General features: G+C 36.5%; 3 protein-coding genes and 2 pseudogenes across 8 annotated transcripts; 3 read left to right on the top strand and 2 right to left on the bottom strand.

Annotated features, from left to right (window-relative positions):
• The first annotated feature begins 7,443 nt into the window (after positions 1 to 7,443).
• On the top strand, positions 7,444 to 17,207 carry LOC111409917. Of its 3 annotated transcripts, XM_023040214.1 has the most exons (6): positions 7,444 to 7,652; positions 8,147 to 8,228; positions 9,791 to 9,921; positions 12,829 to 13,238; positions 15,889 to 15,925; positions 16,547 to 17,207. In XM_023040214.1, the coding sequence occupies exons 2-6, from the start codon at positions 8,202 to 8,204 to the stop codon at positions 16,950 to 16,952; spliced, it is 1,011 nt and encodes a 336-aa protein (XP_022895982.1). In that variant the 5' UTR covers positions 7,444 to 7,652; positions 8,147 to 8,201; the 3' UTR covers positions 16,953 to 17,207. The 3 variants fall into 3 exon arrangements, with proteins under 3 accessions (XP_022895982.1, XP_022895837.1, XP_022895909.1); XM_023040069.1 differs by lacking the exons at positions 15,889 to 15,925; positions 16,547 to 17,207 and adding an exon at positions 13,895 to 14,538 and having other exon boundaries at positions 7,452 to 7,652; positions 12,829 to 13,275; XM_023040141.1 differs by lacking the exons at positions 7,444 to 7,652; positions 15,889 to 15,925; positions 16,547 to 17,207 and adding exons at positions 7,704 to 7,949; positions 13,895 to 14,538 and having other exon boundaries at positions 12,829 to 13,275.
• LOC111409796 lies at positions 15,598 to 22,812 on the top strand. 2 transcript variants are annotated; one of them, XM_023039874.1, is made up of 6 exons: positions 15,598 to 15,880; positions 18,534 to 18,621; positions 19,745 to 19,811; positions 20,134 to 20,529; positions 21,823 to 22,163; positions 22,441 to 22,812. In XM_023039874.1, the coding sequence occupies exons 2-6, from the start codon at positions 18,535 to 18,537 to the stop codon at positions 22,654 to 22,656; spliced, it is 1,107 nt and encodes a 368-aa protein (XP_022895642.1). In that variant the 5' UTR covers positions 15,598 to 15,880; position 18,534; the 3' UTR covers positions 22,657 to 22,812. The 2 variants fall into 2 exon arrangements, with proteins under 2 accessions (XP_022895642.1, XP_022895718.1); XM_023039950.1 differs by lacking the exon at positions 15,598 to 15,880 and adding an exon at positions 18,837 to 19,109.
• Positions 22,813 to 30,477: 7,665 nt separating this feature from the next.
• LOC111409600 (diphthine methyltransferase homolog) lies at positions 30,478 to 33,101 on the top strand. 3 transcript variants are annotated; one of them, XM_023039715.1, is made up of 3 exons: positions 30,478 to 30,803; positions 30,887 to 31,239; positions 32,044 to 33,101. In XM_023039715.1, exons 1-3 carry the CDS (start codon positions 30,799 to 30,801, stop codon positions 32,760 to 32,762), a joined length of 1,077 nt encoding a protein of 358 aa, XP_022895483.1. In that variant the 5' UTR covers positions 30,478 to 30,798; the 3' UTR covers positions 32,763 to 33,101. The 3 variants fall into 3 exon arrangements, with proteins under 3 accessions (XP_022895483.1, XP_022895428.1, XP_022895534.1); XM_023039766.1 differs by having other exon boundaries at positions 30,483 to 30,665; XM_023039660.1 differs by having other exon boundaries at positions 30,480 to 31,239.
• Positions 33,102 to 52,186: 19,085 nt separating this feature from the next.
• On the bottom strand, positions 52,187 to 55,370 carry LOC111409517 (annotated as a pseudogene).
• An 8,342-nt stretch (positions 55,371 to 63,712) lies between these two features.
• The window catches only part of LOC111409442, a 4,288-nt pseudogene continuing 3,787 nt past the window's right edge, over positions 63,713 to 64,213 (bottom strand).

The following is a 64,213-nucleotide window of genomic DNA, read 5'->3' as shown; positions in this document are numbered from 1 at the left end:
AAATTTTTTTAAAAAAAAAAAAAAAAAAAAAAAAAAAAAAAATTAAAAAAACAAAAGGGGTGAAAAACCATTTCTCATTTCACCAACACCAATTCATGGAAAACCAATCTGGAAAATGGAAAAGTAATTGCCTAGAATATTTTACAATATCAAACACTACTAAAAGGTGGAAAATTCCATTTTCCATGGAAAATGTACAATATCAAACACTACCTTACCGATTTCTTATATATATTACTGAAATGTGATTTTAATAATTTAGCTTATGTTTGAATCTCATTAAATTAAATTTCATTACCTTCCATTTTCTTCTTTCTTATTTTTAACCATACAATTTTCTATAAAATAAAATTACACGTAAATCAAAATTTTTTTATTATTTTTCAATCACTCATTTTTCGAAAAAATACTATTCCACTCATTTTTATTTTCAAAAATTGGGGCCAAACATGGGCTCAAATCGTAGAGTATTGATAAGTTAATATTTCAACATATTACAAGATATGCACAAATCACATAAATCGAGCTACTCCAATCTTGCACAAATCACAGAAATCAAGCAATTGTTCTTCATACATAGATCATTTCCATTACATTCTTCATTTACCATGTATAATTTGCAATTTCACATATAAACGTATACACTCATTGTAAGAAATATGAAAAGGAATATATGAAAATTAACCGTATTCCTTCATCATCAATATTTCTCTATATCATTTTAATATGGTATCAAAGCAGTCCCCTTCCTGCGGCCTCTTCTATCTTCTCTAAATTCTCTTCTTTCTTCTCTGAATTCTGGAAACGTTGAAAGTAACAATCACCATGTCTAATCCCACACCTTTACAATTGATCAATGACCTCACGTCCCCGTATTTCTTAACTCCTGCTGATAATCCTAGTGCTATACTGGTCCCCGACCTCCTCACTGGAGAAAATTACCCTACCTGGAAACGTTCTATGAGAATGGCCCTTAATGCTAAAAATAAACTTGTCTTTGTCGATGATACTCTAAAGAAACCATCCGACACTCAAATTGCCAACCTTTGGGATCGTTGCGGTGATATGGTTCTCTCTTGACTCTTAAACTCCATTGACAAGCATCTTCGATAGAGCTTGATATATTGTACCAAACCTTATGAGGTTTGGGCTAATTTAGAAAATCATTTTTCCGAAAGCAATCACCCTCGTCTCTATTGCCTCCAATGTGATTTGGCTAACCTCAAGTAAAACACCATGCCTGTTACAACATACTACAACACAATTAAAGAAATATGGGATGAAATCATAGCCCTAACCAATCCCAACCCCTGCACTTTTGATGCTTTCAAAAAGGCCAAGAAAACAACCAATACCGAACAGCTTTTTCAATTCCTCATGGCCCTCAATGATTCTTTCTCATATGTCCGGAGTCAGATTCTTGCAATGGATCCCCTTTCCTACAATTTCCGAAGCATATGCTACTATAAATCAAGAAGAAACTCAACGTCACTTGCAAATTCCCTTATTGCCCAATCCCGACAACTCTGCCATGGTCGTGACGAGCACATGGTCACCCGTCGGCAACGGGCCTCAACCTCGCAGTGGTAAGAAATGTACCAAATGTGAAGGGGATGACCATTTATAGTCTTCTTGCTTCGAAATTATTGGCTATCCAGCTCACTGGAACACCAACAAGCCAAAGCAACCTTCACGATCAGCCCCTGTCAGAAAATCGACCAAATGATTCAGGCAATAACCGACCACCCACAGCGAACATGGTATCTAATACCTCAATTCCTTCCACATCAAGTGCAATCCATGGTCTAACTGATGAGCAATACTAATGATTGATGGAACTCCTACACCCAAGCGCTAATGTCGTCTCTGCTTTCGCTGGTATCACATTTTCAATTGTTGAGATTCCTTAGATAATTGATACTGGGGCTTCGGCCCATATATCTTGCATCTCCAACTTGTCTAAAGCCACAAATGTTTCGGCCCACTCACAATCTCTCACACTACCCACGTGTTCCACGGCCCAAGTTGCACATATTGGCCATATTCCAATTTTCTCACATTTATGCCTTTATAATGTTCTTTTTGTCCCGAATTTCAATTATAATTTAATTTTAGTCAGTCAACTTACTAAATCATCTAATTTTATGGTCATTTTTTCTTTCTCTGTTTGTTTAATTAAGGACCAACACACGAGGAAGCTGATTGGGATGGGTGAAGAACGTGGAAGCCTCTTTCATCTTAAGCATTTTACTCCATCTGCACTCCAAATCACGACCAATCCTACTACTGCTCCCGACCTATGGCATCTTCGTTTAGGTCATCCTTTACATTCTTGCATTCCAAAATTTTTATGTAGTTCAAATAACATTAAACATTGTAATATTTGTATCCGAGGCAAACACACACGCCTTTCTTTTAAATTGGTTGAGAATAAAATTACATTTATATTTAACCGCATTTATTGCGACATTTGGGATGGATATTCCACGCCATCCATAATTGGTGCACACCACTTTCTTACAATTGTTGATGATTTCTCACGTGTTACTTGGGTATATCTCATGCGTTTTAAATCTGATGCATTCACTTGTCTCACTAACTTTATTAAAATGGTCTACACACAATTTAACTGCCTTATCAAACATATTTGAACAGATAATGATCAAGAATTTCTTTCTCATCGCATGCAATAGTTCTTCCTTGATCATGACATTATTCATGAACATACTTGTGTTGACACACCCCAACAAAATGGTGTAGCTGAATGAAAACATCCTCACTGATAATTGTGTTTTTGCACACTTATTTAGGTCACAAACATGACTTAATTACGAATAAAATGATTGAATTGTGACTTAATTTCGTTACATTTGTGAATTGTAGGTAACACTAATGAACATGGTGAAATACATGAGAAAAGACACGAAAAGGACTAAAATGACACAAAGTGAAAGTTCAAGGACCAAGCTGCAATTACCCAAAAGTTGACCTGATGAACAAATCAAGGAATTGGCTGAACCAAATGCCAATTGATGATGCCTTGGGATGACAGAATGGAAAGAGTGAAGAAAAGAGGCCTAGAAGTGAAAAATTCAAGTAAAGGGATTAAATTGAAGTTTTTGGAAGTTGAAATCTACCAAGCGGTCGCATGGTAGAACTCTCGTGCGGCCGCACGAAAAGATGCAGGGAATTCAATTGGAAATATGGAATAATCATGCAGCCGCACGGATTAAAACCATGCGGTCACATGGCTATTTGTCCGATACGAAATTTTCTTTACTTATACGATTAAAACTCCTTTGGTAACCTAATATTGACGGGATATAAATATCAAAAACATTCCAGAGACGACCAGAATGAAATTGGAGGCCGAAAAACACTTCTTGGAGAGGATTTGAGCGCAAGAACAAAGATTGGCACGAAGAACTTCAAGATTTATTCAAGATTTTATAACCCGGTGATATTTTTTATTCAAAACATGATGTATTTTGTTATTTTAATCATGCTAGGCTATATTCTTATTATGCCAGGAGATCAATGAACCATGTGATTTGAATTTTAATATCCTCGTTTTGCAATTTGATGTTGAGACACAATTTTTATTGTTTTGAATGATTTATATGCAATTAATGTTTCCGCAATTAAGGGCTCGTAATTGTGTGAATTTAAGTGATTTATTCTTACATTCGAGAGAATTGGAATAGATTTGACATAATATAAATCATCGTAGGGTCCGATAATGGATAGAAATATACCGCTATGCCTTATGTGAATCTTTAAGTGTTCTTAAAACCACATGCATTTTTACATATGCTCTTGTCATAGAAATATAGGCCAGTGGTATGTAGAAATAGGTTTGACATATCTTGAGAGAGAGTATTGGATAGACTTAGACCCTCACTCAACAACAAAACTTTATATGACTTACTTTTTAACAAACCACCTACCTACGATCACTTTCGTGTCTTTGGATGTCTTTGTTATGCACACACTTTGAACGTTCGTCGGGATAAGTTTTTCCCTCGTGGCACATTATGCATATTCTTAGGCTATTCTCAAACCACCTATCGTGTCTATGACTTAGAAACTAAAAGGATATTTCTATCTTGTGATGTACGCTTTGTGGAATCTGTTTTCCCCTTTGCTAATATCATGCAGCACTATGAGCTCACATCACCGCCCACCACGACAAATAATTCACAATTGTTAGATATGCCACGCACCACCTCATCCCCACCCCATGATTCATGTGATGCCTTTGCCTCATATCACCACCAGCTATTGAACCACACAATCCTTCACAACCAAATGAAGATAATTCCAACACCACCCTAGACACCGTCACATCCCCATCCCCACCCCAGCCCCAACAATCTAGACGTCGACGCACTATCACTCGTCCTACGTATTTTCAGGATTATATTTGCTTAGACCTGCCTTCGGAGGGCTCACGTTCGTCATCCCATTCCCAACCTTTCTTATGTACGGTTCACTCTCTACCTAATTTCCTCTCTTATCATCTATTTAGGCCAAAACACTTTGCTTTTCTTTCTTCTGTCTCCAAAAATGTTCAGGATCCTACTCTTTACTCTCAAGCTGTCCTTAAGCCTCATTGGCGAGCGGCCATGGCTTTTGAGATTCAAGCCTTGGAGGCTAATCACACATGTACTCTTGAAAATCTCCCTCCTGACAAGAAGGCCATTGGTTGCAAATGGGTATATAAAACACAATTATGTGCAGATGGTTCCGTTAAATGTTATAAAGCTCGTTTAGTTGCCAAGTGTTTCACTCAGGTAGAAGGTCTTAATTATAATGATACTTTTGCTCCTGTGGCTAAACTTGTTACTGTCCGTTGCCTTATTGCAATAGCTGCAGCCAAACATTGGATTATTCAACAGTTAGATGTTCACAATAACTTTCTCCATGGTGATCTTGATGGAGAAGTGTACATGAAACCCCCACCAGGATATTGTCATCAGGGGGGATGCATGTCTGCCATCTCCACAAATCTCTATATGGCCTCAAACAAGCATCTCACCAATGGTACTCAAAGTTATCTCATACCCTCATCCTTGCAGGTTATTGTCTTATCATCTATTTAGGCCAAAACACTTTGCTTTTCTTTCTTCTGTCTCCAAAAATGTTCAGGATCCTACTCTTTACTCTCAAGGTGTCCTTAAGCCTCATTGGCGAGCGGCCATGGCTTTTGAGATTCAAGCCTTGGAGGCTAATCACACATGTACTCTTGAAAATCTCCCTCCTGACAAGAAGGCCATTGGTTGCAAATGGGTATATAAAACACAATTACGTGCAGATGGTTCCGTTAAATGTTATAAAGCTCGTTTAGTTGCCAAGGGTTTCACTCAGGTAGAAGGTCTTAATTATAATGATACTTTTGCTCCTGTGGCTAAACTTGTTACTGTCCGTTGCCTTATTGCAATAGCTGCAGCCAAACATTGGATTATTCAACAGTTAGTTGTTCACAATAACTTTCTCCATGGTGATCTTGATGGAGAAGTGCACATGAAACCCCCACCAGGATATTGTCATCAGGGGGGATGCATGTCTGCCATCTCCACAAATCTCTATATGGCCTCAAACAAGCATCTCACCAATGGTACTCAAAGTTATCTCATACCCTCATCCTTGCAGGTTATTGCCAATCCGCGGCAGACCATAGCTTCTTCACCAAGACCCAGGGCACAACATTTACTACCATCCTTATCTATGTTGATGATATTCTAGTTGCTTGAAATGACCTGTCTGCCATCACAAAAATCAAGCGGTACCTTGCACAAACCTTCAAAATCAAGGACCTTGGTGATCTCAAGTATTTCCTAGGGATTGAAGTTGCTCGATCCCCTGTTAGCATCTTTATTAATAAGAGGAAGTATACATTGGACATTCTTTCTGATTCTGGTTAACTCGGATCTTGTCTTGCTTATTTTCCCATGGAACAACATTGCAAACTTAATGACTTGGATGGTGACCTTCTGGATGACCCCAACCTATATAGACGGCTAATTGGTCGTTTGATCTTCTTGACTATTTCTTGACCAGATATTACCTTTACTGTCAACATTCTAAGCCAATTCATGCATGCTTCTTGCAAGCCTCACTTCCATGTTGCTCACCGCTTGCTTCGTTATTTGAAGAATACTCCTGGTTATGGACTCTTCTTCTCGTCCAAATACAATTTTACAGGTTTCTGCGTTTTGTGATTCTGATTGGGCTAGTTGTCCACTTACACGTTGCTCTACCACTGGTTTCATCATAAAATTGGGTGACAGTCCTATCTCTTAGCGCACAAAGAAACAAACTACTATCTCCCGCTCCTCCGCCGAAGCTGAATATCGTGCGATGGCCACTACTACTTGTGAACTTGTTTGGATTCACCTCCTTAGGCAAGAACTCATTGTGCCACATCCACAACCTATTCCACTTCACTATGACAATCAAGCTACCTTTCACATAGCTCGCAATCCGATTTTCCACGAACGAACCAAACACATTGAACTGGATTGTCACTTGGTTCGTGAGAAAATTAAATCTGGTCTTCTTCTTCCGTCCTATGTCTCAACCTCTCAACAGCAAGCTGATATTCTTACTAAACCTTTGGAACATGAATTGTTTGTTTTTTTCGATCCAAGTTGGGTATTACGGATCTTCATGCTCCAACTTGAGGGGGAGTATTACATTATATGCACAAGTCACATAAATCAAGCTACTCCAATCTTGCACAAATCACAAAAATCAAGCAATTGTTCTCCATACATAGATCATTTCCATTACATTCTTCATTTACTATGTATAGTTTGCAATTTCACATATAAATATATACACACACTGTAAGAAATATGAAAAAGAATATATGAAAATTTATTGTGTTCCTTCATCATCAATATTTCTTTATATCATTTTAATACAACATGTGGAATAAAAATGCGAAGGTCAAAATTGTAGGGAATTTATAATTATTTTAACATTGTAGAAAAACTAAAAACTCATTAATTAGGGGCTAATTATGATCATTATTAACTAAGATAATAATGAAAGGTTAGTACTTTTTGGTAGAAATTAAAATTCTAATTTAAATCAAAATTAATAATTAATTTTAATTATATTTCAAGAAATTCAAATAAAAATTTAACTACCCATTTCTTTTTATCAAAGTCCGCTAAAATTTTAATTATAATCCTCACAAAATAAGGGTTTAAAGTAGAGAGATTTTGTGTTCAGGATGTCTGTTGAATACTCTAAATTTTAGTTTAACGTGGCCTAGGAGAACAATAACCTTTATCTTTATTTTATTTATTGGATACATTTATTTTCTCTTATTTACTTAAGAATTTCAATAAATTAAATTTAATAAATAATTTTCCAATTTTTATTTTTCTTAACAGTCCAATTTTTATTTTTCTTGTTAATAAAATTGTGAACAAGAAAATTTCCCAGGTACGAGTATCAGGATAAAAATGGAAAAAGGTCCAGCAAAATCCCTAATTTCACCGTATTTACCAATCCAAATCTTCATTCCATTCTCTCTGCCAAAATTCTTTGTCTTAAAGAAATCAATCAAACCGTAAAGAGATCAGAAGAATTTCATCCATATGCGCTTCCTTATATAATTTTCCCATAATTTGTCGTATGCGGTATGCCCCCCTCTTAATTTATCTTAAATGTGTGTGTATACGTTTGTATTTATGCGCGTTTATGGATTTTCTGAAACTTCTTTGAATTGACTCACGTTTTTTTTCCTGAATACATGATATTACGTGTGATAGTTTGGCGGGGAAATATTTGCGTGCGTGCGTGGATTTTCTGAAACTTTTACGAATTGGATAGTTGGATTTTACCCAGTTTTTTTCGCTTTCTTTTTCTGAATTGATGATGTTACGTGGGTTAATCCGCTAGGGGAAGTGATTCCTTACAAGTTAGCGTATTTCAAGGTGGGTACTTAGTTAAATATCGTTTCCTCTTGACATTTTGGTTTTTTTTATGCATTTATAACACTTTGGCATTATGTATACACTGGTACTTAAGTTGTGCGTCGTGTCAGCTGTGATTTTTATTAGGAACATCTGTTATTTGATTTAATTCTTGTTTACTTGAATGGATTTTTAAAATTTTCCTTTTGGGATTACAGGTCGTGGGGAATATGCGAATTTACTGTAAATGAGTGAGCACAGCAGGTTTAGACAATGGCATTAACGGCCCATCAGTTGCAGGTAATGAGAACATTGGCAATTACCTTTTGATGGAAGCTGATAATATTTGCCTTTTCTAAAGTTGCAAGTGTAAAGTTGACTTACTGCTATTGTATTTTAATGGTTGTACGATGCTTTAGTTTGGTTAGGCTGAGACAGTTGTTTTATTGGTTTATGAGGCATCATATAGGTTTAAGTTTCGTGTGATTTTAATCTCATCCGACATTGTTCATGACGCCTATGCATATTTTATATGCCTGTGGGTTTTATTTTTTATATTTCTTCTCAGTTCTATTATGCTATCAAGGTCGAAACTTGAAATGTAATGCAATTCTCACCACAAGATTTAGTATGTTGATCATTGTTTATAATGTAATAGAGTGAGGGAATGAGATTTTGATGCTGATTTTCATTGAAATTCAAAGCTAAAGGTCAAGCCCATCAAATATTGGTGGGAAGTGTGATTACAAGCTAGCAAAATGTCGTTTTTTGCTTATTATTAATCTTCTGTTGAGAATTAGACGTGTGAGGATTGCATTTACTCTATGGAACTGGAGATTGAGTTTGATGTTTGAAGGTTGACAAGATTATTGTAGAGGCACCATAGGTTAGGTCTTCTGAAATCAGAAGCACCTTTCGAAATTAGGATCAGGGCGTATTCTGTGCGTGTAAAAAATAGCACCCCTTGGGATGAGCCATGAAGTGTATGCTCCACCTCCAAGCTTAAAAGCCGTGTGACACCGTCATTGCTTCCTGGAGATTTTGGATCGGCCTGCCTTGTGATGCACCTGAGAACTCTTATTAAAACACTGGTGGTGATACAGGAATGATCATTTGATATTTTCTAAATGGCATATAGTCATGAACCAAGAAGTGTACGCTCCACCTCCAAGCTTAAAAGCTGTGTGACACCGTCATTGCTTCCTGGAGATTTTGGATCGGCCCGCCTTGTGATGCACCTGAGAACTCTTATTAAAACACTGGTGGTGATACAGGAATGATCATTTGATATTTTCTAAATGGCATATAGTCATGAACCAAGACTGATGGACCATTCTCTAAAATCGCAGAATCAGATGTGCATGATCGAGTGTGCATAAGGTCATTTTCTGAAAATTGACAATGTAGTATAGTAGTCATTTTCTGAAAATTGACAATTTACCTTGCCAAAGTCAAAATGCTTTTCTGATAAATGGCACTTTATAGTGACTAGCTGCTGTTGTATCTGTTTCAACAGTATTCTGATCCTCATTCCCAGTTGTTTTACTCTGATTTAGCACTAAAAATCCTTGACATCCATGTGTTTCTAGTCATGCCATCTGCAGGAACTGCATGCAGATTTTTTAATAGTTTTAGATTGTGAAATTGAGTTTAAGCGCGTTATCTGACCTCTGAATGTTTTGATGGTACAGTGCTTGTAAAATTTGAGTCATGCTAAAATGACATTTCTTGACTTTTGTTGTCACGTTTGTAAATTGTCATCCATTCCCAGTCTCATTAGCATCTTGTATTTTCATTCTGTAGTTCCCATGTATTCGTTTGCATAACATTATATAACAAATGTCCCTTTGCACTGTATTCAGGGTTCTTACTACGTTTTTCCAAAAAGTCCTTCACTGTGGAGCAGAGGGAACAAGTTGAAACATTTTCAAACCCTCCATGCAGCTGGGCGAAACAACAGATTCACCTCCTTGAAATGCAAATCTTGTTTAAGGTGGAAACACGTGAGAAACATGGACTACAAAGAGGTAATGAAGCGTAAGGCAAAAGATTTGGAAATTGGGTTGGTGGAGAAATATCAGGACTATGTGGAATCCATATGGCCATTTTACTGCAGAATGATCAAGTTCTTGAAGAGAGCAAATCTAGTGTAGATTTGGGGATAGAAATGGTTGCAGGGCATGAAAATTGAGATTCTTTTTTTCCTTTATTTCCTTGTTTTGGGGTGAAAAATATTCCCACGGGCAACAATTCCTGAACCCCGTTTTGGAATCTGGGGTTTTTAATCCCTTTGCTCTGCTTTGCCAAATTTGAATTTAGCCTTAATGATTTTTCTGTGGGTTCATAGTGAAGCCTAAATTTCTGATTTTATTATTGTGAAATTATCGACGATCACAAGCGTGCTCGCAACGTAACTTTTTTTTGGTTGTTTTTGCTTCCGTTTTTCATAGAAGAGCTCTCAAAAGCAATTACATTTGATCAGCTTCTTTCAAAAATTGTTCTAACTTGATGAAAGTACTTTCGCAAGTTCAAACATGGCTTGACTTTTTAAAAATCTTGTCAAATGAGCTTTTTTTTTAATTAGGATCAAATTGGAGAGGGAAATCGAAAGATGATTATTATTATTTATTTATTTATTTTTTCCCATCTCACACCTTATTGAAGTTTCTGTGGGTCCAAGCTTAAAAGCTGTGTGACACCGTCATTGCTTCCTGGAGATTTTGGATCGGCCCGCCTTGTGATGCACCTGAGAACTCTTATTAAAACACTGGTGGTGATACAGGAATGATCATTTGATATTTTCTAAATGGCATATAGTCATGAACCAAGACTGATGGACCATTCTCTAAAATCGCAGAATCAGATGTGCATGATCGAGTGTGCATAAGGTCATTTTCTGAAAATTGACAATGTAGTATAGTAGTCATTTTCTGAAAATTGACAATTTACCTTGCCAAAGTCAAAATGCTTTTCTGATAAATGGCACTTTATAGTGACTAGCTGCTGTTGTATCTGTTTCAACAGTATTCTGATCCTCATTCCCAGTTGTTTTACTCTGATTTAGCACTAAAAATCCTTGACATCCATGTGTTTCTAGTCATGCCATCTGCAGGAACTGCATGCAGATTTTTTAATAGTTTTAGATTGTGAAATTGAGTTTAAGCGCGTTATCTGACCTCTGAATGTTTTGATGGTACAGTGCTTGTAAAATTTGAGTCATGCTAAAATGACATTTCTTGACTTTTGTTGTCACGTTTGTAAATTGTCATCCATTCCCAGTCTCATTAGCATCTTGTATTTTCATTCTGTAGTTCCCATGTATTCGTTTGCATAACATTATATAACAAATGTCCCTTTGCACTGTATTCAGGGTTCTTACTACGTTTTTCCAAAAAGTCCTTCACTGTGGAGCAGAGGGAACAAGTTGAAACATTTTCAAACCCTCCATGCAGCTGGGCGAAACAACAGATTCACCTCCTTGAAATGCAAATCTTGTTTAAGGTGGAACTTACATGTAATTATATATGTTCATATGTTTATCTCTCTCTCTCTCTCTCTCTCTCTCTCTCTCTCTCTCTCTCTCTCTCTCTCTATATATATATATATATATATATATATATATATATATATTGTGTGTGTCTATACACATATAGTTCTTAATTCGATCTCTGAAAGATTATAGCTTACAGATATCCTTTTCCAGAACACAAGTAACTTTCAGGGTTTAGAACTGGGCTCTTGCATTTCCCTTTTCCTTTTTCTCATTTGACAGAATTAAAAATGGTAAAACAGCAAGCAAGAAAAACTAAAAAGCCATACATTGAAACCCATTGTACTTATTATGTGTTGTTTGCTGCTGCTAACTCCATTGTCTTTATTTTTCTCCTTTTACAGTTATTTTTTTTCCGTTTCCCGGCATCTGGCCTTTGTCAACTTGTTTTCTTCCTCCACAACATATGGAAAAGCCACGTCCTCCCCCTCTTCTTCCCCTTCTCTGTTTCAGTGACCAAATTGTATGGAGGGGCTATGAGATCAGTGTCAAACCGTAACCTTCAACCATCTTTTCTACCTATCAGTCTATCACTGTGGTACCACTATTTTTTGCTGGACAGTTTTTGATATCTTGGGGTGCAAACTACTGTTTATTACAATGATAAATATCTTTGGAGCATTGCTCCCTCTCTTAGATTATTGTTTCATGGTTAGAAAGATGAAAAGGCCACATCTGATGGATTTTGTGACTTGCGGCTTGCTCTTTTGAAGATTTTTGACTAAAAAAAGTCATCGAACTGTTATTAGGAGACAAGTTTTGAGATGTCAGAAGTATGGAGTCTCTAGGGGTGTGATCAGCTGAGTCCTACCAAGCAATATGTTGCTCTATGCTCAACTTGGTATCGTAAATAGGCCTAAAAAATGCTCAGGCTTGGCTCACTGTTGTTCGAGTCAAGGTTGAATATATTTTCGTATGCCAAAACACATGCAGATCTCGCATGCTATGTTAAATTTACAGTGTATTTAGTAAAAGGAGTATCATATCAATTCGTGGACATTAACTGAAATTGTGTGCAAAGGAGAGACTTGATTCTCTGGTGCATGGTTAATTGGCTAATACCCCTTGTTAAGTCTTTGTCTTCTTTTTTGTGTTAGCCTAGCTTTCCTCACTTATGAGCATACTACTATGATTGAATTGACATGTATTTCTATGTGGAGTTTGAAAGGGAAAGCCTAATATGTCTATGCATCACTGGGATATCAAAACCATTTTTTTTTTTAAATTTATTTTTTCCGTTTCTGATGGTTATTGCATTATTAAATTGTATATTTATTGTGTTGTTATTCTATATCAGGTCATTTTACTTCCTATTCCTAACTATAGTTTGATCAAATGGCCCATTTGCAGTGTAGGAGCTCCTTCTGTCCTTGGAACAAAAACACAGTTATTTAAAATATCTGCTTTTAAAGGTAGCAGTTCTGATGATGCTGGAAGCAGAAGTAGTGGGTCAAAGACCCTGCAGAATCCTGTTAATGTTTCCTATATACGACATGAAAGTGAAGAATCCTCGGTGAAATCTCCGGTTCAGAATATTCCTCTTTCTTGTACATCAACTGCAGATGAGACAGCAATCCAGTCACTGTCTATACAAAATCTATTTAAGAACTGGTTGATGTTATTGCGTGTTACATCACAAAACCAACAAGTGAATGAAGTTCTTGATGAACCTTCATTGGTAGAAACTTTGGAAACACAAAACAGTTTGCGAAAGCTAGAAAGAGTTGTATTACTAAAGGCTGTTTGGTGCTCCTTTTTAGGTCTGGACGCAACAATAAAGATACCTTTATTGATATTGTAAGTCTGATGGTACATCCTTTCTCCGTCTCCAATCTCTTTCTGTGTGTGTAAGCCTGTATATTTTACATGCCTGCTTGCTTGTGATCAATTTCTCTGTTTCCAAAACTAAGGAGATACAGAATTTTGTATGAGAAAAGGTAAAAATATCAGTTTCGATTGAGCACTGATTTGTACTGTATGCCAATGTGTAGAAATTATGTATTTATTTTTTTTGTGTGTGTGTGTGTGTGTGTGTGTGTGTGTTTCAATGGATATTTGGAGCTATTTTACTCTAGACTGAGTTGATTAAATTTCTGTGTTCTAACATGTATTGCTGGTAATTTAACAAGGGAAATAGTTTAATGAATCCAAAGAATGTAGCTTTAAAACTCTAGCTGATATAAGATGTTGCGTAATTTAAATTGTTATATGCATGAGTACAGTTATAATGCAATCTTTGGTAGTTTCTTCCAAATTTTCTCATTATTGCTTCTGAACTGTCAAAGCACGAGTACAACATATATTCTTCATCATTTAGTATTTGTTTAGCTTAAATAAGATATTCAGACAGGTGCAGATCCATAACAGAATGAATATTGCTGTTGACTAATTGTCTCGCTTTTTGTTGTATTTGCAGCTTCCCTTTATACCTGGCAGTTAATTTAGTATATGGATCTGTAGTTTCCAGAGAATTAACCCCTTTATGGGTTCTTGGACCATTAATTGTTGCTCTCTACATTAAGATGGTACAGCTCATTTGTGGGCTCTATTCATTCAGCTTCAAGCAGGCAGTTAAAGTAGTTAAGAACCTGCCCTTCTACTACCTTTTGCTGCATAATTATATTGTGCGTGGGAAGTTTAAAGAAGGCATACGTTCACTTATATGGCAACACGTGAGAAACATGGACTACAAAGAGGTAATGAAGCGTAAGGCAAAAGATTTGGAAATTGGGTTGGTGGAGAAATATCAGGACTATGTGGAATCCATATGGCCATTTTACTGCAGAATGATCAAGTTCTTGAAGAGAGCAAATCTAGTGTAGATTTGGGGATAGAAATGGTTGCAGGGCATGAAAATTGGGATTCTTTTTTTCCTTTATTTCCTTGTTTTGGGGTGAAAAATATTCTCACGGGCAACAATTCCTGAACCCCGTTTTGGAATCTGGGGTTCTTAATCCCTTTGCTCTGCTTTGCCAAATTTGAATTTAGCCTTAATGATTTTTCTGTGGGTTCATAGTGAAGCCTAAATTTCTGATTTTATTATTGTGAAATTATCGATGATCACAAGCGTGCTCGCAACATAACTTTTTTTTGGTTGGTTTTGCTTCCCTTTTTCTTAGAAGAGCTCTCAAAAGCAATTACATTTGATCAGCTTCTTTCAAAAATTGTTCTAACTTGATGAAAGTACTTTCGCAAGTTCAAACATGGCTTGACTTTTTAAAAATCTTGTCAAATGAGCTTTTTTTTTAATTAGGATCAAATTGGAGAGGGAAATCGAAAGATGATTATTATTATTTATTTATTTATTTTTTCCCATCTCACACCTTATTGAAGTTTCTGTGGGTTCATAGTGATGCCTAAATTTCTGATTATCTTAATATGAAATTATCACTGATGATACACACACGGAACTTTTCTTGGTTGATTCTACTTGTATTTTTTGTAAAAGAGCTTTTAGCTTAACAAAGTACTTTTAGAACAAAGAAATAAAAGCAGGTTGACTTTTTAAAAGTCTTGTCCAACAAGCTTTTGTTTAAGAAGGATAAAGCTAGAGATTGAAATTGAAATCGAAAGGTTAATTTTATTTGAGCTTCTCTTACCTGATATCCTTTAAATATTCTTCTCCTCCTACTACTGCCATTATTCCCTCGACGGTCTGCAAAGCTCCTCTTGAGCCTTGCTCGGGAGATTGGGAGTTTCCAACTCTCAACTATGAGCAACATAATTTAAATAAAAGAGAATTTAAGAAGTTAAGGTCTATTTGATTGTAAAGGTGTAAAAAGAAATTCAATCTCATGCAAGTTTAAAAAAAAAAATTTATCAAAATCATAAGAATTCGATTTCCATGAAATTGGTCAAAAACATTCTTTAAGTATTTGTACCTTGGAATTCGAATTCCAACTTCACTTTCGTATCAAACAGTCAAAAGTAGAAAACGAATTTATCGGATGTGATATTTTTCATGGAATTATGTTCTATCAAACGCACCTTTAATGTTTTTCATCTTATTTATTACAATATTACTATTTTTGAAAAAAATTCTTGACGAGAATAAGATCCAATTCTATCAACTTCGTCGACTTCTACCGTAACAAAAAATAATGAAAAGACAAGAAAAAAACTAAAAAGATCCTAGTTTCTTCTACCATGTGAAAAAAATGGACAAAGAACATCTGTAAAGTCGGGCTGGAAAGTCTAAAAAATAGCTGCTTCAAAACTAGAACAACCAAAGAAGCCGCTTTCCATACCTCAGAATCTCCGAATTTCTCCACCACGCACCCCATTTGCTGTCAATTCCTCAAATGGGTTCAGAATTTTCCCAAAATCATATGGGTTCTTCTTAATAGCGTCAAGCATGGATATAGCTTAAGTTTATTGCTGTTTCTTTTCTCGTGGAAAGAAGATTTTTAGGTCTGGACGCAACAATAAAGATACCTTTATTGATATTGTAAGTCTGATGGTACATCCTTTCTCCGTCTCCAATCTCTTTCTGTGTGTGTAAGCCTGTATATTTTACATGCCTGCTTGCTTGTGATCAATTTCTCTGTTTCCAAAACTAAGGAGATACAGAATTTTGTATGAGAAAAGGTAAAAATATCAGTTTCGATTGAGCACTGATTTGTACTGTATGCCAATGTGTAGAAATTATGTATTTATTTTGTGTGTGTGTGTGTGTGTGTGTGTGTGTGTGTGTGTTTCAATGGATATTTGGAGCTATTTTACTCTAGACTGAGTTGATTAAATTTCTGTGTTCTAACATGTATTGCTGGTAATTTAACAAGGGAAATAGTTTAATGAATCCAAAGAATGTAGCTTTAAAACTCTAGCTGATATAAGATGTTGCGTAATTTAAATTGTTATATGCATGAGTACAGTTATAATGCAATCTTTGGTAGTTTCTTCCAAATTTTCTCATTATTGCTTCTGAACTGTCAAAGCACGAGTACAACATATATTCTTCATCATTTAGTATTTGTTTAGCTTAAATAAGATATTCAGACAGGTGCAGATCCATAACAGAATGAATATTGCTGTTGACTAATTGTCTCGCTTTTTGTTGTATTTGCAGCTTCCCTTTATACCTGGCAGTTAATTTAGTATATGGATCTGTAGTTTCCAGAGAATTAACCCCTTTATGGGTTCTTGGACCATTAATTGTTGCTCTCTACATTAAGATGGTACAGCTCATTTGTGGGCTCTATTCATTCAGCTTCAAGCAGGCAGTTAAAGTAGTTAAGAACCTGCCCTTCTACTACCTTTTGCTGCATAATTATATTGTGCGTGGGAAGTTTAAAGAAGGCATACGTTCACTTATATGGCAACACGTGAGAAACATGGACTACAAAGAGGTAATGAAGCGTAAGGCAAAAGATTTGGAAATTGGGTTGGTGGAGAAATATCAGGACTATGTGGAATCCATATGGCCATTTTACTGCAGAATGATCAAGTTCTTGAAGAGAGCAAATCTAGTGTAGATTTGGGGATAGAAATGGTTGCAGGGCATGAAAATTGAGATTCTTTTTTTCCTTTATTTCCTTGTTTTGGGGTGAAAAATATTCCCACGGGCAACAATTCCTGAACCCCGTTTTGGAATCTGGGGTTTTTAATCCCTTTGCTCTGCTTTGCCAAATTTGAATTTAGCCTTAATGATTTTTCTGTGGGTTCATAGTGAAGCCTAAATTTCTGATTTTATTATTGTGAAATTATCGATGATCACAAGCGTGCTCGCAACATAACTTTTTTTTGGTTGGTTTTGCTTCCCTTTTTCTTAGAAGAGCTCTCAAAAGCAATTACATTTGATCAGCTTCTTTCAAAAATTGTTCTAACTTGATGAAAGTACCTTCGCAAGTTCAAACATAGCTTGACTTTTCAAAAATCTTGTCAAACGAGCTTTTTTTTTAATTAGGATCAAATTGGAGAGGGAAATCGAAAGATGATTATTATTATTTATTTATTTATTTTTTCCCATCTCACACCTTATTGAAGTTTCTGTGGGTTCATAGTGATGCCTAAATTTCTGATTATCTTAATATGAAATTATCACTGATGATGCACACACGGAACTTTTCTTGGTTGATTCTACTTGTATTTTTTGTAAAAGAGCTTTTAGCTTAACAAAGTACTTTTAGAACAAAGAAATAAAAGCGGGTTGACTTTTTAAAAGTCTTGTCCAACAAGCGTTTTTTTAAGAAGGATAAAGCTAGAGATGGAAATTGAAATCGAAAGGTTAATTTTATTTTGAGCTTCTCTTACATGATATCCTTTAAATATTCTTCTTCTCCTACTACTGCCATTATTCCCTCGACGGTCTGCAAAGCTCCTCTTGAGCCTTGCTCGGGAGATTGGGAGTTTCCAACTCTCAACTATGAGCAACATAATTTAAATAAAAGAGAATTTAAGAAGTTAAGGTCTATTTGATTGTAAAGGTGTAAAAAGAAATTCAATCTCATGCAAGTTTAAAAAAAAAAATTTATCAAAATCATAAGAATTCGATTTCCATGAAATTGGTCAAAAACATTCTTTAAGTATTTGTACCTTGGAATTCGAATTCCAACTTCACTTTCGTATCAAACAGTCAAAAGTAGAAAACGAATTTATCGGATGTGATATTTTTCATGGAATTATGTTCTATCAAACGCACCTTTAATGTTTTTCATCTTATTTATTACAATATTACTATTTTTGAAAAAATTTCTTGACGAGAATAAGATCCAATTCTATCAACTTCGTCGACTTCTACCGTAACAAAGAATAATGAAAAGACAAGAAAAAAACTAAAAAGATCCTAGTTTCTTCTACCATGTGAAAAAAATGGACAAAGAACATCTGTAAAGTCGGGCTGGAAAGTCTAAAAAATAGCTGCTTCAAAACTAGAACAACCAAAGAAGCCGCTTTCCATACCTCAGAATCTCCGAATTTCTCCACCACGCACCCCATTTGCTGTCAATTCCTCAAATGGGTTCAGAATTTTCCCAAAATCATATGGGTTCTTCTTAATAGCGTCAAGCATGGATATAGCTTAAGTTTATTGCTGTTTCTTTTCTCGTGGAAAGAAGTATGGAATTTAAGATGAAAATTGGTTCTTCATTTTCCTGTATATCCACCTCGCTTTGTTCACCTTTTCGAATTAAAGCGGCTACAAAGGTATCTGTATCAGTATATGTTTTTCATCGCTCGTATTTAACTACACATTTCTGCTTTTTCTGTTTGGTGATTCTGAGAGGCTTATTGGAAAAAAAAATCGTGATTATTTGTTTTCTAAATGATTGAGATTTTAGCAGTGTTTTGTGGTTAAGCAATGCACAAATGTGCATTTGAATTTTTTTAGTTGTGATGCCGAAAGCTGTTATTTTATTCAGGAAAAAAAACGTGAGTCAATTCAAAGATCCAACCGTTTACAGGAAAGCCGAAAGCTGTTATTGTCGGGTTTAAGTCCCTTAAATTTTTCTTTGGAGCAATCAAGGATCCAACTGTTTTTGGGTCAATTAGGAGTCCGATCTTATGCTTTCATTCCCTGCTAATCTCTGAATATTGTTATAGCCTTGGGCATGCAGAATACGAGCCTTTTTGGACTCTGGTATCAATAGGTCAAGGGTCAACTGTGAATAAGCTTATAAATCAGTGATATAATGGTATGCTTATCATTATTACTACAAAAAAGTTAGATTTCCATGTTAACTCTAGCATCAAGAGCGAACTATGGATTGCGGATTATCTATCATTCAGTGATGTGATGATATGCTTATTTATACAACTGTGTTAGTTTGGATAAGTAAGGTTTGAATATTAATATCACTAAGAACCTAATTTGGAATTTTTGGAGTCAAAATTGAGATGAACGTATTGGAGTTGCTTGATATGCAAGAGCTTGTAATATTTATGGGAAAAACAGTTTTCGTGAATTCGTGCCTTTTGTATTATTGTAGAAGCTTTGAACTTGAACAACTTATCTCTTTTACTTTTTACCTCCTGCTTAGTTAAGCTATTTTAATGGAGAACAAGTAATGTCAATCCATTGTTTTATCACTTCAGTCAGTTTATTTCATTGATGGAGTATATAATTCCATTTAACCCAAATTGATATCAGTGTCAATATATTCCTCCTTTTCTTCGCTTTAATAGTTTTAAGTGTGTGCATATATGCATAGGTTTCTTTCTTTCTTTTTTTTCCCTGTTCAATTTATTTTTTTCTTTAAATATTTTTTAATCTTAATCATATAATGTTATTGAAAAAGAATGCTTCTGACTCCTGCCTGTTGGTCTTCAGTTGATCTCAAGGCTACAATTGTTTGAGAGACAGCTATGCGATACAGATCAGTTGAGACACTCTAAAGGTAACTATTTTATCATGTTAAAATTGCCTAATGGATCATTTTTATAAAAGATGCAACTTACTTTTCTCAATCTTCTTAGAAGCATCAATGGTGCAGTTTAGCTTACCTAAAATGTAGTGATATTTACTGATAAATAAACTACATTTATAATTATGGCCTTTTAAGAGTTTCTTATCCAGTGGATTGTCACTGCAAGTTCTGATTTTGTTTGTTCAAGGATTACTATGATCAAATCGGTTGGCTTTAGTCAACATTTATTTGATTTTTTATATCATGACGCGTCTAAAACTTTACTCTAAATATCCTCTTTTCCTTCTGCAAGTTCTTAAATCATGCCAGCTCATAGATGGAAAGCTAACAGTGATAGAAAGGTTATCAAAGAGGCGATGTATTCTCTTTGCTACAACTGATGATCAGCTATCATACAGTGAGCTTGAAACTGATGATTTTGAGCAGGAAATTCAAGCCCCTCTTGCTGAAGATGCCTCCCCCACAAAATACCTCCATATTGAAGGATCTGAAGGAAAACCAGGCTTTATATCATTTTACAATCGTCCTCGCCGGAAAGAACATGAAATCTTGGTGTCTACCGCTGGGAAAAATCAAAATAGTCTATTGTGGTTCGTCGGTCCCACTATCCTCGTAGCCTCTTTCATTGTTCCTTCACTTTATTTGCGCAAGATACTCTCCACTATATTTGAGGACTCTCTATTAACCGGTAAGCAAAACTTGTGCTAGTTTGAGCTACTTTCTTGGTACCTCTCTTGCTGATGTTATTGCTTGTTTTCTAATGCCTGCATCATCGTCATCATTAACTTTATTCCTCTTTTTGAGTAAAAAACCAAATTTATAGCAATAAATAAGTACTTCTTGATATAGATTACTTGCTATGCCTAATTCTGCTTTTCCTGATTTCATTTTTTGTTATTTAGATGCTAATAGTCTAAAGTTAGATGTCTTGATTTCACTTGAAGGTTACTGAAGCCATTTGAAGGTCCTATGAACCTGTTACAGAAGTTCTCTTACTGCATAATAGAACATTGACGTTCTGCTTTTCCTGATTTCATTTTTTGTTATTTAAATGCTAATAGTCTAAAGTTAGATGTCTTGATTTCACTTGAAGGTTACTGAAGCCATTTGAAGGTCCTATGAACCTGTTACAGAAGTTCTCTTACTGCATAATAGAACATTGACGTTCTGCTGTTTGATAGCATTGTCTAATGGAGCTTTGGTACTATAAATTCTGTGTTTCTTGGTTACCCTTCTATATTGTTTTCCCTCGAAAATTCTGAAAGGATTTACTAGTCTTTCAGAGCTTAAGCCTGTATGAAGCTTCTTTGTCTTCTGCTATTTTAGATATTCCAAACCCAGTTGGAATAGTTGATGTAATTCATATTGCAATGTGGAAAAAAGTGACGAGTGAAGGTTGCTGATAACAGATGGATGATGATAAATCTTTAGATACACTGTTGAGTGAAGTTAGATGTTTCCTGTTGTTTGATCTAAAAAATATGTTAGCTTAAAAGCGTAGGAGCAGCTAAATTCAGTTCAGACAAGGTCCGAGGAGTGTTAGATACGTGTTTGAGTATGTCTGGAGATTGTTAGCACCAAGCTGCCAACATATAAGCTTAGAGCATATTTGCTTTCCAGTGTGACCATCCATTAAATGAAAGTAGCCCCTATCATATACACAGTTCATTTGATGATCTTACACCAGAAAAATTGCAGTGGCGTGGAAACAAAATTTGCTGATTGCATAGTTTTCATTGTTGTCATCGGATAAGTTTATATGCTCGTAAATAGAGCATAAACTTTTATCACATGTAGCATCATAGTTCTTGAAACCACTTAGATTTTTCTATGCTAAATGGTAGGCTACTTCAGAGTTCAACTAGGTCAGGGAAAGGAAAAACAAATTATTGCAGATATTATCATGTCTTGTGGTTGATCTATTCCGACTTCTTTTTTGTATTAGGATATAGGCATTAAAAGTATTTGCTTGTTTTGGCAGACTTTCTAATATTATTCTTCACGGAGGCAATCTTTTACTGTGGAGTTGCTGTGCTTCTTCTCCTAATAGACCATTTCCATTTGAGGAGACCTATTGCGCCCCTATCCACAGACATAAGCCATACACCGCATTTGGGACACAGAATCTCTTCCGTTGCTGTCTTGGTTCTTAGTCTTATAATTCCAATGGTGACTATGGGTTTTGTTTGGCCGTGGACTGGCCCTGCAGCTTCTGCTACTCTTGCTCCCTACCTTGTTGGTCTTGTTGTCCAGTTTGCATTCGAGCAGTATGCAAGACATATTATGTCTCCTTCATGGCATGTCATTCCCATTATATTTCAGGTAAGAACACTGACCTTTCATTTCAACTTAGTTCAGAATCATGCAGAACTTTTCATAGAATTGAATTTAAACTATTTTTATCTTGTTATCATGGTCGTGTTAATTGGAAATGTAATTAATATTGGTTAAGTTAGGACTCTAGGAAATTTCATTTTTGGTCCCCCACTTTATTATAATTATCTTGGAGTCCTTCAACTATTTAAATTTGAGTTAATCCCGACAAGAAGTTCACCATGAATTAATGATGCATTTGCTTTTCACTTTCGACACTCTGCAGGTTTATAGATTACACCAGCTGAATAGGGCAGCACAACTGGTGACGGCTCTCTCTTTCACAGTGAGAGGAGCCGAGATGACGTCACAGAACTTGGCAATAAACGGCTCATTAAGTACACTACTGAATGTCCTCCAGTTTCTTGGCGTCATCTCTATCTGGTCGCTTGCTAGTTTTATCATGCGATATTTTCCATCTGCCACCTCAACTGAACCGTAAGTAGTGGAAATAAAAACTGAAGATAGACTCGACATGGTGAAATTGAATAAGTTAGAAATCTTGAAGGTTGGATTAGCCAGACGTCTTTGTGTGAAGTTCTTCATCATTTACTTGGTTTGCTATCGTAGGAATCTGAAATAGATGAATATGAACGAATATCACCTTGCATATTGATCACTGTCTCTAGAAAATGAGGATGAATAGTATAAAAGGGCTCAATAAATTTGCAGCATTCGTGATTCAGTTTATGGGATCTTTTCATTCCAAGAATGTCATTTAGCTTCTACATGATTTATTAATCTCGACCGACAATAATGTTCGTCGAACGTTTTCTTGAGAATCTGGTGACTTTCTGAGTCCTATATGCTCATTTTTTGCTGTTGTGTTCTTCCATTTAGATGTAGACTTCAGTTTCAGGTTGTTACACTTTGACTCTTTGCTTGTCCTAAATCTTGTAAATTTCCTTCTTCTTCTTTTTTTTTTTTAATTATCGTTAAATGTAAATATCATTGATTAAAAATATTTTTTTTAATTATCGGTAAATGTAAATATCATTGATTAAAAATGTTCCATATACAAGTACACTGGGCATTCCTGGGCAAATCAAAAGTCAATATCACATACAATTACTCTGGGCATACTCGGGAGATACAAAAAGAGTGAAAGTGCACCAAATCAATGACCTAACACTAAGGATTCGAAATGGATTAAGACATCCGGATACAAGGAGAACATAAGTTTGTATCTGTGTATCTTGATCCGTTTCACAATACAATCCAAGTTAGGTGAAATGTCTTCAAAAATCTTCCTACTACGTGTTAACCAAAGGTAATAGACGGTACTTGCAAGTGCTATCCTCTTAGCTTTGCTTCGTCAAGATGTCCCTCGAGCTTCTTTTTTTATCCACTTAAGAGAGCTAGCTATTGTTGACATAGATCTCCTGATGCTGAGCCATTTTCTAATATTCTCCCATACGATCGATGTGAAAGAACATTCAAAGAATAGATGACAGCTCATCTCCTCCTTTTGTCCACAAAGAACACAATTACGATAGATATCCAAAAAATGCAATTTGTCTTTAATTAGGAGTTTTGATTGGACCCCTAATCAAAGCAAAAAAGAGTGCTTCAGAGTGATGCAAGAGCTCCAAACATCGGCTGCCCACGCCTTCTTTGGACCTCTCAGCCTGAAGAAGTCATAGGCCAATTTTATGCAAAATTTCCCCCCTGCCGACCAGCTTAGTAATCTGTCCAGCCCTGCCTGTTTTCAGTCATTATTTCCCCCAGTCGGCCAGATTAATCGGTCACTGTTTTGTGGCACCACAGCAGCCTTACTTGAGGCTGATCCTGCATACATTAACCGGTAATTTTCACCGTCCAGCTCAGCTGAAGACACGGTTTGTCCATGCAAAAGAACCTGGGAAGCAGTCACATTCAGTTTCAATAAATTTCTGATTTCCGGCAATTTTTTGAAAAGTTGGGAATGATCTTTTCTAGGAATAACATCTCAAATGCACGTCCCTTGAAGATAGACTCGATGAACCCACCAAATCCAAAGAGTATCCTTTTTTTGTTGGATATTCCAAAGGGATTTAGTAAGTAATGCTAAATTCCAATTCTTTAAGTCCTTCAATCTGAGGCCGCCTTCATCTTTTGGAAGGCAAAGATCCTTCCAAGCAATCAAAGGCTTCTTTGATTTCCAAAGGAATTTTCGATAAAGGCTAACAATCCTTGATGTAATTGTAGTCAGGATGGAGAAGATAGAAAGCCAAAAAACATTCAACACCTTGAAGAACCGCCCTAATAAGTTCCAACTTGCCCGTATAAGATAATGAGGAATAATTCCATGTAGCAATATAAGTTGTAATTTTATCAAGAAATGGAGCATAACAACTTATTTTAAGTTTTCCCGAAGCAAGAGGAATGCCCAAATACCGAAATGGCTTACTACCCCTTGGGATATTTGTCAATTGAAAGATATCCCCAAGCGCTTGACCATGAACACCAGTTGTATGCAAGTTGGATTTAAGGATGTTCAATCTTAAACCCAATACAAAACCAAAATTGGAGAGACAATCCATGAGAATTTTTACCGACATAACATCTTCCCTAGCAAAGAGTATCAAATAATCCGCAAAAGCTAAATGGGTGATCTTAAGGGGGCCACACTTAGGGAGATAATTGAAATTATGTACAAGTAGCTTTTCCTTTAAATTTTACCTATTCAAATTTGCCAAAGTCTTTATATTATATGAATTTTGCTACTTTGTTTGAATTTTTTTGCCCGAATGGTTGACATCCTCTCACATGTTGTGAGTCCCGCTTGAATAGAAAGTCCAAAAAAAAGTGGGGCTCCTGCCACTGTGAGAGTCAATCATCCCCTCTATCACAATCCTGCTACAGTGCCTAAATTTTTTTGATATGAAAATAGTTAATATTATTTTTATGGGAATTGACCCGTCGGTTGAACCTCCGAGTCGCTGGTTAAACCACTGACCCATTGACCCACTACATTGTTCTGGTCGATACCTGGGTCGTGTCTGACAACTGTGCTAGTATGTTCTTTTGTTATGATAGTACCAATTCAAACTATCAGTCAAATTTTCCTATGGCCTTGGTTTGTCATTTGATAGAATAGCATTTGTTGGGACAGCTTTGCTTGGTGTACATAATTTTTTGTACATCAAGGTGTTCCACACTCACATGGGGTGGGGCCCACTCAAATAAAAAGATTAAATAGATAATTAGCACCATTTTGGAGTAATTAGAATGAAGCTTGGCTGCTTGGGTGAAACTAATCCTAGTTTGATTCACGTTATTTTAAAACTCATTTTTTTCTCAAATTTATTTTCAACCACACATTCTCACAATAAAATATTTTACACTTAAACTCAAAACTTTTTTGTACTTCTTAGCTACACATTCTTCTAAAATTCATTATTACAAAACTCATTTTGATGAAATGATAGGCATCAAACAGGGGGCTAAGTGAAAATCTGAACCGATTTATATTCTTTATATCTCACCTCGTAATCAATTATTGAATCCAATGTCATTTTTCTACACTGAGTCTACTAAGGATTGAACTTTAATCACTACTTTATAAAGTAATAATATGAAATTATCATTGCATGCGCACAAATATATAGTGGCTCCCCTTCAATGTGAAAATGATGTCCATCTTGCCTGGTACCAGGAAATTTCATGCTTCATGCAATCCTTACCAGGTTTTGACTTAAGAACTGCAGCAGAAAATCTGAACATCCAGTCTTGTTTGAAAATTAGGTTAGTGAGCTTCCTAAATAACTAAGTTGTAACTATTTCCCTCGAAGCAAGTAAATTAGGTGCAAGGCTCCCGCATTTGAAAATGAAGCGAAAGGAAATGAAAAACGAGGTTAAGTTTGCTAATGCAAAGAAGAGCATTTCTCCACTTCCGCCATCGTTGCCATCACTTCCGAGGTTTGTTGGTACACAGAAATGAATGATTATGTCCCCGACTAAGCAAGAGATTGCTAGTTATTGGGAGAAGAAGATAGTGGTTGAGGAAGATCACCTACTTGCAGCTATAAGGGATGTATCCCATATCAGGGCCAAGAAACTCTTAGTAAGTTCTATCTATCTTGAAACATGTCATTTAACAGCTTATATCGGAAGAAGAGACACATTTATTCATTTAAATTTACATCTTCAAACTGTCCTTTCAAGTATAGGCCAGATTCATTACTTTCGTAGACATGTCAAAATTTTCATTCATGGATTGCCAAATATTCTGATATGTTAAGCTTTTAAATGAAGTAGTTCATCATGATCTAACTCTCAGTATGTTTGCTTTGTCGAATAAAACCTTTGATTCCCTGCAAACGATCTGAGTTCTCAACTAAATATAACTGTTTCAGGTCGAGTAATATCAAAATACTTGTTTCTAATTGAAAAAAATGGAATGGAATACAAGAGCATATTCGATATACTGGACTGAATAGAAACACGATTCAAGAACATATACATACGACAGAAACTTTTATACTGAAATTGTAACTCTGTTCAGGTGAAGTACAGTGCTCTGGAGGATAATTACAAACCATATGAAAAGTCCTGCAAGAAAGATGATCATGGTAAGAAAATTGACAAAGCACCAAAATTTCTGGTGAAGAAGATGAAAAGAATGAGATAAGAGTGGTATTAAGGACTGGTAACTCTAATTATCTACTCAAAAATTTGGAATAGCTCATGTAAATCTTTTCTCTCACTCATTCTATTATTATACACACAAGGTTGCGAATATTGAAAACTCTAATAAAACTTTCGATCCTTCTTGTTTTTGAAAGCAGAGTTTCTTAAGTATCGTATCGTGTAGCATTTCTATTTTCACTTTCACGATCTTACAACTTTGTTTGTTTCGTGCATACGAAAATGTTGCAGATATGAAATTTCAAACTCAAATTGCTCAAAATTGAAATTTTGTTTGAAGGATATATAAATATATTTATTGAATTTATATGTGCAGGTTGACTAAGAAATATGTATACCTAAGTCAACCAGCAATAAAATCCATGGATATAAACAGAAGAAAATCTTCCACTTACATTTCCCAATACTTCGCCCCTTAAAATGTGTGGTTGAAAAGTTGTGGGATCCGTGAAAAATATAGTTAATTTTAATTGTTTGACTTTGATTTAGATTAAAATTAAATTTTAATCAAAACCAAACATGGTTTTTTTTACTAGTAAGTTATTATAGAAAGTTTGTTATAATTAAAAAAAAAAAAAAAAAAAAAAAAAAAAAAAAGGTTGAACCCCAATGTTGAGGGTCTCCACCGCGCCGCCCCGCCCCTAGAGTTTTGTGAGGGAGGTAAATCGCGGGATGTGTTCCAGCAGGTCAGGGAACAAGAGCTGTTTGTACACTGCACCTACAAGGAGTCCAATTTCATGTCTCAAGAATCGAACCCCCACACTGCGGTTGCCAGCAAGGCGTGAAATAACCTCACTCCTGTCCTTTGCACCATTGAACTATGCTCCGAGGGGAAAAGTTTGTTATAATTAATCATACAGAGTGGTGTCAACAACTTAAGACTTATGTTTGCTCAAATAAAGTACCTTTTTCTTCTTCTTCTATGCTTCCAATGCTAAGTCAAATTTACTAATAAACTTAGAACTGTTAAAATGAATCAATTTACATGACATTTGAAAGGCCTAAATAGATCATGATCTTGTTCAAAGTGCGTCATGTCGTGTGTTCAGTCGAACTATAAGGACTTTTGGCTCGCTTAGGCCATTGCAGCCGAGGTTATATCGAAAGCAAAAGGTTTGTAGAGAGCAAGAAGCTGTGGGCACAACACAGAATTGTACCAAGTCGATGCCTAAAAAATTGTAAGGTGTGGAGGCAATCTTAGATCAATCTTCAATATATCAAAAATGACGCCTTCTCACCATTTTTCACTAAATGTAAAAATTATTACTTTTTCACAAATTCAATGCAATTAATAATTGCCCATGAATTTATATTGGGAAATCAACACTTTTTATCTTCATTTTTTGCAATTTATTATTAATCTATCTTCTAACTTTTTTTTAAAAAATCTTTTTTTAATTTTAATTTTAATTTTTATTTATTTTTATTTTTGGTTTAACATCAAACATTCTCAACCTTTTGAAAATATAGCAAAATTCTTCATTCCGTACATTTTAGCAGTTAAATTGTTAAATTCACATAAAATGACGAATTTACCCACTCTTTAAATAAATACATAAAAAGTTAGCAATTAAATAAATAATAAACTAAAAATTGCAGCAAGAATTCTAAAATCTTTTCAAAATGAACAGATAAATCACAAATTAAAAATAATTGACAAAAAAAAAAAATAAAAAAAATCTTCTTCTACAATCCCATCCAAACCACCAACCAGCCTACTACCACCACCGCTACCCAACGCCACCACCCATGGTCACCATCACAACGCCACCACACCCCAACTATAATAAATACCCCTCAAACCCACAATGCTAACTACCGTCTTCAGCAATTGGGTCCCTAGTCCTCAATTAAAAACTACATGGGCCTCGTCAAAGCCTATCATCAAAATCCCTTTCCAAAAATTCTTAGAGTGCGTTTGATTGATATAAAAATATTATTTAGAAATGAAAATATTTTTCTTCTTTTGTGGAAAATAAAAATCACCTCCACCCAAGGAAAATATTTTCCTAAAAAACAAGAAAAATTAAGCATATTTACAAAAGTTGGAAAATATTTTTTTATGGAAAAAAATAGTAATCAAACACTTCAAGTAGGAATTTGAGTGGAAAATTAAGATTTTTCATGGAAAATAAATATAATCAAATACACCATAAGGGTCTGTTTGATTGCAAAGATGAAATTTGGATGAAAAGAAAATGAATTCCAGGGAATTGAATTGCTTAAAAATTGTTTTATTGGGAATTGTCAATTGATAGTGTTTGATTGATATAATTTTCTAGGTGGAAAAATATTGAAATAAAAGTGTCTTTTAGTATTCGTTTGACTTTATTTTTCATGAAAATTGTCAATTTAAGGAATATCAACTTCTACTATTGTTCCTAGAATTTGTTTCTATTGCCAACAAAAAAAAAAGATTCAAAAATCATCTATATTTTGATATTCGTTTGACTTTGTTTTACATAAAAATTGTCAATTTAAGAACTATCCTCTTTTACAATTGTTCCTACAATTTGTTCACATTGTCAACAATTAAAAAAAAAAACAAAAAAAAAGTTGGAATTTCAAAAACCACCTACCCCATGGAAAAATAAAAGGTGGAATTTCATGCTTTATCGGCTTGTACCTAGAAAATCATGAAAAATCAATTCTCTGGAAAATTTTGTTAATCAAACGGATCAAAAGTGGAAGTTGGAATTCGAATTCCAAGTTCCATGAAAAATATAGTGTAATCAAACAGGGCCTAATTGTTTACAAATTCCTAGCTCGACCTGAAAAAAACTCGAACGGCTCGACCTGAAAAAAGCTCTAGCCTGCCTAGCTCACCGCTCGATAGAATCGAGTCGATGCTTAGACTGAGCCCATTTTGGGGAGTTAGCCCGAGTCCTAACCCGTCACACACGTAGGCCCGTGTCACGGGCCATTTTCGGCTCTTGACGAGTGAGTCTTAAAAAAAAATTTAATTAAAAAGCTGCCTAGACAGGCAGCTCGTAGCCTGCTTGTAGCTGACCGTGTTAGCAAGTTGCCTTGCATAGGCAACTAAAGTTGCTGCCGCCTGTTATTAAAAAAAAAAATTTTGTTATTAAAATAAGGACGTGAGTCGGCTCAATTCAATAAGGCCTGAGTCGAAAGCTAGGGTCGGGCATAAATTTTTTGGCCGAGCAAAAACTCTATTCGACTCCAACAAAAAAACTGCAACCATTTTCACTAGAGTCAAGTTCGAGTTTCAAGTTTCGACTCGACTCATTGACATTCATGTGCCTTCTTTCGCATCAATCTATAATTAAAGCTTCAAATTTTAAACCCTAGCTCAATTCAGTTTTAGACGTTAAAAAATGGAATATGTTACTTGTACATAAAAATGATACACAAGGAATTATATAAAGTGATGTGGATGAAAATGATTTGACGAAAAAATTGACTATATTTTAAATTGACAAATGATAGAGTAACATGTGTTATTACGTAACCCATCATGTAAAATTTGTGATGGAAAAATCCTTAAAAAATTCTAAGCACAAGGCGTACCATTTAATTGACGAATTATTATAAGTAAACAAATAAATAAAGGACCCTAAACCTGAAGAAAGGACCCCGGAGAAAGGAAGACTCTAGCGAGACGCCGAGACCTTGAAAACTTGCACCTAAACTTTTTCGTCGTCGTCGTTGTTGTTATTATTATTTTATTATTTATTTTTTTCCAATTTCTGGACAATATGATTTTTTTATTATTATTATTTTCAATTTGTGCCTGATAAATTGAAGGTTTGAGGTCAATTTTCACACGCTGATATTCCCAGGTTGCCTATCAACAAACTTAAGGTAAGTAACTGACGCCACACTTTCATCCCCTCGCATTCTACATATATCTACGCACACGCACGCATTTCTTTCTTGGAGGGAGCACACAATTTACAGATCATTAACCCATTTTGTGTTTTTGATTCTGGTTATTATGAGGTATAGGATTCCACGATGTGTTTGTTGAAATGCCTGAATGGAATTGACCTTTTAATTCAATTTTTTTTGATTGTTATATTTAGTTTGAATTCAATATATATGGACGTGGGACATAGCTACTTAGAGGGCAACGCGGATGCAGTCGAGTTCTGTCCTCATGATTCATTCCATAATGTTCTCGCAGCCTCTACTTACACTCTTCAAGAGGGTGATCAACCCAGCCGAGCAGGCTGCATTTATCTCTTTGATGTCGACACTGATGCTTGCCGACTCAACTTGACTCATCGACTGGAAACAGCTGGCATTTTTGACATCAAATGGAATTCGGGATTTGTGCAAAATATGGGCCACCCTCTGCTTGCTCAAGCTGATGCTGATGGATATGTTAGGATTCATAGCCTGCAAAGTTCTGATTTAGATGAATCAGATGTTTGTGGTATACTCAAGTTTTACGTTACTTGGTATAATCTTGAGTGGTCCAATTTTAGTGCAAATACCTCTCTCGTAATACTAGTACTAGTACTAGAAATAAAGAGCTTAATTCAACTATTGGATTCATTTACAATGAAATTCATGCATGGATAAGGTAGATAGTACCACTGAAGCCTTTTATCTGAAAAAGAGTATTAGTTTCCTCGGAGAATATGACGTGAAATAGGAGCCATTAGTTGTTTGTTTTCTCCCTTTAATATAAGTTCGTATTATACATGTCTAAGAAAATACTCTTTTGTCAAACGGGAAGAATGAAAATCCTTAATTTTTCCAGAGAAAGTTGTAAACTGTAGATTGTGGAACATATTAAACGGGCATTATGTACCTATTCTTGCAAAAAGTAAATTAGTTCACTCAGTTTAGATGTCAGATAACATGGTAATTAATCCCTATAAAATGATCCCTAAGAACGAGTTATCAATTCCTATAAAATGATCGACAACCAAGTCAAGAGCATGTTTGGCTAAGCTTAAACACATGTTAAGTTACTTCTATGTAACTCTCTTGTTTTCAGACATGATTGGATAATTTATTCTTTTCTTAATTTTCTGTAAAAGAACTTGATTATTGTGAAATGAACTATGACCTTACTATCAAAATAACCTACTTATTTCCATTTCCATTTTGGATCAAAGAAATTATCTACTGTACAAAATTTCTTAATTACTTATAAGTTTCTGCTACTTCACATATGCAGTATTTTGTTATTGAATGAACTGCCACATATGAGATCTTATTCTTGATGCAGGGAATTGCCTGAAAGTAGTATGTGGCAAGCATATCAGTTCTTCCATGTGTTTGTGCATCGACTGGAATCCCTCTTCCACATCCATGACGGTGGGCCTTTCAGACGGGTCGGTCTCTATAATCTCTATGCAAGAGTCCCAGCTAAGTATTTTACAAGACTGGAAAGCTCATGAATTCGAGGTCTGGGCTACTTCCTTCGATGTTCATCAACCGCAACTAATATATACGGGATCAGATGACTGCAAGTTTAGTTGTTGGGATTGGCGAGACGATCCTTCTAACTCAGTATTCCAAAATGCAAAAGTTCACAAAATGGGAATCTGTAGTATTGCAAAGAGTCCTAATGACCCGAATATTGTACTCACCGGTTGCTATGATGAGCATCTAAGAATATGGGATGTCAGATCCATTTCATATCCCATAAGTGAAACTTCAATATCTCTAGGTGGAGGAGTTTGGAGAGTTAAGCACCATCCATTTATACCAGGCCTCATCTTGACTGCGTGCATGCATAATGGATTTGCAATAGTCAAAATTAAAGATGGTCAAGCTGAAGTAATTGAAACATACAAGAAACATGATTCGCTTGCATATGGAGCAGATTGGCAGAGAGGGGTTTCGTATGCGGCAGGAAGAAGGAAGAGTAAAGCGATCGCCACTTGCTCATTTTATGACCGGCTCCTTCGCGTATGGATACCAGAAGGTGATATCTTTCATTGACTTTGAAATCATCATAGACACACTTGAGAAATTTGGACCATTGATGGAAGATGAGAAGGTCGAGATATTTCTCTTTAAGCAGAACCCAATTCTCAATCTGTAAGAATATGTTGCAAGAAAGAGAGAATGTCAAGATGGGTTCAATGTTCAGTTCAGACAGAAATAGAGTAGAGAGCAAATTGAGATGGCTCTTGCCAAAGCTAAGTAGATTGTTAACTCCAACGCTACTGTTGTTTTTAGGTTGTCCCTCTTTTCTCATATTTTAATCATTCTTAAAATAACATGTATAAGATGAATTGGTTGTATTAATTTGATGAAAGATTCATGGTGTTACATTTTTTTTTTTTTTTTGTTTTTTTTGTTTTTTTTCCTTCCCCTTGGACAATTGGTTCAAAATGTACAAGGAGTTTTGCCAATTTTTTTTATGAACTTCTAATGTCTTAGATATTTTTCTGGGTATATTTGTTTTTGGAATGATCCCCTCATTTTTATTAGATATATCTTGTGCTCTGTTGGTATCAAGATCTTGTTTAAAATTATATTTTCAGAAATAAACATATTAAAAATTGCAGAAATGTAAAAACAAGAACACGAAGAATTTTTTTGCCACAAAGGGCCCGGATGTTGAGTCTCACAACTTACTCACCCGTTGAGCATCTACAAGTGGATAGAGCTCTAGATCCACTAAGAAATCATTAAGAAAAGTTACAATATGTACTAAGAAATCAGAGATTTCTTCGATGTTTCTCTAGCCTCAACACACAGTACAAAATCACACCAAATCACTAAGAACTTTTTTCACAATATACATCAAGTGTAGAATCTAAGATTCACTCAGATTTTCAGATCAAGAAACTCACAAAGAATATACGGTGTGGTTAGAGAGAAAAAGGAGAGAAAAGCCTAACACATAGAGTTCAATAGACAACCAAGTGTGTCGCCAAACAATACTTTAAACAATCAGTCAAAGAGCCACGGGTCAACGGTCAGAAGATGGCCAAGTGTACGACCTGATCAAGCATCAATTAAATGAAGATGCGCGTTTAAAAGGAATAACGTTTTCTTCATCCTGGTTGGACATTTTTCCACACTCAGAAACATAGGCCCAAATATTATGGACCAAGAATATAAGGCAACCCAATTACTTAACATGCTCTATATCATCTTGGACTCTTGGTGTATGTTTATTTATTGTCAATTTTGTGCCTTCTTGACGTTATCTCTAGAAAGTTAGAGAGTTGATATCTAGTACAATTTTTTCACAATTGACAAATTCAATTATTGTAAAGTACAAATAGTGAATATAGAGACATGGACTAACTCTATTGAAATTTAATTTCAAGATCAACTCTTGAGCATCTTACATTTAAAGAGTTTCTGAGATATTTTAAAATCCGTTTGATTACAATTTTCCTATGGGAACCAGTGGCGGATCCAGGTAGTGGCGAGCTAGAGCGGCCACCCTAGCTAGATCCGTCGAAATGTTCAGACCGCCGAGAATGGAGTTGCAGACGCAACATGGACGGAGATGGAGGAAAACAGGAAGAAAACTGGGCCCGTCACCTGTGCCTTTTTTATTTTGTTGTTGGGCTGATTTGCTTCGCAATGGGTCTCTTTTTGCTTAAAAATCATAGGCCCAAATCAAATACCCAATGAATTGTCTTGGTCCATAAATCATAATCCATGTAATTTCAATTTCCCTTCAACACCAAATTTCATTTCGTTTCCACCAAATCGTGAAACTGTGAAAGGCAATTGGCAGGCGGCAACAATACAGAATCCTCCAAGAATCTGCTGCTTCTGATTTCTAATTCCACCGCTGATGCCAAAGGTGGCAAGAAAAGCCCCACCATGACAAAGAAAGATGCCTTTGCTACCATTTCTTACATGGTTTGTGTTGGTTAGTTACAACTTTCTTTTCTTCCTCAGGATTACCAGTTTATGACATGTTATCTATGTTCTTTTCCAGCTTAAATTTGTGTTTTCTAGCTTAAATTTGGGATTTCATTTTAGCGTATGTGATAAGTGGGTGTGTACCGGTGTTAAGAGTTCCCGAAGGCCATGTTGTTTTTTGAAGTAATATTTATTTATTTATTTCTTACTTTTGTATCAAGATGACAGCAATAGAGCACTTTTCTTCCAAATAATATTTGTCTCAGTATTATGTTATGTCTTACTTTTATGATTATTACTAACCATTTTCGTTATTAAAAATTATTGAAATCCGTGGTTGGTCCCTAATCTATTGAGAAAGTAGAAGTGGGTGCTGACCTTTCAAAATAGGTGCAAAACCAGTCCTCACAGATATTTATATTAACACTCCTTGCCTTTTCAATTATTACATAATCATGCTAAAACATTTAGAGCATGACTACGATAAATTTCAAAATGTGACAGAGTAGAAATGTTTTGAGATTATATAAAAAAAAAAAAATTAAAGAAAATGTTACTTAATCAAGCTATACAAATAAAAGAAAAAAAAACTTTAATTTTCTTATTCAAAACTGAACACATACAATACTTTTGATGGTCAACGGTCGAGCTCCACCCTAACTGGACTTCGGTGCTGGATTCGCCACTAATGGGAACGTGTGATATATGTGTATTTGACACAGTTGATGGGATCGTCTATGGAGATTGCTTATAAAATTGTTGAAGGAATAAGACTCAACAAAAATGATAATTGATCTTTTGTTGAGAAATAATAGAACAATCCAAAACTGTGTGTTAATTTTTCCGGGTTGATTCTTGAGTTTAGCCTTTGGCATATTGTCGACTACTAGCTTTCGACCAAACAACGATCAGAGACCCCCATAAGAAATTGGACCTTCCAATTTTCTTAAATATGACGCATTTGTAACTTGACATGGGCAAAAATCAATGTAAAAAACACAATCATTTTGAAATGCTCCCTTTTAAATATGATACATATGAACAATTCAAGAATCTGATTACTTGCTGAATTTTTTCGTTATAGTCCTGCTTTATTGGAAGTAAAGTAGAACTTTGATAGCCCCTCGGGGCACAGCTCAACTGGTGGATCAATCAACATTGGCTTGCTTCCAACGGCAGGGTGGAGAGTTCGATTCCTGGTGGGAACCTGCAACCAAAATTTTGGTATGGAGCAATCACTGTGGAGGAGGGTTTTTTGTACGCAGAAGTGTACACTCAATGGGGAGAACCTGTGATCCAGTTGAGGCATAACCCACGATTTATCCCCTTCAAAGTTCTAGGGGCATGAGTCTTAGAGGTCCAGGATTTAGTCTGGTGTAAGCTGGGATACCTGGATATCAGAAAAAAAAAAAAAAAACTCGGAGTGGAAATGGATTAGATTCCTATTTATCCATATAATTTTACTTTCTATATTTGTGGATAATTTTAAAAAAAAAAAAAAAAAAAAAAAAAAGGTAGAACCTTGATAAATGAATGTTCGATAGATTAATATTCTTGTTTAAATAATAAAATTCTTTGGTCTCGACTTGAGTTGGTATACTAAATTAATAACACCGTTAAATGTATATGATAATAATTTTTTCAGATCCTTTTAGAATCTAACGAACATATAAAATAATAACTACCTAAATTCGTAAAAGTTCATACTAATACAAATTAACAAACTTTTAATTTGATAACATTTTTTCAATTTGTCTTTTTTTCAAAATATGCATCCATGTAACTTTTTTGTAAATCTAAATACTGAATTTAACACATTCAATATCTACTTTTTGTAAATTTCCTACGTGTAATATAATACAAGCTATAAAAATATAAAATACTATATAAATTAATAAATAATCATTTATCGATATTAATTACTCCTCTAAAATAATAATTTTTGTGATCCCAACGTTATTATTTTATAAAGGTTTTACTGTAACTTTATTTCATACAGTAAAACTTTATTGTGGTTATTGCAACCGAGCCTTCGACATTTTGATTTCTTTACTGCATCCGATAATGATTTTGTTTTGGCAGAGATAAAAAAGATACCTTTTTTAATCCCTTACCACAAAGCAAGTTATTTACTTATATCTACTTTGACCTATGAAAAAATTATTTAATTCTAAATGAAATTTTAAAGCTTATCTGAACATGCTGCAAGCATTGTTTACAATAAATTTGAAGTTGGGCAATTTGAGTCCTTTTTGCCATTTGGATTTATGACATAAAATTTGACAAAGTTTTACAATTGTAATCATCTTGATCTTGCCGCAGCCCTTAATTTATATGAAGAAAATGAAACTCTTGTTGAAACAGTACTATGCATTGAGGAGATCAAAGCACAATCTTTTTAAAATCATATCGGTATACCCAGTACTTTATCGTATTTGAATTACATTTTTCCGTAGCCATGCTTCTTAGCTGTGCAATTGAATAAATGTTTATTTGTATGTTCCTTTGAAGTTTCTCAATATTTGTAACTGTTGACACACTAAAAGTGCAGTCCAAATCGAATAGTCCAGGGAATGAAGTCCAATTAGGGAATCCCCAAATCAAATAGCCCAAAGAATGAAGCCCAACTGAAAAATTCAGGATAAAGGCCTAAATATGATTACTAATGAATGCAGTGGAAGCCTACGAACACGGTAACATCATCGCCCAATCTTGCAAGACGCCCAAGATCTGAGCGAATGAAATGCCTTACAATCGTCCAGAGCTATGACCCTGTTCTCGCCCAAACCTTCGAATCGCTCAGGATCTTAGCAAATGTAAGATGTTATGGTTATCCAGAAGTGCAGTTATTGAAACAGTTATCGAATAACCTTATCACGATCTACGATTCAAGGAGTTCAGTTGAAGAGGGTTGAACGACAAAGAAGTAGTGATAGCAATTAGATACGGCAGTTCCACGACACGTTAGCCACCATAAAGAAAGTGGATAGTTATAAAGCAATCAAGCAGTTTCTAAGCGGTTGATCACGAAAAAATCATCAAGGGAATATAAAAGGAAGAGAAGACATAGAGCAGAGGACCCCGAATCAAGCACTTTCAAACAGAGAATATGTAATTTCAATTTCTTAGTTTAAACTTAAACATTTCTTTTCAGTACTCGTGTGCTTGCGCTCCTTGGAGGCATTTTGTTTAGTTCCAATTGTAAAGTCATCACCAATAAAACACCCATTTTTGAGATTTTGTCTCAAGATGTTTGTTCCTTACACAATCGTCTGATCCCTTTTTAATTGTTAGCGATTACCCGCGCGAAACAATTTGGCATGCCCAGTGGGACCTTGGTGTTTGGTGTTGGAGATACAAAAGGTGAAATAATATGCCTCAGAAATTTGATAAGGAAGCAAGTCAGGGAAGAGTCCAATCTGTGATCGAGCGATATGAGGAGCAACATAACTCTCCACGAACAGATGGACAGAATCAGAGCAGTCATAATCGTTACGAACCAATGACAGAGTTGAGTCCTCGAACTATGCGCGCATTACTTGGAGAACTCACACAGGATGTCGTTGAACAGGTAAATTTACGAAATATTCATAATATGGAAAGACTTACTCAGAATAGGAATGCACACTATGATAACATGGCCAAACAATTGAATACTTTAAATGAAATAATGAATAAGTTAGTAGGTCAAATTTGTCAGCCAGTCGTGCCTCTTGCAAATCACTTCCAAACTAGGACAATTGTAGGACATAATCCTCCAGTCCTAAGTCCAAGTCAAGGGGTAGAATCACCTTTTGGTCCCTCTACTTCAAACCAGGGGATGGTGTAATGCCAAATTAGAATGGTGGCAATGGTACATCTAACTTGGGGGGTAACTTAAATGTAAGAGACAATGTCCTAAATAATGGACAGAATGCCCCATGTATTAATGATGGGGTAAATATTCAGGCTAATAATAACAATGACCCAAATTATGGCAACTTTGTTGCCAACCAAGGATCAAATATCAGGCCTCAAGCAAATCAACCGGTCAACCAACCTGTAGGAATTCCATATGACCCCAACGTCATGTTGAGGAGTCAAATTATGGAAATAGTACAGGATCAGATGGCTTTTGGGATACGTCCTGTCATTAGGCCAACTTATACAAAGTCATACCCTGATTGGGTAGACCAAGCATAACCATGGCCTAGAGGGTATAAAGTGCCAGAATTCTCACTATTTACCGGTTTAGGAGAGGTGTCTACTCTAGAACACATAGGGCGATTCACACTGCAAAATGGTGACGTAACTGATTACCATAAAATGAGGTTGTTCCCTAGTTCATTCACAGGAGTAGCTTTCACCTGGTTCATTAATTTGCCAGCGAACTCTGTTCAAACATGACAACAATTGGAGCAATTGTTCCACGCTCAGTTTTATAAGACTGAGTCCGAAGTTACTTTGGCCGATTTGGCGAATCTACATCAAATGCCAAACGAATGGGCAGAAGGTTTCCTTCAAAGGTTCAAGACAGCAAGAAGTAAATAATTTGTACATTTGCCCGAAAAGGAGTTTGTCAAAATCGCTCAAGGTTGTCTAAGCTTTGATTTGAAAAAGAAGTTCCAAAACAAGGAATTTCCTGATCTTTTCCAATTGAGCGCGGACGTGATTAGGTATGAACGATTAATAAGAGAAGAAGAGCAAATGAAAAATTCTAGGAAGGGGACTTATTATAGAGACTCAAATTTTGATATTCATACCATTAATGACGAGTATTACGATCAAACCGAAATGTGTTTGACCGAATTAATCAAAGGAGACACGTATACTTGTCCTATAATGGCTCAGCCTGGACCGTCGGGCAAAGATGAGCCTATAAAAGATGAAAACAAAAAGGCTAGAACGTTCTCGTTCGATGTAACCAAAGCTAACCTTATGTTTGATAAACTATATAAGGATAAGAAGATAAAGTTGAGCGATAAACATAAATTGTCAAGCCCTGAACAAGTTAAGGGTAAAAAATATTGTAAGTGGCATAATGCATGGTCACATTTGACTAATAACTGTTTGATTTTTCGCCATGTGTTACAGGATGCCATTAAATCGGACGAATTACGTTTGAGGATAAGAGGAAGATGACAGTGGATGAAAACCCTTTTCCGCAGCCACTTGGGGTGAACATAGTGACGACTGGTTTCAAAAACAAGTTGTCAAAATTCAAGTTGGTTATAGATGATGGAGAAGAAGACCCTGGACCACATCCCAGTGTCTTTGAACGTATCAAAGGGAAGGAGCCCAAAGAGGGTGAAGATGTCCTGTGTATAAGATGTAAAATAGAAGTGAGTGGGAATACAGAGAAACTAGGGATATGGTAGCATCACCATCGTTCTAGTTTTTTCCCAAACGCTCAGTCTGATAGAGGGCGAGGGACATCGTTCTATAGGGGACTGCCTTTAAAAGGCAGTTCAGGACAGTGAATAATGGGAGAACATTCAGGCCGTAGCCTCGCCAGCTAAATGTATGGCATTCGTTTCAGTATAATGCAGGAAGGGTGATACTTTTCAATGAGATGACTAGAACCCAACAAAGGCGTTTTCAACAGAACTATGGACGAATGATGAGGTAACAACAGGGAATGCCACGTCCTAAGGCGCCAAAGCTAATCGAGGTGGCCAATCAAAACATTCTCAAAGACAGTGAAGAGACTGGTACAGGTGAATCGATGAAAGAATTGCCAGAGACTTCTTCTGGGAGGTCGAAGTTTGAGCGAGACAGAAGAGATGGAGAAGATCCAGATTAGTCCCTTATTATTCAGTTCGGTACGTTACCTCCTCTCATGGCTAATAACTATTTGCTAGCTAATGAGTTCAAGAATAAAGAGAAAGAAGAAGAAGAGAGGGGGGATAACGAAGAAGAAGCATGCGTGCTGGAATATGAAGAAGGCCAAACTTCTAGAGGGGCCTACGATGATGAAGGAGATAATGGTATGACGGATATCGAAAAGGAAATTGATTTGGAAGCAGAAAGAAGAAAAAGAGGAGTATCATATAACACTCTGTTGAAGCAACTACATCGAGAGGGGGTTCGTGAAGTAGACTTGTTGGGGGAACCGTCTGGGCGTTCTTTCGATTATTACGTGCTGTACGGGACTCCCAAAAGGAAAAGGAGAGTTTCTCGTTCTGAAAAGTATGGATCACCTCCAAGAATAATGCCTCCTCCCACAGGTTGGGTAACTGAAGAAGAAGCATTAGAAAACAATAAAAAGGAAATGCAGGAAAGGGAAGCTCAGTACGACATGTTGCACATTGACTTATCACAAAAAGATAGCTCAACAGAGGACAAGCAGGAAGTGGAAATAGATGCTGCCGAAAAGGTTATTTTTAAGCAGCCAGCCATGAAGTTAACTAAACACTTGAGGCCATTGTACGTTAAAGCTCTAGTTAACGGCATACCTGTGGTAAAAGTAATTGTCGACAATGGAGCAGCTATAAATACCATTCCATCTAGGATGATAAAGAAATTTGCAAAGATGAAAAGTGATATGATCCCAACAGAAGTCGTCCTTACGAGTTTCAATGGAGGAGCAACTTCAGCTAAAGGAGTTATGCCATTGGACATAACTATAGGGACAACTACTAGGACCACAATGTTCTTTGTAATAGATGGTCCTACTAGTTACAATGTATTATTAGGAAGGGATTGGATACACGGAAGTCGCTGTATACTCTCATCGCTCCATCAATGCCTGATTTTTTGGAATGACAAAGGCGAAGTAGAAGTGGTGCAGGCCGATCATAGACCTTTTGTCGCAGAAACAAACTCAGTAGAAAGGTTCATGTACGAAAGAAATTATGGATCTGTCAGAGTAGTCCAAGATGGAGAAGAAACTTAAATTGTCGCGCAGAGTGGAGCCGTTTTCGATGGATGCACTCACTGAAATGTTCAGTCAGATGAGGCCAAACATAGTGGCTTTAGAGGAGCCAGTAATTGGCAAAAGAGTAATCAAGGAGTTTTAAATGAGTTGTAAGCAACAAAGGCAAATGACCGATATTCAGGCATTCAAAGCCAAATTAATGGCTTTCAATAAAGAATGCAAGGACAAGACGAAAGAAGAAGCAGCCTTGAAAGCATTGAGAGACAAATTGGCAGTGTTCGAGTTGGAACAAAGTATTGGCCGAGAAGTCAACAAAGTGGATTGTTTAGAAGAAGAAGTGCCTACAAGGGAATTGGACGATGAAGTGATGAGGATCGCCAAGCCTGGATACGCTCAAGCACAAGACCCTCTGATTAAAGTGAATATTGGCAATGAAGGAGAAGATCGCCCAATATTCATCAGCCAAATGTTCGATTAAGAGGTTAGTGATAAATTAATCGCTTTATTAAAGGAATATAAAGATTGTTTTGCTTGGGAATATGAACATATGCCTGGTTTAGATAGAGATTTAGTGGAACATAGGTTGCCAACCAAGCTAAATCTTAAGCCTCATAAACAACCTCCTAGGCGTTTTGCTCCTAATGTACTTCCTGAGATCAAGAAAGAAATAAAGCGATTATTAAAGGCAGACTTTATTAGAACAACTAGATATGTGAATTGGTTGTCCAATATCGTGCCAGTGCTAAAAAAAATGGTAAATTAAGGGTGTGCATAGACTTTAGGAATTTAAGCATAGCCACACCCAAAGATGAATATCCAATGCCCACAGTAGACTCTCTTATAGACTCAACTGCCGGACACGTAATGTATTCCTTTATGGATAGGTATTCAGGATACAATCAAGTTTATATAGCTGAGGAAGATATACACAAAACTGCCTTTAGATGCCCAGGGTTTCTAGAATGTTTTGAATGGGTAGTTATGCCTTTCGGCCTGAAAAATGCAGGAACAACTTATCAAAGGGTGATGAACCTGATTTTTCATGATATGATAGGCAAGTTTGTTGAAGTGTATGTAGATGATATAATGGTCAAATCCATTAAAGAAGATCATTTTGAACAATTGAGATGTTCATTTGAGCGAATGAAGCAATATAAACTAAAATTGAATCCCTTGAAATGTGCATTTGGTGTTAATACAGGAAACTTCTTTGATTTCTTAGTACACAAAAGGGGGGATTGAACTTGATAAAAATAAAGCAAAGGCCACTTTAGAGGCCAAACCACCTAGTAACAAAAAAGAATTGCAAAGGTTTCTAGGTCAAGTAAACTTTTTAAGACGCTTTATTTCTAACTGTGCAGGGCGAACTAAAGTTTTTTCGCCGCTTTTAAAGTTGAAAAATCAGGATGAATTCATCTGGAAGGAAGAACATCAAAAGACTTTCGAAAGTCTAAAGACATATTTATCAAGTCCACCAGTGTTGGTGTTACCAATCCAAGGACGGTCAATGAAAGTATATGTATCGGCTGAAAAAGAATCAATTGCTGGAATGGTCGCGCAAGAAGACCAATTTGGTGAAGAAAAGGCGATTTACTATTGGAGTAGACGGTTAACAAAATGTGAATGTAATTACTCTACCTTTGAAAAATTATGTCTTGCATTGTATTTCACATGTACAAAATTAAGGGCTCATTTACGGCCCGTAACCGTTTATCTGATTTCCAAAGTAAATTTGGTTAAGTATATGGTCTCTCGCCCTATTTTACACCAAAGGGTAGGCCTTTGGACGTTAGCATTATCAGAATTCGAAATACAATACATACCCCAAAAGGCAATAAAAAATCAGGCTTTGGCTAATTTTCTGGCCGATCATCCATGCCTTGACATGCCTGAAGAAATTGAATTAGAAATCAATTCATTCGAATTAAAACCTTGGATTTTGTATTTTGATGGGTTAAAAACCTCTAAAGGTGCAGGAGTAGGAGTAGCATTGATAAACTCTTTAGGGATTTGTTACAAGTTAGCATTCACTTTGGATAGGATGTGGACCAACAATCAAGCCGAATATGAAGCTTTAATCGTGGGCCTAGAATTAATGATAGATATGGAAGTAAAGAATGTGATCGTTAGAGGCGATTCTCAATTGGTCATTCACCAATTGATTGGTGATTTTAAGTGCCAAAGTGATTCCATTATAAGTCTATATGAAATTGCCCAAAAGTTGTTGGAAGAATTCGACCAAGTAGAACTTCAATGCGTTAATATGATATATAATGACGTGGCAAATAAGTTGGTCCAGATGGTCTCAGGGTACTCGAAGGTTTTAAATTGGAAATCTACTTATGAGTATGGAACAATATTGCCCGTAGTCCAAAGAAGGGCGAGAACGATTGAAATTCATTGCATACAAGATGAAGATACAATAGATTGGAGGGTAGAGATTAAAAGATTCCTTAAAGAACCTAATAAAGGAAATAGTAAAAAAATGAACTTGCGTTTGCTAAACTATACACTAATAGATGAAGAGTTGTTTAAGAAACGCTCCGATGATATATTGCTAAAATGTGTAAGTTTGCAAGAAGTCAGGACGATCATAGTTGAAGTGCACGAAGGAATATGTAGAGCCCATCAAGCTGGCCAATGGATGAGTTGGTTAATCATTAGAAATGGATATTTTTGGCCAAAGATAGGAGAATCATGCGTTCAGTATGCAAAGAGTTGTCTAGTATGCCAAAAGCATGGTCCAATACAAAGGGCGCCAATAGAGAGATGACACCTATTACCAAACCTTGGCCGTTTAAAGGTTGGGCGATAGACCTGATAGTGAAGATTTATTCCCCATCGTCCAAGCAGCATACCTTTGTTATAGTTGTAACTGATTATTTCACTAAGTGGGTAGAAGCGATACCTTTAAAGGAGATCACCCAAAAGAGTGTCATAGAATTTATCCGTGATCATATTATTTATAGATTTGGAATTTCACAAACTTTGATGGTAGATCACGGAACTTCTTTAAATGAAGATCAAGTGAATAAATTCTTGAGCGAATTTGGAGTTAAATTAGTAAACTCCACGCCATATTACGCTCAATCCAACGGACAAGCAGAATCTTCTAATAAGATTCTAAAAAATATCATAAGGAAAATGGTAAATAAAAATGTCAGAAATTGACACGAATGTCTAAACAAGGTCTTATGGGTTTATAGGACATTGCCTCAGTCATGTACCAAAATTCTTCCTTTCCAACTTACTTATGGACATGAGGCCATTTTGTTTATGGAAATCAACGTGCAATAGATCAGAGTGTGTTTACAACATAAGTTAAGTGGTGATGAGTATACCGAATCGCTAGTTCAAAACTTATTGGAGTTGGACGAATTAAAGTTGGACGTCCTAAATAGATTGCAAGTTCAAAAACGAAGGATGGCTAAATTTTGTAATAAAAAAGTTATAGCCAAGTCGTTCAACCTGGGCGAATTGGTTTGGAAAATAATACTCCCTTTGGATAGTAAAGAGCCAAAGTATGGCAAGTGGTTGTCCAATTGGGAAGGACCATATAAAGTAAATAGTGTGTTGCCTAATGGAGCCTATCATTTGGAAGATTTAGATGGCACCAAGCACATGAGGTTCATTAATGGCAAATATTTAAAAAAAATATGTTCCTTCCTTATGGGAAAGTGAACAAATAAAAGCGTAATCAAATCGCGTTGAACGATCGTATATAAAAAAAGGCCAGAGCGAAATACGATCAAATAAATTCTTTTATTATCAAACGTTCATTACAAAATTACAAGATACAAAATACTAAATGCTCTATAAGCTACAATTAAGAGCGAACTAGTCTCTCGATCGATCGCCGAGTAAGAGGGTGAACTGGCCTTGATTGTCATCCTGATCGTACTGCTGCAAAGGCAAGCAGAGAGGCCGAGAAGCACTCTCAGCAAGCAGACGGGAAGAGAAGCATCCTCACCTCGCCTAACTAAATGCATCGCTGCAATAACGGGAAAGGAGACTGAGAAGCACTCTCAGCAAGCAAAGTAACTTGACGGGCATCCTCAAAAATTATCCTCCATCATTGAACTCCTTATAAAGAACATGGAGATGATGGGAAGAACTTCACTGGCCAAAGAATATTTCATATATCTCCCATACCAAAGGTGACATCAAAACAGGTGGCAAAATGGGTGGATCAAATGATCCATTTCTATGGAAGATGAAAATTCTAGATTGATCGTTGAAATGCCAAACGATGGCAGTAAATTAGTTTTTGAAGAAAAGAATGAAAATGAAAATGAAAAGTGCGAAATATACGTACATTTATAGGGGCGTGAAGGTGAAGAGACAGAATATGAACAGCCACATTCGTGCTTAGTAATTGGAGTCAAAGGGCCCAAAGTCTTAGGAAAAGAGATAGAAATACCAAAAGAGAATGTACATGAATCTTATCATAAAGCAGTTAAATGTTTGGAGAGTTGACGATTAAAGACAAACGTCAATAAATACACAAGAAGACAAATTAGTTGTTCATTAATGACAATGGCTGCTGTTACATCCAAAATTGGCAATGGCTATCAGTACGAGGTTACAAGAGGAAAGTTAATACGAAATTACAAAAAGAAAAGTTAAGGCATTAGATGTCTTAATTACAATTCGCTCCAGACCGAACGAATTCTTTCCCTAAGTCTCCCCCAATCCTCGCTCTGCTGAGAAAAAGTGCCATTCAGTTCAGCTACATAATCATCATCAACCTCCAGCTTCTTGTACTGCTCGACTAAATACTTGGTTCGCCCAATTTCTTGGGAAGTATTACGCTTTTTAGTAGCCATTCTCGCCTTGCAGTCATCCATCCTTGCTTAAAACTCCTTCATCTGTGCAGACAAACTGGTCATCAAAGAATCTTCAATCATAACTTAAAAAGAGATTTCTTTAAATTCGTCTTCAGCTTTGTTGATCTCCCGAAGCAAAGACTCTCTTTCAGAGGCAGGGTGAAGATATTGAGTACTCTTGGCCTTCAGTTCAACATTTTTGGCCAGCAAAGAAAGGATGTCAGAGTGGATAACTTTCAACGTCGCTTTAAAATTAGCAGAAATGTTGAGTGACGGAAGTGTCCGTGCTTGTGTCAACTTCGCACTCAAATGCTCAAGTTTATCCTTATGTTTGGCAGCACTAGCCTGACCGATGTCCATATCCATAAAAGATACATACTCAAATATCGACTGCTTGAGGAATTTCATATCTTCCTCTGAAAAAGCAGAAGGACGATCGGTTAAAGCAGGGCGAGACGTCTTGACTTGCCCCTAGGAGGTGATTAAGTCTTGGATGGAACGCACAATCTCATCAGCATCCTGCAAAGAAAAATGTCAACATTGAAGGTTTTCACTACAATAAACAAAGTGAAAATAAAAGTGAAGCAAAAGGTTACCTCATCAGCAATCTTGGGGGGTGGCATATCACTAGTTGGCTCCACCACCTATGGCCCCACCACCAGGGGAGACTTCTCCTTGTCTGGGCGAGAAGACTCTGCCACAACGGGTAGACCCATGGGAGCCTCTGCATGATTAAAGATGCAACAAATCAGAAACCAATAGCACGAGCAAAGGTAAAACATCAAAAATGTATTACCTTCTGGTTCGACGTTTGGGGGGTCGACGCCCTGGGAAGAAAGTGGCTCGTCCATTGATTGTGATGAAGGTTCCGGGACTAAAGATCTCTCTTTAAGCGTAGTCCCTTCATCAGCTGGTTTGGACGAAGCATCTCCAACAGAGGATGATGGAGTAGGAGTTGCCAACACTAAAGCCTTCAAAGGAGAGGCCGAACTTTTCTGAGAAATTCAAAAAAACCATTAGCACATAGAAAGGTATGCTTGTGAGTAAACAGAATTCAATTCAATTACCTTTCTCCTGACGATGAGAGGAGTATCATCATCATCATCATTCTCCAAAATGGGAGATGCTGAAACTAGCTGTTTGCGGCTTGGGGCACTCTTAGCTGCAATAGGTTTGGCAAGTAAAGAATTAGAGGGACGAACAGATTGTTTAGCACGAGCGGGGGAGGAAGAATTCCTAATGGACATAGGGGTGACCAAAATAGGAGAAGGGGAAAGAATGTTCGGCTGATCCAGTGAATGGAAAGCACGATTGGAATCAATTGCAAACAATCTGCGCTTCACTGATGGCCAGAGTTGTTTAAAAAAGGGGTAAATGGCACGGCTAGGATTGAAGGGGGCTAATGAAAAGTTACTCGTCAAAAGATTATTACGAGCATCTATAGCTTGTGCCTCTACCTTATTAATGGTGTGAAAGCGGTCTATCAAATTTTTTGAATAACAAGGGAGAGCAGTCCAAGTTTGGCCAAAACCAAGTTGGCTAGCAAAAAATTGGGGAGCATATATTCAACCCCAGCTTTGGCATTGGTTCCAGTTAAAATATCATGGAACAACTCCCTCCCAATAAAAAATTGAACCTAAATGAGCAGAGAGGCACTTGCACTGTCCAGGGTGGATAGATGTTGCACATAATCTGGAGTTAAATGAGCAGGAAAGGGAGGGAAAGAAAGAATTGAATTTAAAGTATAAAAGAATAAAAAAAGTCCCTTCTGGACATATTTACAGAGGTCAATGGGTCAATGGCTAGCCCATAGTAGCTAGCAGAACGAAGGGACATAGATAGAGCACCAAGTGATGGAAAATAGGCTCTCAACCACAGTTGAGCGAACCAAAGAGGCCCACTACCAGTGGGAGATGTACCATTCTTCAATTGAAATTAAAGAGAAGTCATGCCTCTATAGAGAGCAGCCAAAAAGAAGGAACGCAAATTCAAAGGCCTACCACACGTCAATTCGTGCGCTATGGGTAAATAGCTCATAGAAGGCTTCCAACTGGGCACACACAGAATATATTTACAAAGTCATATCTGAAGAAAGGTCACACGCTTAGCGCTTGAGTGATTATGATAACTTTGCAAGCTTGAATAGGACTCGGTGAGTTTTTTGTCAAATTTTGAGCAACACCAGAAATCAAAATACCAGGGAAAATGGTGTCGCCCAAAGGTAGAAGATTTATCAGGGCCCCAACATCCCTTAAAGTGATTGATATAGGACCAAGAGGAAAAACAAAAGTATTATATTCAAAAGACCAAAAACTTAAAGTAATAGGAAAAAGTGTTGGGTTAAAAATTAGGGGTTGAAGAGAAATTTCTAATAAATCAGAAATCCTAGCACGATCAAAAATTGCCTTGGTAGGACCATGGCCCACAAGGCGAGCATGTCATCTACGAAAAACAACATCAGATTTAGGCCAAGTGCAAATACCTTTTCCGCGAATAGGCCTCAGCGGCAATGAGTTCAAGAATGGAGGGTCTTGAGTACAAGGAAACAGTTGGCCCATCGCCACTTGTTCGACGGCTTCGACGTTGGTAAATGAAGGACCCAGATAGAACTCACTAAGTTCGGCATTGGCTGGTGCAAGAAAGTTCGAATTTACATATGACCGAGTGAGGATTTTCTAGAAATCATTGAAGCTAAAAGAGTCGTCAGATTGGGTTTGTGGAACAGCCATTGGGAACGAAATACATTTTTGTTAAGGCTTGCTCGAGAAACGTAGCAGAGAAGCAAGAAGATGAACAGTGGTATGGAGAGAAAGAACAGCGAAATAATGATACGTGAGTTAGTGGTACAACGAAATGACGTGTCTTTAGGGTTTATAAGGGTTTGTAGCATCGCACTTTTTCAGGCTATGGAAAGAAATAATGATTGAAATTCTTGGAAATTTCAAATGTTGCTGGGAAACACAAAGTAAATATGGCAAAGATTAATAATTGGTATTAATTTTGCCATATGGGGGGTAATTGTTGACACACTAAAAGTGCAGTCCAAATCGAATAGCCCAGGGAATGAAGTCCAATTGGGGAATCCCCAAATCAAATAGCCCAAAAAATGAAGCCCAACTAGAAAATTCAGGATAAAGGCCCAAATAGGGTTACTAATGAATGCAGTGGAAGTCTACGAACACGGTAACATCATCACCCAAGTTTGCAAGACGCCTAAGATCTGAGCGAATGAAATGTCTTATAGTTGCCCAGAGCTATGACCCTGTTCTCGCCCAAACCTTCGAATCGCCCAGGATCTTAGCAAACATAAGATGTTATGGTTATCCAAAAGTGCAGTTATTGAAGCAGTTATCGAATAACCTTATCACGATCCACAATTCAAGGAGTTCAGTTGAAGAGGTTGAACGACAAAGAAGTAGTGGCAACAGTTAGAGACGGCAGTTCCACGACACATTAGCCACCATAAAGAAAGTGGGTAGTTATAAAGCAATCAAGCAATTTTTAAGCTGTTGGTCACGAAAAAATCATCAAGGGAATATAAAAGGAAGAGAAGACATAGAGCAGAGGACCCCGAATCAAACACTCTCAAATAGAGAATATGTAATTTCAATTTCTTAGTTTAGACTTAAACATTTCTTTTCAGTACTCGTGTGCTTGCGCCCCTTGGAGGCATTCTGTTTAGTTCCAATTGTAAAGTCATCGTCAATAAAACACCCATTTTTTAGACTTTGTCTCAAGAGGTTTATTCCTTACACAATCGTCTGATCTATTTTTAATTGTTAGCGACTACCCGCGTGAAACAGTAACATGATAACATAGCCTACCATGTGTACGGAGCTCTTCTTGGTTGAATGCCAATAATTGAATCCTTATGAAATTCCTAATGGTGTTATACAAGAGAAAAAATAACTATCGTAAATTTACCTCGACATATTATTTAACCTGCAAATTTAGATGATTAAAATATATTTATATCCCATAAAAGCCATCCACAATTTCTATGGAGTTCTAGACTTCGACTAGGGTCCCTGGTTGAACATTCTTTGATATTGGTTGTTTGAGTTGTTCAACTTATATAATTTGGTATCTGATTTGTCCTCCTCTTTGAGCAGTTCCCTAAAATATGGGTTTTTTCTTCACTTTTACCAATTGTTGGTGGAGTGGCCTTGGCATCAATGACTGAAGCCTCTTTTAATTGGAACGCTTTCACTGGCAATAACTCCTACAGCCACTTCTCTTTTTAAGTGAGGTAACAAGTGATCATTTGACATTTTTCACGTAGAAGTTTCTTTATTTTTTTCAAAGGGCTGGTTTTTTGGAGTGCAATGGCGTCGAAAATAACCAGTCAATCTCGAAATGTCCTTAGCAAAAAGTTCATGGTCAAGAAAGAGGTATGCTTCACTCAGTTTTCTACCGTTCTAATAGAAAACAATGCAGTGCTGGTCAATTTTTTTCCACTTCAATTGCTTTTGTAGAATTCAGTTGCAGTAAATCTGTTAATATTTACCGGTCGAGACACATCAGTTTGTGAATTGAGCTTAAGAATTCGTTTCATGGAATACATAGATTATTTGTTTGGTTTTCATGCGGGAAACTTTGGACAACATTACTCTCTTCTCAATAATCACAAATATGTCCTATATGTTGCGGGCCCCTGCAGCTGTATTCATGGAAGAAATTAAATTTAACCCTGCTTTCATTGAAACTGCTGTAAGTAGAGATCCCAAGAGTGAAAATGCTTATAATTCATTTGGATTATGTCTTTGATAAAGAACATATTTCATATGTTTGATCAAATATTTCTTTAACCAGAAACGGAAAAAGGTAGATATTGATTAGCATATCGTTTTCTTGACAGGGATTAAATGTCAAGCAGATTTACAATAGATCCCTTGTTGCTGCTTTCTGCTTCCATGCATATCAGCAATTAAGTTTGTCAGATTCTCATATTGAACATCCCTTGGTAGTTAATAGATAATGCTGATTTCGGAGCACTAAACCTGAAGCAGTGGATTTGCTAATCTTACAGGGGAAAGAAAAAATTAATATTTTAGAATAGTATAATTGTGACACCGTTTGAATCTCATTACGTTAAATTTCATTACATTCCATTTTTCTTTTTCCTATTTTCAGTCACACGATTTTTCATAAAATAATATTACACGTAAACCGAAAACTTTTCATATTTAATGCAAGAACTGGAGTTGCCCTTGTTGGTGTGTTTCCACATTCGAGAGTAAAGCGTATTAAGCCAAAGCCGAAGAGAGCTTGAAGATCGTGATATTGAAATTTTTTTTATTTTTACTAGTTTTGTTAAGGGTAGAACATTGGTTGTATTTTAGGAACCGTTTTGGTAATTCCTTTTCCTTGCATGTTCTTTTCCTGGATGTTAATAATTAGCATTTTCTACTAGTTGACAGCCTATATTTGGCTCATGATTATAAGTACTCAAGTCATTTTTTTATCCACAAATTTTAATCACTTATCCACCACTCATTTCTTATAATAGCAAATAATACTTCTGCACGTTCTTATCCACGTGGCTTCACGAACTCACATCTACAAAAGATGTAAAAGTTACTTTTTTAAGTAATTTACGATTTTCTTACTTTTAAGTAAATATCCGTCACTTGTACATAATTAATCAATCAACAAACATCGGTTCTCTTCAAGGGCTCGTTTTGACCATAATATATTCTCTACCTTTGTTTATATCTCATCATGACACAAATATTATAACAAGAAAGTGATTGAGCGACCACAGGCCAACTACCCAACTCACTCTAGCATGAAGTAGCAATTGGAATTCAAGGCAGTCCCAGACACCCAATCATATAGAAAGCAAGATATAATGTATAACACAATGCATAAGATCTATGCATTTGCATTTCCTTGGATGAAAAGAATACGAATGTATTCTGATAGTTTTAATAAAGAGAAATGCATGACAGAACTGCATTATAAATTCTGGAAAGCCTTTTCAGGATTTTTCCCGTCAATTTCTGAATGATGGGGGAAATCATATGGCATATTTGGGGCTGAAAGCCCCGCTTCACTAAAAACTTTCACAACTTCTTCATAGACGATTGCATTACCTTCTGCTGTCAGGTGCAAGCCATCGCTGTAAACAGAAAACATGATTAAAATTTAAAATAAAGTTTCGAGTTTCAGTAATTCTAGTGCTCGTTGAGATAAACTGAAAGATTAATCATAACTTGGTTACTAAGAAGTAATCCAGATTAATTGTGTTTTATGTGTTTTTGAAGTAGCTAATTCTGTGATTTTAACTCAGTGTAAGATACTCAATGCTGAGTCCTCCCCACTGATTGACTGGTGCACAAAATCAACATCAATGAGTTCAGTCCCTCTCCTTGGAGCTAGGAGCATGTTTGGCTAAGCTTAACAAGTTTATTTATAGTTAAAGTTGAAAATAAGTTCTTATTTTGAGAGTAATTTAAGGGTTACTTCCAAAAGTAACTTTTCTAATATAGAAGTAAGAAAAAATAAAGTTATTTAAAAATATTTCAAGGCAGTAAGATACTTTAAGCTTAGCCAAACATGAATCATATTATTCAAAATAACTTTTCATGGAGAGATGAAGGGTATAGGTAGAGAGCATGTGCTACTGCACAAGCCTGCTTCTCGCTCCCATCCCAGAAACATTAAGAAACTCTGTCACTAGTAAATAAAATAACAAACCTCAAGAACTTCTTCTGCCAACCCTCGGTTTTCTGCATCTTGGACCACAGATTGATTGAAGGAAGACCAAGTTCTTCAGCTAATTCGACACACTGCTTCGCATAAACTGCAGCCATTTCATTTGTCCTTTCAGGCAACTCGGTTGCTTTGTCCCCATACAAAGATCTGCTTGAGTAAAAGAAAAGATATTGCTAAAAGTATAATGGTTACTTTCCTCCAAAAAAATTAACCCTAATGTAAATCTATTGTAATACTCTCGAAAATCGCATGTTGTTGCCTGAATTTTAAAAAGAATGTGCCATGTTGTTGGCTCTTAGAAAATTATATTACTTACTGGAGATTATTGACTAATTGAATACAACTTAATAGAGCTCCGAATATATACCAGATTTTCACCCTTCACAGCCGTCAGTTAAACAGAAACCAAACAGGATAATAACTTACTCCCCCACATTGTTCAACAAGTTAAGTGAGACAATAATGTGCATGTTCGTAGTCAGGTTTAAATCTCAGACACACAAAAATATTTTCTTACTTACATTAACGCTCACAAAAAGATGCAGTGTTAAAAGCAGAGGATTGATACCGTGCAAATTCTAGGCGCCCCAGCTCATCTATGGGAGGTGGAGTTATAAGTACAATTAGCATGGTAGGGGTACAGTTCTGCAGTCATCATTTACAAAAATTAGAATTGATACAGGGTGCTTGGACCAATGCAAACATAGGACTTGAGGTATCTAGTAATCAAGAATATGACCATATATGCACACTATAAAGATAGTAACGACAAACGGGGCGAAGAATCATGAAGATCCATTAAATCAATTACATATCTAAAAATCAGAAGGAAGACCCAACTTCTGCAAAAAAATTGCGCGAGTTAAACCACTACATATTCAACAGAAAGGCACAATGGAAGTAATCAACTCACGATCATAAAGTCAACAAATTTGGTATAGTAAGCCGTTGTTACTGCTATTATATTTATCATAGTAGTGAACTGCATATGTGCAGGAAAAGAAAAAAGAAAAAGTGTTTGTTGACCATCAAGAGTACGTTATGCTGGTTAAAATAAAACAGTACACGAAATAATTGGAAATTCAACTATGCGATAAGATTTTGCTTCAACTTCAGACCAAGTAACACATGAATATTAAGCACAAAAAATTACAAATTTGAACCTTTAAGTGTCGAACAATTCTTCTTAGATTTTCCTTGTATTCTTCAACGGGCACATGTTGCCTTTCACCCGTTCTCCCTAAAAGAGCCGCATCATTAGCCCCAAAAAATATAGTGGTAGCGACTGGAGGTGTTGCAGATCCCTGCCAATCAGTCAGAAAAGATCCCCACGTTGAGTTTTAATACTTCAAAAATTCAAATGAAGTATAAGAAACTGAACCAACATTAGACTGCAGGTAAAGAAAAATTAACAAAAAGTAAGGTTTCTTTAAGGTCTTTACAAAATTACTACAAACTCAGTAAACTAAGGTGCATAGAATCAGCAAAGTAAAAACGAAAAAGATGAGGAACAAAACAAAAAGATGATACAGAAATAAAAATAACTTATTTGTGCAAAATTCAACAAGCAATCAGTAGATATCCTGGGATCCAAATCATCAAACAAACACACAAATCAAATATGTAACATTGAACAAAACCGCCAAAGGAAATCTGTATTTTACATTACGACGTTAGAACATCTATTTTTACAATTGGAGTTAGACATTCTTTATCCTGAAAATTACAATCTACAGCACAAATTACTTAATCAAATCGTACGATTGCCCACTTCCTAATCCATATCCTCTCACATGCTAGAATCATAAAAATACGAAAAAAAGAAATAAAGATTTGGACAAATTACCATAGGGAAGAGGTGATTCAACAAGAATAAAGCCCACCTGGTGTTGTACCCACCATAACCACGTACCACCACATCAGCCTACAACGTCGAACAGGCAAATTACGCATATAAAAATGAATAAAGAATCAACCGATTTGAAATGTATAGTAAAAATATTTAAATAAAGAAACCTTGCGAGTGTAAGTGTCGGCAAGAGCAGCACCCCCAACCACCTAATCTGAAAGATTGCGCTGTAATTGAGTCCCCAAACAACACTATTTGAGGCCTCATTCTGTAACTTGGATTGACAACACACCGGTTGAATGGATCTGGTTAAACACTAACCAATCAGAAATTTGGGCGAATTGCATTAGCAATCTTGGCTTGTTTCCTTAATTATGGGAAGTGTGTAAAGAGCATCTTTGGTAAGGCGCAAAACATTTTCCAAAACATTTTCCTAAATCTGTGATGTTTTACCTAACAATTGATGTCGAAATGTGAGTTAATTAAATTACCAATAAACAACATTTGTCACTAGTTACTGTTAGCTCACCAAAAAATAAAGGGTTATCAATTATTCACCCACCTTTAAAAAAAATTAACCATCCATTACCCATTTCAATTCCATCCAATTAGTCGGTCAAAAATATCCACGTAAAAGATGAAAATCATAAGGGGCCACCACTGCTGTTAAAAATTGACCGGTGAAAAATCTCAGCACATTCAAAAGCAATTTCTCCTCGAAAGGTTAAAATCTAGAGAGATGCTATGGTTCTAGATTCATTTGAACATGCCTTGTACATGTAAGTGGATGTTATATTATTTGGGCTATTTTTTAATTGGGTGAGACTCATTCTATTGTGAGTCATCTGTACAAAATCTGGTGGAATCAATATGGTAGAATAACTTTTTCCTAAAATCTATATTCCTTTTCTACTCATCTTCCTCCAACATTAAACTTCCCCCATTCTTCATAGTCAAACCAGAATCCATTTCTTCCCCAAATCATTTTTTCATCAATGGAATCCCAAACCAAGATTTATTCAAATCTAACCTGAAATTGAAAAACCCACAAATTAACACGAACCCTAATTCCCAGATCATCAAAGCCCTCTTGTTACTAAATAATCCAGTACTATTCTTGGAGAAGATGGTATACTAATAATAATCAGTGAATAGAACTAGAAGAATATTTGTGGTAATTCAAGGTTACCTGGCCTCCTTCAGATTGATAATTTCTGGATAAAAACTTTTCTTACCTTTCATTAAATGGATGAACGGCCATATAAATAAGCCAAGTACAACTGACTAAATAACTGACCCACTACCAACAATTAGATAACTGCCCAGATCATTTGGCCCACTACACTGTCCCCTTCACGACACACGTTTCAAATTAAAAAAACACGACACACTTCATAGCATTCAGACATACAACGAATACTAAGGGACTGGACTCATAACAAAGACCCCCATCATTAGGCAACCTTGTCCTCAAGGTTGGGATAGCGCCGATTTAGGATTTCCAGATCTTCCCGAGTAGCATCGACCTCCTCTGATCCAGCCCACTGCACCAAAACCTTGACCCCTGCTCTGTTCCTCTTTCTTTTCAACCTTCGTTGGAGAATTTTCTCAGGTTTCGGTGTAAGAGTTCCCTCGGGCGTGAGACTCGGTAAAACTGGGTTAGGTTGAACTCCTTCCCCGAGCTTCCTCTTGAGGCACGAGATGTGAAACACCGGGTAGATTTGACATTCTGGAGGTAATTTGAGCTCGTAAGCTACCTGTCCATCCTTATGGATGATCTTGAAGGGACTGTAGTATCGTGATGCAATTTTGAGGTTCCTTCGCATCGCTACTGTCATCCGCCGATAGGGCCTCAAACGAAGGTAAACCATCTCTCCCACTTCGAACTCTAGTATTCGCCTTTTCCTACCTGCAAAATATTTCATCTTAGCTTGTGCCTCTTGCAGATTTTCTTTGATTAACTTAGCAATAAACTCTCGGATCCTTATATCATCGTCAACAGCTTGTACTGATGTAGACCCTACCTTATATGGTAACGTCTTGGGGAGAGATTGACCATACATAGCTTCAAAAGGTGTCACCTTTGTTGATGTTTGCTCCGAGGTATTATATGAATATTCGGCTAAAGGTAACCACCTGACCCAGTCTTTCAGTCTATCACTGGAGAAGCATCTGAGGTAACACTCTAGCACTTTAGTCATGGCTTCAGTTTGGCCATCAATTTGCGGGTGGTATGCTGTGCTTAGTAGCAATTCAGTTCCACATAACCTAAACAACTCCTTCCAAAAATTGCTAGTAAACACTGGATCTCGATCACTAACAATAGTCTTGGGTAGTCCGTGTAACTTGAACATGTTCTCCATAAATGTTCTAGCCACTGTCACCGCTGTATAAGGATGAGTAATAGCCATGAAATGAGAGTACTTACTTAACCTGTCCACCACCACAAATATCACTATTTTGCCTACTGAAGGAGGTAGTCCTTCGATAAAGTCCATGCTGATGTCTTCCCAGTTCCTAGCAAGAACTGGCAAAGGTTGAAGTAACCCCAATGGAAGGAGGGCTTCAACTTTTCTCCTCTGACAAACATCACATTCTTTGATGAATGTTCTAACATCATTTCTCAAACCAGGCCAGTAAAACTCATTTTTTATTCTTGCTTGTGTTTTCTGTACTCCCGTGTGGCCTCCTAATGGACTACTATGGAATTGATGCAGGATCTGCTATTGACAAGACACCAATGATCGGAGATGGAGTCTACCCTTGTAAAAGAGTAGCTCATTCCGGAATTGGTAACGAGTTTGGTCCAGGTCTCCATGATGGTATTGGCTAAGAAGTTGCTGCAACATGGGGTCCTATTGGTAAGCTTTCTTCAACTCTTGAATCCACTGTGCTTGGACTATACTAACTGCTTGGATTTGGATTTGTTGTTGGTTGTGTATTTGGTTGGATATTGTGGTAGATGAGGGTTTTTTTTATGAAGTTTTTTGTAGTTGGATTGGTGCTGGTTGTGTCGGGTTGCTCGGGGTTTAGGGGTTGTGTTTGGGTACTATATGGGTTTGTTTTATCGGGGTATTGTATTCTGGAGAGTGCATCAGCCACTATATTATCTTTCCCCTTCTTGTACTCAATTGTGAAGTCATAACCTAGCAGTTTAGAGACCCATTTCTGTTGTGATAGAGTCCCCACCCTCTGTTCCAGCAAGTATTTGAGTGCTTGCTAGTCAGTGCGTACTTTAAATGATTGTCCCAGTAGGTAGTGCCTCCATTTCCTCACTACCATCACGAAGGCCAATAGTTCTTTCTCATAGGTGGATAGATTCAGATTTCTTCTCTTTAAAGCCTGATTGAAATAGGCTAGAGGTTGCCCTTCTTGTATTAGCACTGCTCCTATTGCCTCTCCTGAAGCATCACATTCCACCACAAACATTTTAGTAAAATTAGGTAATCTGAGCACAGGAGGACTTACCATAGCCTCTTTTAATTCCTCAAATGCTGCTTGTGCCTTATCATTCCAAGAAAAAGCATTTTTTCGTAGAAGACAGGTAAGTGGTGCTGCTATCGCTCCATATCCTTTTATAAACTTCCTGTAGTATCCTATAAGTCCTAAAAAACCTCTTAATGCCTTGAGATTTTTAGGAGTTGGCCATTCTTGCATAGCAACCAATTTTTGGGGATCAGCTTTGACTCCTTCCTTGGAAATGAGGTGCCCCAAATACTCGACTTCCTTGCTGCCAAAAACACACTTGGACAACTTAGCAAAAAAATGTTCAGCCTCTAAGACCTCCAAAACCCGTGTGAGATGTTCCACATGATCTTGCATTGATTTGTTGTATATCAAAATATCGTCAAAGAATACCAGCACAAACTTTCTCAGATAAGGCCTAAACACTTCATTCATCACCCCTTGAAAGGTTAAGAAAGCATTAGTAAGCCCGAAAGGCATCACTAAAAACTCATAATGACCCTCATGTGTGCGAAAGGCAGTTTTAGGGATGTCATCAAGATGCATTCTTATCTAATGATATCCTAACCTTAAATCCAACTTTGAAAAAATTTAAGCACCTCCTAATTCATCAAGTAACTCGTCAATATTAGGAATATGATACTTATCTTTGATGGTATCCCTATTGAGAGCATGATAGTCCACGCACATCCTCCGACTTCCATCATATTTCCTTACTAATAGCACAGGTGAGGAATAGGGGCTTTGGCTACTCCGTATGCTACCATTTTTTATCAACTCGACCATTAGCTTCTCTATCTCCTGTTTTTGATAATATGGGTACCTGTAGGGTCTAACACATGTAGGTTTATAGCCATCCTACAGTGCAATTTTATGATCAAAAACCCTAGGAGGTGGCAGCCCTTTTGGTTCAACAAACACCCCTTTAAATCTATCCAGAATTTGCTGCACTTCTCCTGGGATATTAGGGCTGGTATTTCCCGCATGTCCCTCCATAATTTGTAGCCAGATTCCCTTCATTGTTCCCTTCTTGAGGTCGTCAATGTTGTCTTCCTCAGTCACATTTGTTACTGGTCTTTGGATTCCCTGCAACTCCACAACTTTTTCTTTAGATTGAAACCTCATGGTTAGGTCAGAAAAATTCCATAAAACTAATCCCAATCTTCTTAACTATTCAATACCCAAGACTAGGTCACAACCCCCAAGTGTCAACAGATACAAATTAGTCACACAAGTATACTCTTGTAACTTCAAAGGAACAGCCTTACAGTAACCTAGGCAAGGAAGAGTGGCACCATTAGCCACATGTACTGTTAAGTAGCTATCTTCCCTCGACAGGTTTGCCTTTCGTGCTACATTTGGATCTATAAAACTATGAGTACTCCCTGTATCAATTAAAACCAAAACTTTTTGGTTATTAATTTCAGCAAGCAGTCTCATAGTCTTAGGGGCTATAGATCCAACTATAGCGTGTAGGGTTATCCCTAACAATTCTCTCATTTCTTCTCCATTTGTCTCTATCACAGCCAGGGTACCTTCTTCACTCACTTTTTCCTCATTCTCCTCTTCCTCTCCTTCCATTCTTTCCAAAAGGTAAATTTTTGGTTTGTTACATTTGTGACCTGGGCGGTACTTCTCATCACAAAACCAACATAATCTTTTTTCCTTTCTTTCTTGCATTTGGGTAGGAGAGACTCTTTTTATGGAAAAGCTGGTTTTTCTGGAGTTATTAAAGTTTTGAGGTTGCAGGTTGGGCTTATTTTGAGGGGTTGGCAATCTTAGTAGAGGGGCTAGTGCAAGTAGTTTAGGTATGTTATTTGGGTTGGAGTTTTGTGAGTTCGGAATCTGTTTGGATTTGATTTCATTCTCCTAATCACCTCTTCTTCCTATAATCTGGCCAGACCGAAAGCTGCTGACAGAGTTGGTGGTTTAAACATTGTAACAATGATCCTCAAATCATCCCTTAAGCCACTTAAAAAGGTACTAATTCGAAACTCTTCTGATAACCCATGTATTTTATTAGATAACATTTCAAATTGGGTTTGATAATCTTCCACAATACCACTTTGCCTTAACTTAGTAAATTCCCCCACAAGATCCTCATAGGCTGAGGGTCCAAATCTTACCTCTAAATCTGAAACAAAAGCATCCCAAGTGTTAACTGGACTAGTCCCCTTTAACCACCTATACCAAGATAAGGCCTTTCCCTTCATATGGAAGAAAGCTATTTGCAGCCTTTGGTCATCAGGCGTATTACAATACTCAAAAAATTGTGTTGCTTTTTGGACCACTCATCAGGATCAGTACCATCAAATTTAGGGAAATCTAACCTTAATGACCTAGCTTGAATTCCCCCATTTTCGCCAAACAAAGGGTTGCTACTAACCTTAGAGTGTGAAGAACTTTTCCCAGATTTGTAATTTGCTGCCATCTGCTCATACCTAGATGCCAAATTGCTGAGTTGGTTAAGGACCGCTGCTAACAACTCTTTTTGTCGCTCTTGTTCTTCATGCAGGTTCTTATTCTCCCCTTTTAGTGCTGCCACAGCCTTATTTATATGTGCCTGCCTCGTACCATTAGCCATTATCGCAGGAACCTAGCTCTGATACCACTGTTATACTAATAATAATCTGTCAATAGAATTAGAAGAATATTTGTTGTAATTCGAGGTTACCTGGCCTCCTTCATATTTGTAATTTCTGGATAAAAACTTTTCTTACCTTTCATTAAACGGATGAATGGCCATTTAAATAAGCCAAGTACAATTGACGAAATAACTGACCCACTACCAACAATTAGATAACTGCCCAGATCATTTGGCCCACTATAGTGACCCCTTCACGACACATGTTACAAATTAAAAAAGCACGACACACTTCATAGCATTCAGACATACAACGAATACTAAGGGACTGGACTCATAACAGAAGAAATAGTTACTGGTGGAATATCAATGGAGTCACATTGTGGGGTGGGTACTGCCACTGGGGTAGGTGTCCAGCCAGATAAGAGTCTGTAGAAGGGGGTCCAACTTCCATTATTGCTTACAAGAACTTGCCCTTTTTTGGCACGATTTCCTCAGAGATCGAAAAATGTTTTCTGGCAATTGGGATGATACAAAGTTGCTTTCATCACAACTTGAGGAGGGAATTCCAATGTTGTTTTCATCTTCATTGCTGTTAGGGCCATTCGAAGGTGCAGATTAAAATATGTTGTTATAGAGGCTTTTTCTGATTTCTACTTACTGGAAAATAAACTACTTTTTCAATGTAAGATTTTCAAAGTGTCGATTTTTAACGAAGTTAGTGGCCATGTAAAATTCTCATCCGTCATGTAAGTATTTTTGTCCAATTGGATGGATGAAAATGAAATGGATGATGGATGGTGAGCAAATACAAATGTTAAAAGGAAGTGGGTGAGCAAATTCAAATGTTAATGATGAGCGATTTAATTAAAGGTAGGGAAAGTTATTTGATTCAATTAAATCGCATCACATCTAAATCATTATTCCAAGTTGATTACCTGAAAGTTGCATTGGATCCTGAACCGCTTTCAAAAAGTGCAATAAGATCCCACAAATTTTCCAAAAAAAGAAAAAAAAAGTCATTATATGAATTAAAAAGGTAAATTTATTAAAGAATTTTGCTACGTGTACATCAAGGTGTCTGGAGCAAAACTCTTTATTAAAATAGAAATATTTTATTGTTGAAATTAGAAAATATGGCCCATGCTAAAAAATATGGCCCATTCCTAACAACCTCGATGTACAAGAAGCAAAACTCTTTATTAAAATAGAAAAGTTTTATTGTTGAAATTAGAAAATATATGGTTACTTGGCCAATCTCAACCTATATTTAAGAGTAATGATAAATAAAAGTGGACAAAATGATCAAATCAAACGAGAATCAATTAAACGTAGTGGTTCGGTTTGGTTCAATTCTATAAGAAAAAAATTAATGGTTTTGGTTCTTAGAGTTAAGAACCATTTGGTTCTGATTCTGATTCTAATTCGGTTTTAGTTCTAAAACCAAGAATCAAACTTATTATTATTATTATTATTATTATTATTATTATTATTATTATTATTATTATTATTATATACAAATTAATGAATCACAATGCATACTAAAAAATTCAAAATTCAATTGAAAATCACGACAAAAAGGCATGTACCTTCGATTTCTCATTTTCCAATATGGAGACGGGAGATCCTAATTTATTTTGGTGATTCAAACCCTAATTCATTTTTCATTTTCTCTCATTTTCAAATTATATACCGGCTCTCACATGAAAATCAACAACTACTGCCTAATGTCTACCTTCACACTCAGCCACTATTGTCTTATGCATTTCTGAAATTAAAGCCTAGACCTTCAATTCTTCTTCCTCGAATGATGTTTCTCTTCCTTCCTTTTTATTTTTTCAGTCAGTTATACAACTAGAATCAAACCAAATCGAAACCTAACAGTGCCGGTTAGCTACCATATCTTGGGGGAAAAAATTGATTCGTGATTCAATTTGGTTCTCTTAAAACCAGAATCAAATAATTCAATGTCCATCCTTAGTAATAAAAAAAAAAATGCAATTGCGCCAATCCAAGGATTTATCCAGTGTGCACCCGAATGGTAGCAGCTACGGGCTCCCCCGTCATTAAAAAATAAAAAATGAATGTAGTTAGGAGTAAAAAAAAAAAAAAAAAAAAGAACATTTTGGTGATAAAGGGAAGGTCCATACGTTTGTTCTGCAGAAGAAAAGATTATTACGACATGCACGCACCAATCAATTCCATCAGTTAACATAAACATTTACATCAGCGAGTCAATTTTGTTGGTCCAATGTCATGGTCAGTCCTGCACAGCTCCGGCCTAAAATGCCCATGCCAGAAGGGCTCATACACAGTCCCATGAATGTGAAGCTTCACGAGATCTTAGGTAACCTACATCTTCACGTACTTGTATACTTTATCGAGTCTCTTAGACAACATGATCATATTGTTGAGCCCTTCATGTAGATTGAAGCTTACCGGACAAAAATTTTCGCTACCTTGCGACAACCATAATTACAACTGCTATTTATCGAAACTCTAGTAACTGGCTCCATTGCCATCAAATCACCACCCTTCTTAACCTTCTATACAATATTAACATTTTGAGACTAGTCTTTTTGATAAATTGTCGTCTAGATTTCGTCTTGCAACCCTTTAGTAAGAAGACACCCATTCTCCCATAGGCTATGGACTAGTTTTTAGGTCTCTTTTAGGATATGCAAAGCGTTTACACTCACAGACAGTTCTTGTATTATTGCCTCGTTTCAATATTTTTATTCAGCCAAGTAATGCGCCCACTGAACTAGATTTCTGTCTCCATCCCTGCGGAGAGGGGAGGAGGTAGTCTATATAGTAAAAAATTTGAAACGATTTCAGTAGTGAATCTGCTTTATTTAATTACAAAAAACAATTCATTCTGGATATTCCATGGGGATGTTGCAAAATAAGGCACAAATACGAGTCTATCCTGAAACTTGTGCTTATTGTTTCCGACAACTTTTTTCTTCAATGCCTGAATGCACAAACCTCACTCTGAGGACTTGAAGAACATCTTCAACTCTTACTCCTCTGCGAGCCAGCAAAACCATGGCATGATAGATCACATCTGCCATTTCTGAAGAAGTCCGTGATTTGTCCTCATTTTCCTCCAGGGTTAGGCATAACTCATCAGCCTCTTCCCTGTATGGAAAGAGTCAATAACTAGTTTCAACGCTAATAAGTTACTTAACTTAAAAAGTGAACCTTCAACATTATCCAAACATGCTCTTGAATCTGAGACCACCAAATATTGCTCTTTCA

The sequence above is a fragment of the Olea europaea genome, chromosome 1, assembly GCF_002742605.1.
Source record: "Olea europaea var. sylvestris chromosome 1, O_europaea_v1, whole genome shotgun sequence".
NCBI classification, from domain to species: domain Eukaryota; kingdom Viridiplantae; phylum Streptophyta; class Magnoliopsida; order Lamiales; family Oleaceae; genus Olea; species Olea europaea.
Note: the sequence above shows the minus strand (reverse complement) of the source record. Positions and strands in the feature narration are given on the sequence as shown.

Excerpts from the sequence above, each read along its gene's own strand:
- LOC111409917 (XM_023040214.1), top strand. The coding sequence starts at position 8,202 with ATGGCATTAACGGCCCATCAGTTGCAG. Across the intron at positions 13,239-15,888 it reads TGTTTGGTGCTCCTTTTTAG|GTCTGGACGCAACAATAAAG; the intron begins GTCTGGACGCAA and ends GAAGATTTTTAG. Across the intron at positions 15,926-16,546 it reads AAGATACCTTTATTGATATT|CTTCCCTTTATACCTGGCAG; the intron begins GTAAGTCTGATG and ends TTGTATTTGCAG.
- LOC111409796 (XM_023039874.1), top strand. The coding sequence starts at position 18,535 with ATGGAATTTAAGATGAAAATTGGTTCTTCATTTTCCTGTATATCCACC. Across the intron at positions 18,622-19,744 it reads GAATTAAAGCGGCTACAAAG|TTGATCTCAAGGCTACAATT; the intron begins GTATCTGTATCA and ends GTTGGTCTTCAG. Across the intron at positions 22,164-22,440 it reads TCATTCCCATTATATTTCAG|GTTTATAGATTACACCAGCT; the intron begins GTAAGAACACTG and ends GACACTCTGCAG.
- LOC111409600 (XM_023039660.1), top strand. The coding sequence starts at position 30,819 with ATGTGTTTGTTGAAATGCCTGAATGGAATTGACCTTTTAATTCAATTT. Across the intron at positions 31,240-32,043 it reads AGATGAATCAGATGTTTGTG|GGAATTGCCTGAAAGTAGTA; the intron begins GTATACTCAAGT and ends TTCTTGATGCAG.